The sequence below is a fragment of the Papilio machaon genome, chromosome 17 (genome assembly GCF_912999745.1).
Source record: "Papilio machaon chromosome 17, ilPapMach1.1, whole genome shotgun sequence".
Classification (NCBI taxonomy): domain Eukaryota; kingdom Metazoa; phylum Arthropoda; class Insecta; order Lepidoptera; family Papilionidae; genus Papilio; species Papilio machaon.
This window is the reverse complement of record NC_060002.1, coordinates 7,387,077-7,459,165: the sequence shown is the minus strand read 5'-3', so window position 1 is coordinate 7,459,165 and position 72,089 is coordinate 7,387,077. Positions and strand designations below refer to the sequence as shown.

The 72,089-nt window shown below is 33.4% G+C and overlaps 1 protein-coding gene across 2 annotated transcripts; it reads left to right on the top strand.

Moving 5' to 3' along the window:
* The first annotated feature begins 35,940 nt into the window (after nucleotides 1-35,940).
* Nucleotides 35,941-39,657, top strand: LOC123721912. 2 transcript variants are annotated; one of them, XM_045682035.1, is made up of 3 exons: nucleotides 35,941-36,835; nucleotides 37,260-37,358; nucleotides 37,738-39,657. In XM_045682035.1, the coding sequence occupies exon 3, from the start codon at nucleotides 38,003-38,005 to the stop codon at nucleotides 39,617-39,619; it is 1,617 nt and encodes a 538-aa protein (XP_045537991.1). In that variant the 5' UTR covers nucleotides 35,941-36,835; nucleotides 37,260-37,358; nucleotides 37,738-38,002; the 3' UTR covers nucleotides 39,620-39,657. The 2 variants fall into 2 exon arrangements, with proteins under 2 accessions (XP_045537991.1, XP_045537993.1); XM_045682037.1 differs by having other exon boundaries at nucleotides 37,738-38,593.
* The last annotated feature ends 32,432 nt before the right edge of the window (nucleotides 39,658-72,089 follow it).

Below are 72,089 nucleotides of genomic sequence, written 5' to 3'. Positions count from 1 at the left end.
AAATAGTTTTTTTTTCCATCTCGCACGTTGAGTAACCGGAGATTCAATTACAGCGGACTATTCTATCTCAACCTCCGGAATGACAACGTTCATCTATTATTGATATGTATCTAATAATAATATAATAATTCAATGACCTCATGCCGTCGTATTCCATGGATATTTTTTAAGTCATTGTATTTCATTGGAATGTGAGCTAGACTTTTGACTGCTTTCTTACTTATATGCCTACTTTCACTTATGGTTTACAAACAAAAGAGATACTTTTGAAATAAGCCATTTGTCTAGTCAGTACATATCTGCTTTAATCTCTTATAAACTCAGTAAGTAATAATTTGAAACAAAATGTGCTATATTTAATAGCTGTCGGAGACCTTGAAGGGTAAGTCAGTAGCAATTATTTCAACATCAAGGACCCCGTTCGTTATTTCTAAAAATCCCCTTTTTAGATTGGCGCAAAGGTCACGTTCATTTGTTATTTTTCAACAGAATTTTCAAGCCTGACTGATCGTTACCACACTTGACAGCTTTTTTTACACACCATAAAATACATCGACAACAAGAGTATTTTTAGGAACACTTAAGCTTTTGACTTCATATTTATAACGATACTAGCTGTAGCCCGCGACTCCGTTCGCACGAAATTAAAAAAAAAAACTTTAGTAGTTGCCTATGTGTTCTTCCAGACTATTCTACATCAAAATCCGTTGAGTCGTTCCAGAGATACCTTCAAACAAACATCCATCCATCCATCCATCCATCCATACAAACATTCGCATTTATAATAGTAGTAAGATTTACCAAGAATCACATCTGAAGTTTTCGTCTCATTTGCCTTCTTTCTTTATTTTCATTTTATTTTTTTTTGTTGTATTTGTCATTTCTCTTTGTGTATAGTAAGTGTACTTTGACTTCAAGAATTGCTATGACTATTACAGTTAATAATTCATACAGTTATAACTATGTTTTAGAACAGTTAGGTAAATCTATAATTTATGCCGTAAGTAGTATATGTAAAAACAAACATCAAAACCATAAAGAAACCCCTCAGAGGTTGTCTTAAAATTCAGCATTCAATAAGCAACTCGAGCTCGACAGCAAACCGTATCTTATTTGAAAATCAAAAAGCAGTTGGCGAGGGCCCGTTCTCATTCAAAAATGTACGTATGATACACAAATGTACACAGCGCTACTACGGTAATTCGAATACCGAACTCACTCGATTCTCGATAAATGGAATATTTTAATTTCTAAATCAGTAATAATTATATCATTTACATAAATAATCAGTTGTATAAGTGATATATGAAAAAAGGGGAAGCGAAAAATAGGCCAGATGTGTAATGCCAAATGTATCTTTAATCTCGCGCAGGCTTAAAACTCAAAAATATTGCAGCTGTTTAATTATGTCTTTACCATATAAAAAGTGAGTTCAGAATTAGAATGTGTAGTAGGGGTCTTTCAGTACACAATCCCCCGAAGGCCAGGTGCACAACGGCTCGGCAAACACGTGTCTGGGACATGTTTGGAGGATCCACTCACTTCACATTGTATACCCGCTCAAATAACGAGCGATTGCAGCCATTCCTCTCCCCTCGTCCCTATTTCGTGATACCGCGTCAAAGTCTTACACAGTTTCCCATTTTTTTTGACTCTCAGAGGCCCGTCTGATTTGTTTTCGTAAAGTCAAGTCGTCGCTTTCAAGAACTTTTTTAATGATTTCAGTTTTAGTGAAGCTTTTACTTCGAAGTCGAAATGTCTAATGTTTTGTTTTCAGTATTATTGGAATTAACTTGAAGAACAAAAAACAATTTCTGCTTGAAGACAAAACAGAAATTGTTTAGTTCAAGACTGTATAATATTTCATTATCACTTAATTAAAACGTTTTCATTTAATTAACTTGATGATTCCCGTCGTAAAGTGACCTTCCAACATACGTTCTCATAGAACGTTATTGAAGCAACTTATTTCATCTCATAAAACGAGGTCAGTGGGGTAAGGAAGATAATGCCCGGAGAGAATGGCTTCAAATTCGTTGCATTACCCCACCAATTTGGCAATGCGGAGCGCAATCGAGTTAGGCCGGCGGACTCACTTGTGCATTATAACGACCGCTTACCTTACCGTCTCAAGGAGCCGTCTTGATTAGAGACCGCTGTTCGCTAACACGACTACGTTCTATAGAATTTCTTAGCTCGACAAAATCAAAGGTTTAAGTCTCTATTATTTCTCAATCATTTATTCTTGCAAATGCATTTCCTTGCATAAAAGCTTTGTCTTTTCTTTGTTTTCCGATAAATTTCTACCTCATCTTTTTAAAATTATATCTACTTATTAAATATGATTTAGTAGATATGAAACCTATAAATCAAATTTTTGTAGACAGTCATCAATCATACAATATAGTTAAAATAAAAAAAACAAAATATTTACATAGCGTAGACCGACAAGGATATCTGACCAGGCGGGCTTAAGTCAAACTAAATTATGATAGCACACTAGCGCCCCCCTCGATATAAAGAAAGTTTCAAAAGGTATTTGTCATACTGTAGATCTCGTGTCATGTTTTTTCTTTTATGAGCATCTATGCTCATATATATTATGTATATTTTCTGATAGAACTTACCGCGATAGCAGCGCCTCCATCGAGACATATCTTTTCAGTTCACTAAGTGACGTTATGAATTTCCAGGTTTTACGCCATTTGATAATGTGAAACTGAAAATAGTACAAATAACTTACACACACACACTTCTCCGTCTGCTTCTATTCGCAGTATACTAACTACGAGAATGACATTAGTTCGTTACAAGTTCCGTTGCTCGCGAGCGCAACAATTCCAGCTCTTCGAGAATTCTTATTAAAGTAGATAAAAAATTTCCTTTTGACCGAAATAAAATATCAAGAATATGGCGAGCGGAGAGTCTAATATAGAAAGTTTTATTTAATTCCGTTTTTTTCTCAACAATTCCATTATCTCGCGTCCCCTCACAAGATGTTTACTCAGAGCTACGATTCTGAATTTTATTAATTTTACCTTTTCGGCTGAAGATCAAAACAATGCTGATTGAGACCATTTTATTCAATATTGTATTAGGGTCGGGAGTACTTTATTTTCAAGGAGGAATACTCTTTGTATGTTTTAGATATTATTCCCCTTTAAGAGACCAGTTTTCTTTATCGAATTTGATTTAAGAATCAATATGTTAATATTGTTGACTATTACCATAATTTTGATTAAATAAAGCTGCTGCGATCAAAGAAAATAAGATGGATAGGAGAAAAAATTATGATAAATCCTGGATAAAAATAAGTAATCCCTGCAGTTTCTGTTGTCTGTATCTTTAAACATAATTAGTGATCGCTATGATAAGTTCTTACTACAGTAAAATCAATACAAAAAACACATAAATTTTCATATATATCTTTATTCAAAATAAACAGTTGAGCTGAGCTATAAGATAGTGATTTTATATTAAAACAGATAGAATATAATCAAGTGTATTTTATAAAATTTAATTCTGTATTCCTTCTGATTAAATTTATTTGAACATGATCTTATCGAGTAATGATGGGGAACGACGTGAACAATCTTCTGGCAGGTGATAACTTTGTGTCTTTACGTATCACCGTTATGTTTCTCAACGCAACAAGTGTTCGAAAGATCGATGATAATAAAATCGACTTCTATATCGCTTCGATTCGAGATAAAATCGAATCGTTCTCGACATCTTATCTCCTCTGAGCGTTCGATCCAACTCTTCTCTTGTCGCGTCGCGCTCGCTGTACGAAATCTTATTCGCTTCTAAATCGTGTCTGAATTTTTTACATTCTATTCTTCAATTGAGTTTGTAGTTGATATTTATATTGGTCTATATAATTTCTTTTTCTATGTTTTCCTCGTTGAAATCGAATCATTCGACATGAAATTTAGTTCACTAAGAATCTATGGACAAAATATGACAATTAAACTTATTATGAATTTGTGTTTAATCACAATGACTGTCAAAATAATACTCACATTAGAGTTATAGAACAATAGACGGAACGCACGACAACGACGACGACCGACAAAAAGGTTGGCGTAAAATTAAGGCTTAATTACAAATAAATCTTACACCTATAATTAGCGTACGTTTATTACAATCATCCCTATTGTTCCTCTCATCAAAATCGAGCCGTTCATCTCAATAAGGCACATTATGTCTTGATAATAATTTTGTTCTACCCACGCGTTCTGAAGGTGAAGCTTAATTAAAAGCTTTCAACGATGAAATATTACTTGTAAAAAATAAATATTATATATCATTATATTTAATGACTTGCGAAACAACTTAGTATTATTTCTTAGAAAATAATAAAGTGAACATCAACATTATCTGCAAACAATCAAAATATAGAGATAAGAGTATCACATCTACGTCTCATAATCAAATTACTTTAATTTATTTTATTAACTTACACAAAAATAACGAGCCATGTCACGTAATCCATAATTTGAGACACCAATTTAAAAATAATTCTTTACTTCATTGATTTTACCGAGGACAAATTATACGACGAAATTCAGTGTGAAAATCTGTCAGTTCATTAATACCAGCCGACATCAATTACGTATTCGGTCAAGTGAAATTTTGCTCAAGGAAAATAGAAGGTGCTTTTATATCACCGGAAAATCTCATACGAAATCTATAATTAGAGAATTCTAGTCGAAAAAATTAAGATAAGATAGCCGAAATGCAATACTTCCCGATTCCGTAGTTGATTATCCGTAACCCAGTTGGACGTGAGCGAATGTCCATTTGTCATAGGATCAATTAGTAAGCCGATTACAGTGACCCTCAGACTTGTTTTTATTATTCATACACGATCAAAAGACTTTAGACTTTAGATCAATCATGTTAAGATACACATTCGATTGTTTGTTTTCGTCGGTCAAATATAAACTCAATTCGTGGTCTATATTGTTGATAAATATTTCTTATTGTAACTTGAAGTTAGCAATGGTTGATGTAAAAAGTACAGTAAATCGGACGATTAACAAGTTGTTTATATTTAACATTGACAATCATTTGTCACGTTACATTCGAGCTTATGGCGCATTACCTTTGAAAACGGTTTGTCTAATACCTGTTGGTGACATGAATGTTTAAGATATTGTTTTATTAATCTCCTAACTGATATGTAGCTATACCATCATCCATTTTATAACCTTAATATTCTTACAAAGCAGCATGTACTCGTACTAGTCGAGTGGTAATTAGCCTACTCGTATTAGTGTTATATTTTTTTTAAGGTAGAATATTACAAAACATTATCAAAAATGTCACACTACCCGGTACATAACTTGATCTTAGTAAGGTTTTTCAACATTAATAATAGGCCTATACAGAATTTACGAGTTTATATAATGTCGAAATGTTTCGAGATAATCAGCATTCAACGCCTAAAGCTTGTAATATTCGATAATGTTTCACAGATTTACGTCAAAAGCAGTCAAAATAAAAAATACTACAATAAAAATATTTTTTATTTACTTTATTTTATACTAATGCTACTCGATGAGACGAGAGCGACGTGGGCAAATGAACATGGATTTCAATTCATTTACAATAACTTTTCTAACGGATCCAATAATTCCGTAACGAACGATCTACGCCTACATAAAAGCTTAAATTTTATTTCTGTTATATGATTGGTACTTGTATTATAAGAGAACAAATGAAAATTATCAAAATTAAAGCTAAAACTACGAAAATATTGTAAGAATTCAAAGTATTATTTTCCACCCCATTTGAGTCTCAGCATAAAAATACAAGCAATTTTTAACATTAAAGAGTATTTTTATGTGTTTTCTTGAAATCAACTTTCAATGGAATATTAAGATATTTTCTTCGTCAAATAACATTTTCAAGAATTGCCCTTTTCTTTACCAAGTATTCAATTAAAATTATTAAAAAGAAATGACACTAATATATTTGATTTGGACCAGTATCTACTATGACAGTTTTGGTATATATGTTTGAGAGTATGAAACATGTACTCTATGCACAATAGCTTTGAGAGTAAAGATCGTAGGTGGTAACCTTCGCCCACATCATGATGACCACAAAATGTTATGCATTTTGACTTCGTTGCAGACAGAATTAATGACTTGGAGAATGTTGTCCGAGCGCGGCTGTTAATATATCATGTTTTATAACTTCCCCTGAGCTTCGGGTGATCATTGTTTTTTGAGATCAATGACCTGAGTGTCAAAGGTAATTAAATATTTTTGTAAATAAGTGTTTATTATATTTCATTACATAATCTCTCACGTATTTTGCAGTGGTCAATGTCTTATATGTTGTAGTATCACACGAAAATTGTTTTTTTTTTTAATAAAATCGACAATGGTTATTATAAAACTTATAAAGGTTATCATGAACAAAAAATATCGATAGTTATAATTTGATAAAAATAATTTTATCGATAAACGCTCACAATGTACATCACTACTCGTTAACAAAGTGCACAGTCGTTATTATTATCGTTGTTCATATAATGAATTGTCCAACATAAAATATCAAAAACCATAATGCTCGAAATGGCTCCATTCAATTTAATGTTGAACTATAAACATTTAAGTGTTGAACGTAAAAAGGAAAAACAAAGGTTAATAATCTAGTTTTTAACTATTTTAAAACATTTTTGTTTGATGAAACAAAACTGAAAGTACTTATTAGTTTTTATAAACGAAAGAAATTATACACATCTTAATAAACTGTGCTAAATTAAACAACAATATTAATCAATCAACTCGAGCAACAAAAACATTCTTTACGTATATCAATAATCTTTAACATTTTTGAGAAACAATAACAAAATTTGGATCACAAAATTCTCTTAGCATTCCCAAAAGATAGCGTTGGTTGACTGGACAAAGGGATCCCAACAACTTTGGGGACGCTCACCGAAGCATTTTCTCACGCAAAATTCCAAATTGTCTCAGTTTTATATGCACAAGGAATTTTCGTTAGTCCTCCGACCTCTGACAAATTATTTATTTTGTTAACATTCCACATTTGAGCTTATATTTTTTCCGTTCTTTGATTAATTATACAAATTTCAACTTAATTTTAAAAGAATAGTGCTTAATAACTACGAGGTCTTTTGTAATGTTACTTGTTACATGTACAACTTGTAATTAAAAAATGTACTTAAACAGATTTTGAATATTCGTTAAATATTTTTTTAATTCCCCGCGGACGGAGTCGCGGGTGACAGCTAGTATGAACATATATTAAGGTACGATTGTTAAAAATCAATAAATTACAATTATGTATCAATAATCACGTCCAAGTAGAGTTCTATGCGCATTTATCATTGATTGAAGGTGGGTTTGACAAATGGTAGGGGCGGATGACAACTAATGAGCGGTCTCGTGTGCTGCCGAAGGTTGCGCGGCCACTTGCGGTCAAAGGTATCCTTTAGTGCAAGCATCATGTTACGTTAATCAACGGAACAGTTCACATACACGATTGTTACAATTTTTAATACGTTAAATGAAACTTTTAGGCATTCTATGATAACTGATAATTTAAGGACTTCAAAAAGACTAATACAAACTTGAAAGAGTCGTCGGCAAAGTTTCAAAGTTACTATTCATAAACTTGTTGAAGGGAAGATAAAGAGATACTTGATAAAACTCTCTTGAGTCGAAGAAAAAATATTTGAATAGGCTCTCCGAGAAATCTAGAGAAGTTGTAACAGACGCGGCGATGGGGCATCGCTACGCAAAAATAAAACAAAATCTCATTCCCTGTTCGATGAGAAAAAATACAAAATTAGAATTCGATAAACTTGAACTTTGGAACGATCGACGAAGTTTTGTAAAAAGGAAAACAGAAACGGCCAATCGGGAAAAAGTTTTAAACACACTCGTCTCTAAGCACCGCGGAGACAAACGATTCAAAAGGTTGTAAAATAAGAGGAATCTCGTTGGGAAGTTTCCAAAATGGCCGCCAGGTGTCCTCGACGGTTAGCCGCCAACTTCGCGGAATTAGCGCGCCTCCGCGGGAGCTATTTGGTGGAGAATAACGTAATTCTGTGCGGCAGAAACAAACTTTAAAAATTTAGAGATGAAATAACCTACTGGTTACTAAAAATTGTTTATAATAGCAGATACGAATACTAAGAAACAAAGAACTGCTAACCTACTTACTACTCGATTTTTAGACAAGGAAACAAAAACGTAGTTTTATATATAATTGTTCTATTGTTCTAATCATAATACTTAATTTTTTTTTAAATAAAATTGTACTTCCCCGATACAGTTTGATTGTGAGGAAATTAATTGACACGGTCCCCGAGACCGTGTCGCGGTCATTATTTTAGAAATAAAATAAAACTACAACAAAGCGGCAAAGGTCCCGGTTCGTTGGACAGTAACGAAAAAGTCGGATTTGCTGCAGCCGTTTACAAATAGTGGTCGGCTAAAGGATAAAATGAATGGGAAAAAACAATACGCATACAACAGTGGCGCTGTAACAAAAAGCAAAAGGAAAGCCGCGCAGTGCGTTTGTTTGTTCCAGAAATAAATGAAAGCCTAAATTGAGTTGACGTACAAATTTTAATCCCGACACAAAAGGGGGCGTTTAAACCAAGAACTGTATAAAACAATTTCTGTCATTTAATTTTGTTACCCTTTAAAAACAACAAAATTCTTAATATCCACTCCTATTGGTATCTTAAAGGTCAAGTCACAACTCGATACAATTTACTAAATTGAAAAGTTTGTATTACTAAACTAGATATATTTTTATTAACTTTAATCTAAATTTCCCTTTGTAACATTTCATCAAAGCGAAGCCATTTAAGTGAAGTTAGTAAGCGAGGAACCGGGAGCGTGTTAATATTTGTTCGGCATCTCGTGTCGTGTTAAACGAGGTCCAGTACTTATTTACGCAATGGAAACCGATCGTTTCCTGAGAAACGCGTGGGTTTTCGTTTATTTGTACGGACGGAGTTTACTCTATGTAGCTGCCGATGGGGCGAGACAGACAGTCACCATCTGCAACCGATTGTTCCACTTTGATCCAATTAATGCAACGTGTATTTATTTGAATTTAAAGTAACGTAATTTAATAGCTCATTTTTAATTGCAAATAGACATAAAAGTAAATAAATAACTTTGAATTTAAACGTGCAATATTGCACTGTATGTAGAATTACTACAATATCGGATATCATTAATTTTCCTCTGAAGTAAAAGCTTCGATTGAAAACTAAAAGTTTCCGGTTATTCTACTGAGGAAGCGACGAAAAAGTTAAGTGACGGTCTCTTTGGATTTAGTTGAGGCTACTTTACTTCCCATTGAGGTCGTTTGAGACGAATGAATGGAGCCAATTCCTTAAATCATTTCCTCTCAATGCGCCCTCCCCAGTTACTTGTTAGCTTGAGTTTTGTGTACACTTAGAGAGATTTATAATACAAATTTATTCTAAAAATTACAAGTAACTGTATAACAAAATCCATTAGAAGTTTTTAACAAAAAAAAAAAAACAAACAAGTCTTGTTTTTTTTTTTTTGTTAGAAACAATTTAAAAAAATAGGTTAATTTGCGCAGTACCAAGTGGAATGAAACAAAATCTCGGCACAGTGCACATGTAGAGTTACAATAAACAGATCACTGTGTCTTTACGGGAGCGTCGACGCACGGACACAGCTGCTTCTATCAGATTCCAATTGTTTTTTTTTTTTTCTCTGTTCCGGCTACAGCAACTGGCAACCCCGCTGAGATTTTTTTCCTCCGTCTGTTACCATTTCGGCCGCAAAGAGGCCGCTGTAAATCGGACAAGGACTTGAATGTTTTTATTTTAATGGCCTCGTTTATTTCTGAATAAATTTGTTTGTTATTCCAGGCCGCACACTATTAAATAAAGTAGGTTGCTTACAAAGGAGGCTAGTAAAATATGAATATGTTAATGTAAATATTGAAACTGAGCTCGGAACTCGGTGTTTTTTTTTTCTTTTAGAAACATTTACCTTAAGTTTATCTTTGAATAAACACAAATGTCATTTAAACTTGAATGGTAATTAAATGTTAAACTGAGGAGAACGTTTGCTTTGATTTCATTACGTTCAATTAAATATTTTCTGCTTAATTAACATAGTTTCAATTGTAAATAAAACTGAGAATCATATTTAACTAGAAGAGAGAACAGAAAATAGAGCTAGAAATTTGTATGAAACATTTTTGTAACACAGAAAGCTGTCAATTGTCTTAAGGCTATCTTTATTATGCACACGTATTTCTATCTATCGATAAGTGTTTTGAGAAATGATTTTTTTACATTCAAATAAAATTTTCACATGACTTTACCTAATGAATTTACGTTCGGAAAGGGATTTTCTAAAAAAAAAAGTGAGTAATCCAGTTGTAATGATGCCGCCGCGCCGGTCGCTTTTATTGCCAAGGTTTTAACGGTGCCCTAAATCCCTTTCAAAAGGTTGTTAAAGCAATGAGCTTCTCCCTCATATTATATAGGGTTAATTTGTGACTACCATTGTACTTATTGGGTAACAGCACATGCTGTTTATTATATAAAAAAGTACAGTCTACAGTTTCATTTTTAGTCAGCTCAGTTTTTCACTAGCTATATAATTGCTTATAGAATTATCTAACTGCGCTATCATCTATACACCGGCTTAGAGTCCATAATGGCATCGTATCTGTTATTATGAAAGAAAAAATAATTAAAATTTGCTTAATTATATGTTGATGATTTAAATGAAACATTACCTACGTTCTTATGATTAAATACCCAGTTAACTATTAATCATAAATTTAACCTGCATCAAGAAATAAGAAGAATAAAATATGGTATAATTAAAAACGAGAATTGATTCAGACGCACTTCAAAGGAGTGAATTATAAAGGGTGGTGAAAAAATCTAATCTGCTCTGGGTGATCACAGCGGGCAGGTCGGATTACGTCGGCGCCTGATTTAAATGAATGGGTTAAAAAAAATGTAATTTATCTTACATCCTCACACCACCAACTCTTTGTTTGCTTTTCAACTCATTCTCTTTGTAAATATATTAAATGTACATGTTTTAATTTACCCTTTTTATTTATTTACCCAAACTTTTACTGTCAAGACTCACAGAGAACGATATATGTTTAATTTCTATATGGTTAAAATAAATGTTAACGTTCGACCCTTGTGATTTGAAGTTTTTTTTTTGTCCGCTCTGCAACTAATTTATTTGTATAAAGAATAGAAACCAGAAATTAGCAACGTTTAATCAAAGAAGTTTTTCTTGTCCGGTTAATTTATGTGTTGTTTAGATCTCAAACATTGATAGTGAACGTAACATTAAAGAGGGTAGCGTAATGGAAGCCTATTCAACCTCGTATCATCTGAACTGAGTTACAGTCGCCGCATTGACGCTGGAAAAATTACTTAACTGGAAAAAAGGAGAAAGAAAGAAGCGATTAAAATTATAAAGAAGACTGAAAGGCTTCAGGGAATTTTGTAAACGTTAATCATTATGAAGATAGTGTAGACAAGTAATAGACAACAAATGATTGAATAAGGAATAGCGTTTTTTATAAACTAAACGTTTAAAACAAAAGACCGTAACATAAAAGTTAAAGAAAAATAATTTACGATGTCTGTGGCATTTAAATGGCTAATTTTCTATTGTTTTTATCGTGTTTACTTTTCATATGGGTTTTTCTTATCACAGTTTTGATAATTTTCAAAACGATTAGCAAACTCTGTCCAATATTTTATGAAGATTTTATGAACCTTAAAGTTTTAGCTTTGAATTTTTACGACCACCGCCTGCCTGTCGCCAACCCTACTTGGGAGGAATATCTTAAAGTTAAATATAATATAAACCAAATAATTAGAGCTAAATAATTTAGAATAATAATTTAGTACATACGTACGTACATCAACTAACATTGTAACATCAAATATAATTTAATTAAATCCAGCCATACACTTAAGTGGTTGTATAATCTGGTATTAAATTGTATCCAACAAACATTTACATAAGTAACACGGATAGAATTACTCCGATGTTCACGTAACTAAACTGTACCTAGTATTAAATACAATGTATTGAGGACTATTCTCGTACAATTTCACTGCTCGACCCATCTCATCAACGACGCAACATTCTCAAGTGCGATTCTAACGGATTTATTAGGTCGTACATAAATTACATTGACGGCTTACGTCTCGGTGAATTGGCATTCATTGGTGAATAACCCGCAGTGGATATCGTTAGAACAATTAGATACGTAATTGTTTCAGTTTGTGGTGCAAACGTTCTTGTAAATGGCAGTTTGGGTATCGATTACTGAATACACATTGTTTTATAGTAAAAATAACTTTAAAATCCATGTTAAGTGATCAAATTCATGTAAGCTTTCTGCTTTAGAATTATGTGATAACATCATATTTTACAAAAAGTTTATGTTCTTCAATTTTATTTATGATTTTTCTAACCTGATGAGAAGTTACATCAGAAGTAGGAATTCGTTACATCACAAAGTTTTAAATTATTCCCAACAATAAATAAATGGGCAAAAGTAAAATTGTTAATATCTTTAATTTTGTCCACATTTCTCTAGAATCCAATTTGTGTTGTAAGGTGACCATAAAGGCTTCTGGAAAGCTGCCAGGACACTGGCTTCATTGCTGCGGTTTTACTGTTTTGCTTCTATTTCGGTTTCGCTTGATTACAGCGCTTTTTTTTTTCATTTCGAAAACCATATAATCAGTGTAGATTGTACAGCGACCGTTACTTCAATATTTTCAATATTTTTAGCGAAATAAATCTTACTAATATTATAAATGAATAAATTCAAATGGATGGATGGACGAATTAATGAATGGATCTCCAGAAAGACTAAAGGAATCTCGCTGAAATTCGGTATTGATGTAGAAAATAATCTGGAAGAACACTTAGCCTAATAATTTTAATTCCGCGCGTACGGAGACGCAGGCGACAGCTAGTGATTTATAAAACATTTTAAATCTAGTAAGCGTCGATGAAAATTGTAATAATTGAGAGAAAATTAACGTGTACTTTGAGTAATCGTAAACTGAAACAAATGAGTAAACAAGTTCTTGTCTTCGGCAGCTGCAGCAGTACGTTAATGATAGGAGCAAAGACTATAAATCAACAATAACTTAATGCAAGACTTAACGCGTAAAATTTCACAACTACTCAAATTCTTGAGAGTAATAATTTAGTTGCATAGGAGACATTGTTAGTGCAGAAAATCTGAAACTTAAATGAAAGGGGGACACAAAGGAGCGAAATGTCAAAGAGCTAAAAAGCTTTGAGAAGATATGGATGCCTCTGGTCGGGCGATGCTGTTTTTTGAGCCACAGACGCACGTTGTTTTCGGCTGATGTCATCAAAGAGACGGCTTGAAAATGTACTAAAAATATCATCATACTTTTCAGCAAACTTTCTTGTCACATGAAGTTGTTTATTTGCATTCAAGTATTTTTCTGCGATCTTTTTTTTTTATTTTTAAACAAACAAAATATTTATCTTTTAACATTATTTAAATGAACTTTGAATTGAGCTCTCCTTTGAATAAATTAATATGTTTAATCTCCGTCTTCATTGAGCCATCAAAGATTTGGTCATAAAACGTGATCTAATCATTGCCATAAAGCACTTTGACGCCATTCCATCGTCGTAAAGCCGTCAACGGATGTCATAACGGTTTTCATTTCCAAAGGATACGTCTCCCCCAGCGCACAGCCCCTAGCCGACTCGCTGCTGAATAAATCACTGACGTCGTAAATGGTAATCACATATGTGATCAGTCTTTGCACCTAGTCCGAAATTCTCACGAGCCCATGTCTCTTTCACTGCTCAACCTATGTTTTACGATGCACACGGTGCAAGTCACGAGAAAATGTGAGAAATCGTAAGAAGAATTTTAACGTTGACGTTTTTAATATCGACGAACTAAAAAAAAAAAATAAGATTAATGTTACGTTTTTGAATTTGATTTAATAATTTATTTTAATGGACAAGACAGATTTTATAACTATACAAGCTGTTGTCGTTGACTCCGTTACTCCGAACTAAAAACAATAAACTTAAGAAGTAGCCTATGTATTCTTCCAGACTATGTTTTAAATCCGTGTCAAATTTCATCAAGATGCATTAAGCTGTTCCGGAGATACCTTTAAACAAACATCCACCCATCCATCTAAACATTCGTATTAATAATATTAGTAAGAATTTGATTTTATATGTATTTATAAAATAAAAAGTAAACCACCAAACTTATAGCATTGTCTATATACAGGAGTTTTTCGTGTTGTACAGAAATAATTATTAGTAAACCGCTGTCCTCTTATCAAATAGACCTGACTCTTTGAAGTCGTAAAGATGATGAATGAGGAGATCTCTTATAAAGACATAACGTCTGTGAAGTTGATTGAAAGTAAGGATGATAAAAGTTCACTTTTAAACAATGACTTTCCAGTGTTTTAAACGGAAAAAAATTCGGTGTGGTTTTATAAGACCGCACCAAATGAGAACCCCTTAACCTCTATCCCGATTTTCCCCCCTACATATTTAGGTTACAGGCTATCCCTTTTTTTTTGTTATCGGGGAGGAAATCTTCGAAAGATACCCTGCCTTCTGGGGGAAAGACAGGGTTATGTGGGATTTGACCCACTAAAAACCCCCTCGGTGGCCAGCCTCGAGTGCAATCGGAGAAGGTTCCTTGATCTTCGAGGAACGCACTGGAATCCTCAGCACTTTACTACCCGGGACAAGAATCTGCCCGTTACTCTAGGGGTTACGGTAACATAGGACAACGCTATGTCACCGTCTTCCCGGGACCATCTTTGTCGACGATCAGGACCCCCACCCTAATCGCCAATGGTTACTACCTACCTACCTATAATCTAGTACAGGCTCTCCCTACTATTACTACCTACCCTACTATATTCACCATTGTGATTTCCAACAATATAATTGTTATTATTCAGTTCAGATAGCAACATTGATTGATTAGTGCCATACGTTGAACTTAATCTAAACACGTGCGCTACGACGCGACGCGTCTATTCATTGATTGGATGTACAATGGGACTGATGGACCTCGTACTGCTGATGCATGGTGACTTGATCCGATAGTTACAAAGCAATTTGCTTCCATGTTTCAGCAATCAGTTGTTCAAGAGCGGTATGAGCGGGACTAAGTTGCGGTAACTAAATTAACCAACTGTTAAATTTCATAGCGTAGTACCAAAGTGTCGACAAACCCATACTGGATTTACTTTTATTTTAATTGTATCCGGTTTAATATAAATATTTTAAACTTGTTTTCTTATTATGTACTACATAAATAGGTAATATGTTGTAGTAATTATATAAATTATAAGATATAATATACTGTAAATGTAAAGTTCTTAGAAAGTCATTTCTGATCATTAAACAACTGGAACTATGTCTAAAAATACTCGTCACTTCTACATTTCTATCGACAACTGAATGGCGTTAGTCACTTAAGAATACTTGAACGCACAACGTGATGTACATTTGCACACTTAATTGTCGCAATTCATTAAACTTATATTTTCATTCCTAGCACGTACTCACACCGTGAGGCTTTACTCCGCGAATTTAATAATACCTGCAACAAGCAACAAAATTTCATTAAAAATTTTACAACTCGCACTCATACTGCTGCAGTGGAAATAAATACTCATTTCAAGTTACACATAAAACTAGATTTCAGCTTCGCAGGGATGCTCATTTTAATGCGCCTCCCGGGACTCAGTTTGATATTTCGTAAAGTTTTATAACTTATGTTCTGACCCAGATCCAAAGCTCACAGTTTAAACGAGATAAGTTTTATGGGTATCCTTTCACTAATTCCAGTTGAATTAAAAAAGGTCGCAAACCTTTTTCATTGTTGAATTTGGAAACAAATATTTATAACGTTAAATTTACTATTTAAATAAAACCAGACAATATTTCAGTCTTTTTAAGTAAAATTCTGACTGAATTGACTTCTCTCTCACGCAATTTATTATTAAGAAAAAAAACTACCATCATAACTGTACATATCAACCAACCCACACTTGGGCAGCGAGGTTGACTAAGGCCTAGTCACCCCTTACTTAGGCTAGGCTCCGAGCCCCTCAGTTGGGGACGTATAGTGTAGTTGATTATGATGATATACAATAACAAAATAGTAAAGAAAAATAAATTGACGTAGTTTTATAAAAAAGAATTAAAGGACGTCTATCATTGTCCAGAATCATATGAAGCAATGCGTTTGAGAGTCCTTGTCGGACACGAGTAACATGGGACGATAAATTAGAGGCCAAAAGCTTCGAACTGATGTATTTATTCCGTCGAGTTTTTGTCGCTTTTACGCGAACCCTTGATAAATCTACCCAGCGTTTATATGCGGGCATCGGCAATGCGAACTTCCGAAGAGAATTTACAATTTTTATGTCTTTTCTGATTAGATTTTACTGCAAAAACGTGGGCTGTACAAATTTGAGTTATTGATGAAGTTTGTCATGGCTGCCTGGAAATGTTTAGATTGATGAGTGAATAATTATGCATCTCTTTGGTAGACAAGAAGTTTGCGTTCTGCTAAAGAGGTGTCACTGGCCGCTAAAATCTTTTTTTAGGCATTGAAATATACAGAAGGAAAAGATAGAAAAAAAGAAGGTCGCGCGGAAAAAGTTAAGAACGAGATGTATAAGTGAATAGAGTAAGATGGAAATTTACATAGAAATAGTTTAATTAGAAGATGGGTCGAAATACCAAGAATTACGAAAAATTAATACGGCTACGAATATGGCTTATTATAGTTATAACACATTCAAATACACATTTATTTCTATTGATGCCATCGCTTACGGAAATTGTATACACATTGCTCGTTTAAACGATACAATTCTTGCACTCGTAAGAAGCTTCTCTAAAACTTCTTATACTATTTACTGCTACTCTATATTGGAAGTTACAGGTTTTCTATAAGTTATTTTTGTCACATTTAGTTGATTTGTCAAGTTTCGATGTAGGGAACTCTAACAAGTTCGTAGTTACAATTTGTTACAACGTAGTTCACGACAAAGTTACCGCGCTATTAAGCATCGCAAATTGATATAGACGCTAAGACAAATGAACAATATATCTTATCATGAGTTGCCACTGCCGAGACATGTTGTTATCTTAGTAAAAATATCCGTTAAACAAAGCACTTAACTGTGTATTTAATTTTCAATTTCTTTTAAAATTGTGCTTGCACTCACATTCAAAGATGTACAATAAACATCACGGTACATCCCTAAAAGGGGTTCAATAAAATTTCACTAATGATCTTGGCAATTAATACACCAAAGAAATAATTAGCCCTTCCCAAACCCCTGTCTGAAGTTAACACGGACTATAACACAAAAGCCTGGTTCATTGTGAGGGCCAAGGTACGATACATCTTCAAGAATAAGTGCGCGCTTAGCGTTTCGGATTAAACTTGGTTAATGGGATGGGTCCGGACATTACTTCGGCTTTGTATAATTATAATTCTAATATAATGAAGACCCTAGATATCATAGTAATGAGTTGTTCCAGGTTTATGATGTTTAATTATAAATAAATGTTGATTATATGGCTTTATATGGACAGAGGTAACAGTAGCTTAGAATATAGAAGTGAAGACCTTAGTCTTAAATGCTTCATTTTGGAAAAAAAGGTTAATTTGAAAAAGGCTGGTTAGCGAATCGAATATAATAGGAGAAGTGAAAGCCCAGATACTCCACTGGATGGGTCAACTGATGAGGATGGAAGGAAGCTAATCGAGCGTATCTCAGGACTTCGATTGGTCGACGAACCGTCGGCAGGCCCAGTTACAGTGGACGCCGTGGATCTGACACATTTTTTTACTAGGGTATACATATGTTTACAGAGAATATGATTGCAGAGTTCCTAAACGCCTGTTGTAGAGTAAACCGGATGGACGTAGAGCACGTGGTAGGCCGAAGTTGAGATGGCGAGATGACGTCGAGCGCGATCTTAAAAATATCGGCATTAAGAGCTGGACGCAAAAAGCACGAAGTAGACCAGTGTGGAGGAATTTACTTTACCAGGCCCAGGCCCACCCGCGGCTGTAGCGCCTCAGATGATGATGATGATACATATATTTTATTTATTAATATTAATATTTTTACATCTATATAAACCTCGTAATGATAAAATTGGACAACGTTGACATTTCTTCTAATCCCTTATTGCAGGTATTGTAAAAGTATTGGCCACATTTTAAAGTTTGACATTCCGTAAGCTTCTTATATCAATGAAAGTTGACGGCGCGGACTTTTAAGAAAATATCGTAGTTAAGAAAGAGCCGCAATTCTCGTAGACAAATTACAACAAGTATTACAGTGAATAAGCGATGCAATTTATCTGTCTTTCTTTGAAGGCAACTCTCCAATACTTCTGTCGAATGCTCGAGAAAATAATGACAAAACTAACAGTCGATGGGGATTGGTCTTTTGATATTGTTCCTATTATGACTTGTAACAAAAATAACTATTTACACCAATTACGTATCGCAACGATGTATGAATTTAATTTTAATTAAAATTTGTTTCCAAATACACACGTTCTCAAATTAAATTCTAAAATCCCCGTCAATCATGCTGGATTTGGATGACATTTGCATCAACAGAAGTCGAGTATTCAGAATGAAAAATAGTCAAAAACAATTTGAATGAAACAACATTTTTTTTTTTAATCTAAAATCTCTATGTCATCTTGTATGTGACATTATTCGAGTTCTGGGTAATATTTTCACGAGATTTTTCGAGAAGCAAAGACTCGATTCATTTGTCAGAATATGAAACTTTAAAATATTTTTTTCCGTAAGAACATTTCATTAAAATAAATTTAAAATGACAAAGATAAAAACATAAATATAAATAAAGAAATAAGCATTTCTTCTTTTTTGTTAAATTATTTCCAAGTACTTCTGTGTAACCTGTTACGTTTGAACACACTGGTATAATTTTAAATTTGTATCTGTTAAAAGCATGTTTTAGCAATCGATATGGAGGCAATTTTAGTTATATCGTCTGCCCGTTAACACCTGCACACAGCTTCCGCATAGGCTAGCCCAATAAAGCTGAGTGCACACCAGCTCGCCGCAACGCAGCTGAGCACACTTTGTTGTTCACACTAATAATAATTACTTTATCAACACTCTATCAATATTAAATATTAACATTTTACGTTGATATATTGGAGTATAAGTAAAATAATTGAAGTATAACTATGTTGTAGTACTACGTACATTTAGTATCAAACTCAAATATTGTTCATCTGCAGTTCCATACATTTTAGTTGCAGTTGTACATGGGAGTTGACAATAATTCCGTTATTCCCGCAGTCCGTATACCCCCTTATCTCATTAATATGATTAATGGGAAATTTTGGATGGGTGGATTTTTGTTAATACGTATCTCCAAAAGAGAAATGATAAATTTTGGCACAGAAGAACACAGTCTAGAAGAACATATAGGCTACTTACTAAGTTTTTTTTAATTCTAAAAAAGATTTAAAATACAAAATATACAAAAGATTGAAAGGAATATAGAATTTACAATAGATAAAAATGTTAAATAGTTTAACCCGCAAACCTAAACTCATTATAACAATAAGTAATGAGGGTGCGGTAAAGGGACGCCAGAGCTGGGCTAGTTACAATACCGCCCGCGGACAAATTACATCGCCTCCCTTTACAACTGCCTTCATTTATCAGCTACATCTCTATACAGATACATATTAAGGTAAAAAGGTAATAAGCCTTTTGCTTTCTATAACATTTCTATGAACATATTCACAATTTATTCGTAAAATATTTTCACATTCACAACGTGACAACCTTCACATCGCTGTTTAAGCTTTGACTTGTTTGCAACCTTGACCTATTAAACTTGACTAAAAAAAAATGTGCCGTAGGTACCCGAGTAAAATACTAAAATGGCATGTCTACTATATTAATTATGATTTTTTTTCACGTATGAAAAATTAATCCAAAACAAAAACCTTTGAAAACTAATTTGGCTAAGGTTAGAATGAATCCTTTATCAGCTCAACACGAAATGCCAGAACGGAACTCGATTTGCCCTTAGTTTGAAACAAATAAAATAGTTTGGAGGTACGTGACGACCTTTGTCAAGAACTCTGGGCCCCGATAAAAGGTCAGGCGGAGTAAATAACAATTTCGGACACATTACACGAACTCGTGACGAGCGCTCAGTTTAGCAGACGTTTGCCAACTGCCGGTCATTACCGCCATGTTTAATTACAATTACATTGACCTACGATTAAAGAAAAACTTATTTTCGATATTTTTTTGATTTTGAACGTCTTAATAACATACTATCAAAGTTTCATCACGATCTGTCCAGTTTAAGATATGTAAACACGTAAGTAAACACCGCGTTATTTAAATGTTATAGTATCCCAGAATAATATATAAAGCTCTAGTTAAGCTCTGCTGACACAGTTTGTGTCACTGGTAATATCTACGTCGTAGCAATATCTACGAGACGAGAGACGACGAGCGAGCTTTGAAGATGATCGATGATCGAACACGCAGCGTCGCGTTGTGCGGAGCGTAACGGGGAAAGCTTTTAGACACGCTTTATCACGCGACACTGGGTTAATGATGTCGGAGCCGGAAATGCCTTAAAACGTGGGTACATTTGTACGCATTTAAATGTACTATTTAAAGTGTGGCGTTTATTTTTACTGTACTTACCGTGGGTTTAGAAGACTAAAATCTCTGTATAAAACAAAACTTACATATGTGTCAACAATATGTCTTAAACGGGCATTTTGGTCTTAGAAATACAAGATTAATATTGGTTATTTCCATTTTTTTTTTGTTTAGATTAATGCATAATTAACACATATCTAATTTAATTGCCTGTACTAAAATAACTTTAGGTGTAAGATTGAAGGAGATCCAAAGATTATAATTTTTGAATATTTAATAAATATAGCTGCCCATTTCCACTGGATTATAATTTATAATTAAAATAAATAAAGAAGAAAAGACATTTGCAAATTGTGTCCGTTTAATGTATTAGATTCAATATTTGCCTTCAAATGAACGCTCCCATATAAATAATGTTAAACGGGAACAAAAACAGCGGACATAAAATAAATTAGCTAACAAAAACATTGAGTAAAATACAGGGGCATTTTATATAGGATGTGCTATGTCCGCTGCCACTGCGGCCTCCGCGCCCATAAATAACTCTACAATACCGTTTTCATGCAACGTACACGGTAAAAAGTATACCACAGATAGGTTCACCATGATGTAATGGGATAGTCTCGATTTATATTATTTATAATTTTGATAACTATAAATTTTCATCTGTGTAATACATTACCATGAATTTAGTTCTGTTCGACTGACAAGTTCACATATTGTGACAATCAAGCGGTCGAACAATTATAGTCGTAACGATTTTGACAAAAAAAAAAAAACATTAAAAAACAATATTTAACAAAACTGCTAACATTATATAAGAAAAAAGAAAAGAAAAAAAAATTATACAGAAATAAGGTTTATTTAAAGTATATCTTTTATAAAACTTTAGTAAACAAAAAAAAAACATGCCTCGAAAAAATTAATTTTTAAGTTTACGAGTATTTTATTGTGGTAACCCTAAACGCGGATAACCGGAAAAAAAAATCATCAGGGAATTGGTCCATAATATCACTGGTACATACTCCAACGCCTACAATCTTGCGATATGGATCTTCTTTCATTGATATTTTGAAAGATACGCCTGATATTAAAAATACGTCAGTTGAAATGGTAACACTGTGTGTACATTCCATAGCATGCATATACTTAATAAATAAATTGCTTAACAACTTCTTTAGACACGTTTACTCTGGTCTAATTTATTTTTATTTCCATTTATTAAGTTATCAAGAAATTCTTCTTATCAGACTTTACGATCTGATAGTTTATATTCTTAAAAGCTGTCGCCCGCGACTCCGTCCGCGTTGTATTAAAAAAAACGTAACAAGTAGCTTATGTGTTCTTTCAGACTATGTTGTACATCGATGCCAAATTTCATCATGGTCTGTTGAGCCGTTTTGGAGATACCTTCAAACAAACATCCATCCATCCAAACATTCGCAATTATATTATTAGTAAGGTTATACTCATGCATTTGACTTAAGTTATCGCGTATTTTTCGAAATATAGATCGGAAAATGTGGCCTTCTTTGCATTTGCAAAAGTTATATTTCGCAATTTATTTTCTTAAGAAATTCTAAGAACATACATGACACAAAACTGATTAAATAATAAAATATCCTATATTTTTAAAGCCACTATCTAATAACGAATAATTTCCTACAAAGTGTCTATACAACTAGGTATTTCGCTGCCTTTCGATCTCGAATATGGCAGAAAATGTTATACCTATTTAGAAAAACGGTTGCTTGACAGAAAAATATCTCAAGACCCCTTTTTTTCACCATAATAAGCATATCAATCATAAATAAAATGACAGCCGACGACATGCGGCAGCCCACCACTTCGTTGTACTAATGATCGATGGAGCAATAATGTTCAAGTCAACGCATTAAACTGAATTCAATGTAAATGACCAGAAAATCATTGTTGTAATCAGTAGCCTACTTATAAGAATTTAAATAAATATCTAAATTTATTACCAATCCTACTAATAATATAAATGCGAATGTTTGGATGGATGGAATCATGGATGTTTGTTAGAAGGTATCTCCAGAACGACTGCATAAGCTACTAATTAAGTTTTTTTCTAATTCCGCGCTGACAAAGTCACGTTCGACGGCTAGTTAAATAATAAATTTAAAAAATAATCGAAGCAGTTACTACGTACGTGTATTTTAACGTTAGGCTGCAGTTTTTAGAATAACGTAGAGTTCGCACGTGTGTTTATTCATATTTGTTCGATCTGTGAAGTGGACAAACAAATTCCCTCTCACCAGCGTTGCCAGCGCTCCAGCGCAGCGATAGTAAAGCAAATAAACGTTGAAGCGAATACAATTTTAATATAAAATATTGATATAACCTCGTAATCTGCTGCGTTATTCAACTATTGCTACTTCACTATTCACCTACAGTTTTACATAACCCAGTTTGAAACTTAACGGATCTTGATGAAATTTGGCACAGATGTAGAATGTACTATGGAAGAAGACATAGGCTATTTATTCTTTTTTTATTTCCGCGCAGATGGAGTTTCGGGCGACAGCTAGTTCAAATAATAAATAACCGTTCCAATTTGTGATATTGTATATTTCCTCAGCTAATCCCAACATTGTATCAATAACAAATGCGCTTCTAAAGCCCTGGAGAAATTACACCAAGAGTTCTTTGCAAAGCTTCTTTGCAAAACTGGTTCTATTGTTGAATAGAAACATATAACTACACGCGAACTATTCATTCATTTGTATACGTTTATTTGTAACTTACAGTAGTAGTTGGTTAATACTGACTTCGTTCTAATGAATCTATACTATACTATAGCCAATGATCTGATGAAGATGACCTAAGTGTCATTATCAATCACACTAAGGTGTGATATCTCACATTATATCAATGCTAAGCCAGGTCACTTAATGACTCTGTGTTCCGCAGTCAAGCTATTATTATAAAATAGATTTAAAATTTCTTCAAAAGATAAAACAGCTGAACGTGACTCGTCGAAAGTAAAACGCCGAAAGATATTTGAAAACAATAAAACGGTCGAGAGAATTTAATCCGTAATGGGTTCAGTTTTGCGGACCGTGAAGGGTACACTTGCTTGATTAATATGATCCCACATACTATTGTAATTGTTCCCAATTCCTGGTCCTGTTTACACATATCAATTGACGCCCTGACCTTGTTTGTTATTTTTTTGCTCAGATAACAGACTTGCAGTATTGCAGAAAATTAACAGTTTAAAAAGGTACTCTCGTTAAAAGTTTATTGGTATTTAGAGAAGTGCAAACTGCCACTGTTTTAGGTCCATATAAATCGATGGGTCCTATATACAACGGCCAAAGTAACAAATTGATGATTTTGTTAAATAAAAAAAAATCACATTTACAGGTGTAAATGTTAATTTTTACTGAAGTAAAAGGGCCTATGTGACCTTATTTTCTATATGGTCGAAACTTTAAGAGCATCTTCTGAAAAGCTGTCAATTTTCACATTGACCCTTATTCGTAGGAACCGTCAAAATAAGTGTATATTACCAGGGATACGAATTCCCATGATCATGATATAACCTGTCGGGCGTAAATCACTTCAAAATTGCCTCCATTATGCTATAACAAACCGCACGAAGTCGTAAACCTTTCTAGGACACGGCAAATAACACCTGATAATCACAATATCTACATTTTAACCGGTGCGTGCAGTTAACTACGGTGTTTTCACTACTGTTGGAATCATCGTCTTCCCCCTCTTTTTCTTACGTAGGTTCGTCACATTGAGTAATACATCTATATCAGACGTCATATCTCATTTCTGTTCCTTCTTACTCATAATCTTTCACAAATATAGCTATCCATATTTACTATCATTACTTTCTTGTTTATATGCATTTCGGTAAGATTCTATGTGGAATTTTCCGCGCCTTTTCGCACAACCCTCCTCGTTTAATATATCACTTTTCACTTCCACGTCACAACATTACACCTTCTCAGGAGTGTTTCTACTTTGGACGAAAAAATATTATAAATGCTAGGGATGTCTTATGCTTTGGTTTATAAGTAGAATTCTTATAACATTATTTTTTTCACAAATTTAGAGATAACTGTAGAGAGAACATTAGCAGCACTTTCCTTCCGACGTTTTTAGTTTGTCAACAGTAACGTGTTGGTGAATAGAAAAAAGCACGTATCAACACAATTAGTTTAGATAAAAATAATTTTAGGATCTGATATATATTATATGATATATACATTCTCCGCGCGCGCTGGTCGCGAGTGGACGTACTAACAGTAATTCTTACAACTTTGCCCCGCGGCACAGTGTATTTAATAAAATATTCAAGATGATCCGGTCACCAAAAACTTCTTCAACTCCGGAATTGTCTACACATGAAAAACAAAAGGATCATGTGACGATACGTAAAAGAAAACATAGCGAAGATATGTCAGAAGTATTTAAGGAATTTAGCGAAAATATAAGGTGCTCTTTGGACACCTGGAAAGCGGAATTCGGGAAAGAAATTATTAAGGTCCATCAATCTCTGGATCAAATAATTAAGAATGACCTAACAATACTAAAGGATACTACATCGGAATTGAAATCGGAATTAACCAAAATTAGAATGGACTACACAGAAATGAAAACCTCAGTAAATAAATTAAATGTAAGGCAGAACAATTTTGAGAAGGAAATTAAGGAATTACAGCAGTCACTACAGTTCAATGACACTCAGTATGAGGAATTAGTTAAAAAAACAACCGTACTTACAGAAGATACTAAAAAGATAAGTAACCTGGAAGCCGAGTTACAAAGATTACATAATGAAAATCGGAAGCTCAAGAGTGATTTTAATGCAAATGAGCAAAGGGAGCGTCTATTGAACTTAGAGATCGTGGGTATCCCCGAGGACAGAAATGAAAACCTTATTGAATTACTATTCAAACTTGCCAGCTATGCAGGTGTCACTATCACTTGTAATGATATCTTACATGTAAATAGAATTTCTCCAAGAACCAAAGTCCAAGGAAGACCAAGATTAATAATCGTCAAGTTTGCTTCTAGACTGACGAAGGATAATTTTTTCTCGCAAGTGCGCAAATGCCGTATCACAACAAAAGACATAAATTTACAAGGTGAGCCTAAACCCATATTTATAAATGATCATCTTTCACCATATAATAAATTGTTACTTCGAAAATGCAAAGAACTGGCAAAATTAAAACATTACCAATATGTGTGGTCAAAAAACGGAAGAGTTTACACGAGAAAAAACGATACAACTCAAGCCCTACAAATAGTCGAGGAGGAAGATCTCAAAAAAATAGTGTAAAATCCTTATTATGTTTCTTACGATTTTTCTGTTTTTTCTGTTTTTTATATCATTTATGTTTTAGATATAAACATGTAAATAGTTTTGCAGGTTTGTCCGAAGATAAGCTTTATAGTCTTGTACTGATAGTCACACAGCACATATTAAAATACTCATGTTTATTATTCGAACACTCTGAAGTAAATTGGTCTGTGCGCTTAGTTGTTTGTCACAACTATTTACGACGCGAACTAAAGCCGAGCCATGCTACCCTCTTCTTTAATATAAAATACATTTATTGTAAAACAATACTTATTACTACATATCGTACGATAATTTTTTCTTTATCTCACTTGATAATATATTGTAACTTAAAGATTATAAAGGAAATATTTATATACTTATTTTTTCAATTACACATTTGTCTACAACTTATGATCTCACATAATCTGTTAAAAATATTTTTTCATTTAATTAACACATACGGACCTTTATTCCGGCCGTACACATTATTTACCATACGATGGAAGTTTTATATACATTTTTTTATGAAGTATAGTCCAATACACAAACATTCTTTAGCAATTTTGCATTTAATAATTTGGGTGCCACTTACATATCAAATTCACGAAAACGAAACCACTAATCACTGTTATCAATCGTTATTCAGTACAGAATTTGCGTTGCATTTGTTTACAATCCGACATTATACTTACTCCCCACAATACCCGGTAGCCTATAAGCGTGAGTCATTATATTATATCTCAATTATAATCTCAAACAAGAACACTTTATCGTTATTTAAACAATTTACAAATGTTAAAATTATCTGAAAGTAGACGTTATATTTTATTATGGATGATTCAGCTCTCAAAATTTATTATCAGAACACTAGAGGACTTAGAACGAAGTGTTTACAATTCAGTCAAAATATATTAAGTTATGATTACGACATTATAATTATTACCGAAACTTGGCTACATGACGGCATATTTGACAAGGAATTATGCGACGACAGATATGATATTTTTCGACAAGATCGAGACTTGGCTTCCACGGGTAAATCGACGGGGGGTGGTGTAATGATATTGACAAAACGGGAGCTGGACGCGGAAATTTTATGTCGTGGTCCCCCGCCAACTGAGTTGCTGTCTATTGTTGTGCCTTCGCGAAATATTTCTGCGGATGCCGACCTGCATGTAAGCGTCTTATATATTCCACCTGATAACTACTTAATACCTACACACATAAAAACGGTCACGGATAATATTCTTCGGGAGTTTAGTAATAAACCTGGGCGAACACATTTAGTGGTAGGCGACTTCAACCTTCCGTTCATAGATTGGAATGACACCAGTCCTACATTTCTAAGACAAGGCAGCGTTGAGGTTCAAAATGCCGCGAGACAGTTAATCGAGGATTTTTCTTTTATTGGGTTAACACAATATAATAATATTAAGAACTACGCTAGCAACACTCTCGACTTATTTTTTTCTAATTTACCTTTAGCTGTTACTAAATGCTCATCTCCATTAGTTAAAGAGGATCCAGCACATCCTGTAATAAATTTTGAAATACTGGATTTAAAGATCTCACATCTTGTAGAAAACTATATAACACGTTACAACTTCTATAAAGCCGATTATGAAAATCTTAACAAATATTACGCTAGTATCGATTGGATTCCTAGTATGAATTCAAGAACCATTGATGAGGCCGTTGAGGTTTTCTACGATAAAATCTTTGATGGTATAAGATCTCATATCCCCCTCCGTCGCAAGTCAAATAAATCCTATCCGATCTGGTATAGCAGGGCGCTTATTAAAATAATTAGAGAAAAATCTAAGGCACACGCACGTTGGAAAAGATTCGGCAATTTGAGGGATTACGACGAATTTTCGTACTTACGTAAGAGACAACACCGCGTACAGAAAAAATGTTTCGAAGTTTACACTACTCGTACTGAAGAACTTATTAAAACTAAGCCCAAATTCTTTTGGAGCTATATAAAGAACCTTAGAGGTGGTTCAAGTTACCCTAAAAAATTTAATAACGACGGCGCCACGTACGTCGAAGGTGAAAAAATCTGTGAGGCATTTAGTCAATACTTTCTTAGCGCTTTTGGTACTCCGAATAAAAACCCTATCCGTGATCACGCGAATTCCAATAGATGCATTGATAATATAGGTAGTTATGTTATAGAAATCTCTGAAGTTAAAAAATACTTTGGTTCACTAGACATTGATAAGGGTGCTGGTAGCGATCGCATACCATCTGTTTTCTGGAAACTATGTGTTAACTCACTTGCTGAACCTATAACCTATATTTTCAATCGGTCTTTAAGGGAAGGTATTTTTCCCCAAGCGTGGAGAAAAGCACACATCGTCCCAATACATAAGAAGGGGTGCAAAGCACAAATTAAGAACTATAGAGGTATCTCCTTGTTAAATATTATTGCAAAGGTTTTTGAAAAGCTAGTATATTCGGCTATATATCCAGTGATTTATCAAGCTTTACCTGATGAACAACACGGCTTCTTGAAAGGTCGTTCCACTGTAACAAATCTTACGTGCTTTGTAGATTACCTACGTAACACTATGGAGGGTGGAGGTCAAGTTGATGTGATATATACTGATTTCGAGAAGGCATTCGATCGTGTTGATCACATCATACTTCTCACAAAGCTTCAGCAAATTGGTATCCACGGAGATTTGCTCAGATGGATCAAATCTTATCTCACAAACCGGTCACAAGCTGTAGTAATAGGAGGATACCGTTCAAACTTCGTAAATATACCTACAGGAGTTCCCCAGGGCTCACACCTCGGTCCTCTATTTTACACGGCGTATTTATATGACATTAATCAATGTTTTATGCACGCAAAGCATATTATTTACGCCGATGATAAAAAAATATATCATAATATAAGAAACAATAATGATTGCCTAGACCTGCAAAAAGACTTAAACTGTCTTACGAGGTACTACAACGACAACAACATAACAGTTAATATAACGAAGTGCCAACATATCACTTACACCCGTAAGACTCGACCAGTCTTATACAACTACGAATTTAACAATGTGAAAATAACAAAATCTTGCACTGTTCGTGACTTGGGCATTTGGTTGGATGAAAAATTGGTACTTTCACATCATATCACGTACATTGTGGAAAAATCATATAAAAACTTAGGTTTTGTCTTACGAGCCTCTAAACATTTTAAAGACATATTCTCTTTAAAATTATTGTACTATGCTTACGTTCGTAGTACATTAGAATACGCAAGTCCTGTTTGGTCTCCTCATGCCGCTGTATATAAAAAGAATATCGAACGAATACAAAAAATCTTTATCAATCACATTAATTTCCGGCAACGAAAAAGTGCCACATCTTACACAGAAGCATGCCACAACAACGGATTATTGACGCTCGAAGAAAGGCGTACTTTACTTGACATGTGCCTACTATATGATGTTATACACGGTAATGTTGATTGTAAGGAACTAGTAAGTAAAATCAAATATTGTGTACCAAAACGTCGAACTCGTCATACACCCTTACTTCATGTACCTATGCACAGCACCAACTATGCAGCCAACAACACCATTACGCGACTTACGAACAATTATAATACTTATTTCAACGACGTAGACATCTTTAACCTCTCAAAAAATAATTTTAAAGCACAAATCCAAAAATTTATCCTTTACAATAACAGATAAAACTCTTAATATTTTTACAAATTTATTTGATTGTTCTCGTACGTGTGTGTGTATGTATGTTTTACTTAATTATTTTCATTTTTTCTCTCCTGTTTATCCAATTGACTATGTGTAAAACTGTGTATGTGTGACTATCATGTGATCGTAAGACATCTTTTTGTTATTTCTAAGAAAATTTACTGGAAAACCTATTATTGGCCTTGCTTTGTTTTATATGTACTGGATGTAATTTTTGTAACTAATACGCTGTTGGTTTTCTTCTTAAATAAATAAATAAATAAATTATTTGGATAAAATATAACATGTTATAAATGACATCTGGATCATAGATAATCATTTTCATTTGTTACTTGTTTATTTACGATACATGTCGAGATGTCTTTGCTTTGTGTGAATATTTAAATATGGCGCTCTATTTAAAGTTTATCTTTCTACAATCAAGTTTATTTCCTAGGACATTGTTCCAATTTCATTTTCAAATCCGAGTTAGAATAATTAATTTTTGCAATTGATCTTTATTATCTTATTTCAATTAATAAACCTACATGTGGCCAGTAACCTGTAAAAATAGTGTTATAAAAACATATTTATTTTCGTTCGTAAACCAAGTAAATAAATAAACATAGTGTAAGTTTTGTCACAATTGCCTGTAAAATTAACTTAACTAGAAATTAAAACTAAACATAAAGATGGGTCAAACAACATTCTTATCATCGACATATATAGTTCTATCGATATATTCAACTGATAATGAGTGCATCACTATGTGAAGTCCTCGAGTACATTACCTCACTTTGATATGACTTTATGAAGACGTGACGTAAATATAACGAAGCCATTCTATTCAGGAAGCGCGGGACGTGTCGCATTGTATATGTTTGCGGCCCGGTAATTGGTACTCAGTCATACAATACGTGTTATATTAGTGAACTGACTAAATATATTGCTTTAACGACACAGTTCATTTCAGAAGAATCTCTTTTGAGAAAGAGAACTTCAGATGTAAATGTGGATTCACGATGAACGGTAGGCAGGCTTAAGCAATGATGGATGAGTAGCGTGAAAGACATTATTAAGAAGGGTGAAGTGACACTGTGACAGAGCGTAGGTGGCTCAGGGGTGCATGTACCAATGTGATTTTCGTTTTACATTTGTACATCGTGATGCAACCTGCACATATTTGCGAAGATTAAAAAAACAAAGATATGTGTGATATATATGTGCACTAGACCAGCATGACTATGGCTAGGGATGACTATGGCCTTTTCACCTTCAACTTAGGGTAAGCTCCGAGCCCCTCAGTGGGGACGTGGGGACAGCTGATGATGTTTGACACTTGAAATTATGGCCATAGTACCTACGGAAAGTGTTACCAGGAGATTTTGTATTTCATATTTTCGTATACTCAAAATCCGGAAGTATTTCCCAAACTAACAAATTGAAGCGAAAATTGTTATCGACACAGGAAGTAAGTTCAGAATAAACAATAAAGGGTTTGGAAAATTAATCAAATCTCGTAATTAAGGCTTGCTTAAATTAAATGGTTTTCAATATTACTCGATTACCGAGAATAGTGATATAGAATTGTAAATTCCATTTTAGGCTGGTATTATACAAGTAGATTATCATGGTCTCTGTATCAACGGTACATTTGGTTTGCGTAATTACTTCCTACTTCTTTTGTTTCACAATTAAAATTAATATAATGCTGGTGTATATGGAAATTTAATGATGATTAAATTAAAAATACTAGGCTTTAATATTGCAATTAAATAATGACATATAATAGTTGTAACCTTACTTAATAATTACGCTGTGAAATGCAAAACGAATTTTTGAAAACCCATAGGTGGAGTCTAAGTTGAAAAAATAAAATTATTCGGCTTAATATAAACTTAAATTGCGGTAAAAAAATGTTAAGCCTGTATTTTCATGGCAATATTTTCACAATAAGACATACAGGGTACGTGATGAGATAAGAGCAATCAAACGGTCCGCTGGGCGGAAGAAATTCGACCTCCTGCAGGCCGGTAAATCAATTAGGGACGGTCGTTGGATATTATTTCTGTAAACGTATCAATAAAATTTATATGGAGATATTATATTGTTAAATTATTGAACGATTGTTGCAGAGAAATATATAAATATCAATAAGATATCGCTGAATGTGGTTAAAATCAAATTTCATTACGGCACAAGTTTAGTCAATCCGAGTTCTGGGACGACTCATTACAAACATTAGTGTTAACTATACAAAGTCTTAAAAGATATAAGATAAATTAACTTCTAAAAGTAATGAAAATATATTATGAGAATGGAAAAAAGCAACACTACATAATTTGGGAATTTAAGTAACGCTCAATAACATATATTAAAAGTCACCATTGTGGTAAGAATTAATAACTTAAATGTAACTTTCGTGCAGAGAATACAGTCCAAGTTAAAAAAAGAACAAATAAAAATACACTTTGTCTAACCACGAAATTGCTTTAACGCTGAAATAAATAAAACAGCTCACGAGAACGTGATGACCTTTGTAAAGAATTTCGTGTCGTCTAATAAAAAAGCAGGCGAGAACAACAGCTACGGACGCATTACAAAAACGTGCGCTAACTTAGTTTGACTAATTCCGTTTTACTAACATAGGTTTAAATTGTGACTAACAACTGCACTATGCAACTTTTAATTATTTTAACAGCACTCAAATTTTTCTGAGATGCTACAATATACACTTTTATCCCTTTTTAGACCTTTGCTTTAGATGTATAAATGCAAACAATGTCACAAGTTTAGTTTTACTTCTAATGTCTTATTTTATCTAATCTGTCTCAATGTAAATTAGAAGTATGTGTACTTAAGTTACCCTTATAACTTACAATCCTTGAAGTAAGTATATAATCTGTCACTCTCTCATATAGAATGGTTGCGCCCTAAATCATGTTTATTTTTAATTTTTATTTATTTCTCTTTATATTCTTCTACATAATCTCTTTACTCTTTAAAAATTCTAATCGCATTGAAAAAATCTGAATTACTCCTTATTTTCATTTTATTATATAAATAATGGTCGAATAAACGATCATGTCAGATTGTAATCGAGTAAGATAGGGAAATTTTGTATGCATAAATCTTTAGAAATTGCCGACGCTTTGTTATGTAAGTTCCAACGGACAAGACGCTATCAAAGGCTCAATAAATAAGGCTCTATTTATTTGATTTTACGTAACTAAGTAACAAAACAAACCAAATATTCAGTATACAACATAGAAATTACTGTCACTACTGTAAAATCGACCTTAGTATTTCCATCTTTCTTGATCGGTGCGATCCCAGATCCTGTTGAAGATGACGATAATATTTTTAAATACCTACTATATGGACGAAATAAAACTAATGGATATTAATTACATAACAAAAAAAAAAAAAAGAAAATCTTATGTTCATTTTTAATATTTACCTTTTCAAGTCACCGCGCTATTCAAGAGTGTGCAATAATTTATTTAAAGTTAGGAAGCCCGACTTGCTACAAAGATGGAATTCTAAATTAACACCAATCAAACATGTATTTAAATTAGAAAGAAGAGCTCATTTATAAATTAAAAAAGCCTTTGTGCGACCTAAATATGTAGTAGTCGTGTCGACGAAACGAATTTTTCAGTCCGTATTGCACAAGCACAACGAAAAACGTCAAAAAAAGTGAATTCCATGTCAGTGTTTGTTAAAGCCAGATTCATCCACAGCGCTTCTGTCTCTTTGTGGACTATCAGATACTGGGAATAAAAGTAAAGAATTGACGCCGCAGCTATGTAGCTTTAAAAAAATATCCCGCACAGTTACTAACGTGTTATTGTAGTGTTTTATTCTGTTGGTCTTTTGGTTAAATGGTTTAATATTTTTATGTATATACCCTAGTAATTATTAAAAAATATACACTATATTACGAAAATACAAGCTTTACAATGTGTTGTACAATTTTATTTTCTCGATGAACACCTCGTTTGCTCCTTTCTTGTAAAAATAAAAATAAAAAAGAGAGTTTTAAGAAAGTACATTGAAATGCCAAACGTTGCAATAGTTATCAGACAATGTTTAACATCCCGCAGCGTTTGTAAAACCGCTCTTCCTCTATTTTAATGAGAGCCAGCGTATCCGCTTACGGGACCGAGTTCAGGCGATTATTACTTTACGGAAACAAGAGTTTCTGTTTTAATGAAACAGTGCTGTGATACATTGTAAGATGTTAAGTAATATTAAGCCCTAGTTACTTGTAGTAAAGTTCATATTTCTACATCGAACAAAATGGTAACAAGTTTTAATTTAGTTTCCAAGCAGCGTCCACCTCACTGAACTTGTTAATTTCTAGCCATCGATTCTGATCACCGATTGGTTTGAAAAATTTTAAGCATTCAAAATAAGATTTTGAAATTTAAATTAAAAATGAATTTTCATTTATGGAAGAAAAATAACATTTATAAAATTAAAACAGTAACTTTTTTATAAACTGTACGGTTTTTTTTAAAAACTTTAACATCTTAACATCTTACGATAACCAAATACTCTATTCTCTATTTCGAGTATAACATTGTTCAATAAAACTCCATAAATAAGGCAAGAGCTGTTTTGTAAATAAAGAAAATTTCCTTAAGATTACATCGAAACTTAGTACAAGGCGGTTAAAGTTTTGTGAATGTTTCAATAACTCGTACAAAGACAACAGGGAGGGTGTTCGCTACCTAAATCCATTATATCAATAACTAACGAGGTTGCGGAGCCCTTGACAAATGGCCTGAGTTACGACCAAGTTCCCGGCACAATTCTGCTAGACAAATCACAACTGTGAAAGACTACCGCAGAAATTAATCAATGTTCCTATATCTATGTTACTTTTTATGTACTGTAATGGTTACATTCGGAACTAGGTGATTGAATTTTCTTTTAGCTTAAATTAATCTCTCTTCAGCGAATTTGTCCGCTTTGAGATTTTTTTTCATATATTCTTTCAAATACTTCTCGTTCTCCATAGCGTCTTAAAAGGAAGCTTGTTGCAGTATTTCACGGTCTTAATCAGATTACATGTTTATATGAATTTATGGTACATCGAAAACTAGAAATATAAATTGTTAACGTTTGTCTTTTGTAACAGAAAGATATAACAACAATAGAGCATCAAAACATCAAAATAAACAAGAACTATTCGTTAACTTCGAATTGAATAAAACAGTTGATGCCGTAACTGACCTTTGTAAATAATTCCGACGTCCAGTCAATACAACAGCTGAGGTAAAGTTCACGGCAGGCTACAGTACCCATGCATTCGTGAAATTGAGACACACACAAACAAACTTTCATTTTCTATGTCTACTTTAACAACGTATTTTTTGTTTTGGAAAAATGAAATTCAAGGGCAGATTAAAGTATATTCTACGAGTATATGAGTTCAAAAATTTGGAATATCTTTTGTTTAATTTTAGATTTTTACTGAGCTTTTTGCTAAGAGTTAAGAAGAAATCTTGTATAAGATGGTACACATGAATAGATTTAATAGAACTCATAAACGAGGTCAGAGACTAACTAATCGACTGGAAAAACTATGACAGGCATAGAATAATGTTCTAGATTATTTAAATAAATCTGCATTTACAAGATTGATAAAATTAGATGACAGATTTGCAGACCATTAAGAGATTTACTAATATCTTTTATCTACGTCTTTATATGTTGAAGAAGTACAGATTTCAACAAACGTTGATAATGCAGTTATAGAACATCTGTACGTGGAATTTTACACATGTTAAAAAGTAATTAGTACTTAATTCATCAAAATACCTTTTTAAATATCGAAAAAAGTTTTAGTTCACACAATAAAAAAGTTACGTAACAAGTCAAATTCCAACAAAAAGTATTAGGCGAGTAATTCGAGCGTCGGAATCTAAATTCATGTAACACACTTCCTTAGGTTGGAAATTAATCAAGGCGTGCGTGCCGCTCGGGAAAATCACGCGACGTTCGATTTACTGACCTTATTACCCTTTACTTTGGAAATCGAAATGGGTCCGGCTAATGAAGCGAACTTTAGTACGCGTCACATTTATTACGTTGTGACCTGTGGTTGGCCGATTTCAGAGTGTTAGTTTATAATCGATATTTACTCTATGATCAATAATGTAAACGAACTATCGATTCATTGATCTATGATCTATTCAATTATCTATTACTTTTGTAAAAGATGGCGAGTCGCTAATAAAATTTCGAACAAGTAACAGCGTTTCTCTTCTCAAGATCCGACATAACCACATCCAACCAACATAGTGGTCCTTCGAGCCGGATATTCAGCGTTTTATTCAAAATTAGAAAATTGGTAAAAAATATGGATAACGTAGAACAATTATTAACAGTGCTCCAAGACATACGCCAACACATTACCCGAAGTTACGAGAATTTCAAGAAGACTCCAAAAAGTCGTCTGACCGAAGGATATGTTGAAACCAAAATGTCGATCTTACAAGAATACTGGGTCGCCTTCACAAATAATCATAACAGCTTAATAAGGATAGTAACGAAAGAACAAAAAAAATCATTGGAGTATTTCAAGAACGAAGTATTCGTCGACTGCGAAGAGACCTACATTCAAGGTAAAACAGCTATGAAAGATTTTCTTCAGCCAGCACATCTCCAAAGCAGCAGCATACCAGCTATCGGCAGCCCACTAAGTATGAAGCAGCAGGTAAAATTACCAAATATAGAAGTACCCACATTCGCCGGTAATTATGAAGATTGGCCAACATTCCAAGACCTTTTTATCTCCCTCATTCACAAGAACGATGGAATTAGTAAAGTACAAAAACTACAATATTTAAAATTGAGTGTCAGCGGGGAAGCAGAATATTTACTTAAACATATACAAGTAACGGCGGACAACTACGATCAAGCCTGGGAGGTGTTGAGGCAGCGATATAACAATAAACGTCTTATTGTAACATCTATTTTAAGGAAATTATTTAACCAGAAAAGGTTGCAGAGTCCATCGGTGAGTCATATAAAAGCTTTACTTGATACCACTAACCAATGCCTCCATAGCCTTAATAATTTAAACATTAATACAGACCAATGGGACCCTCTAATTGTGTATATAATTACCAATAAATTAGATCTAGAGTCACAAAAGGGATGGGAAGAACATGTAAGCAAGGAAGTTTCCGGAGATCTACCTACATTTTCAATTTTAAAAAAGTTTCTAGAAATTAAATTTAGAACGCTCGAATTATTACAATCATCTACAAAGGAGAAAAATACAGTTCACGCATTTCACACTACAACAAATTTCAAAGCATGTGTTTTATGTAAAGAACATCATGCACTTTGTCACTGCAAAAGTTTTGGAAAAATGGATCTACAAAAGAGAAGAGAATATATCAATCAGAATAACATCTGTTACAACTGTTTAATTCCAGGACATCCTGTCAAATATTGTCGATCATCTAGCACTTGCAGGATTTGTCACAAACGGCATCACACGCTTCTTCATCATTCACCCACAGCGAGTACCCAAGGTAACATTGCAAATCATTCTCAACCTACGGTTTTAAATGCAAATGTTGAAGAAACACCAATTCAAATTAATACAGTAGCGACTTCACAATCACATACAACATACAATAAAACAGTTTTATTAGGGACGGCAATAGTAGCTGTTAAAAGCGAGGATGGATACACAACTGTTTTAAGAGCATTAATCGATCCAGGTTCACAAGGTTGTTTAATAAGCGAGCGAGCCGCTCAATTGTTAAAGGCAAAGAGATATTCAACAAAAGGAAACATCATCGGGGTGGGATCAGTAAAGTCAAGGATAAATGAATCAATCCAAATTGAAATAAGCTCCAGATTTATGAAAGATTTTAGCATCAAAATAAAGGCATTTGTGATTTCCAGACAACTTACTTCAAGAATACCAAACACAACATTGCAATACAGCGACTGGCCCCACATACAAGGACTTGAGTTAGCCGATCCAAGTTTCAACATTTCAAGATCTGTAGACCTACTGTTGGGAGTAGATGTATATTCACAAATAATACTGAGTGAGGTTATAAGAGGCCCACCAGGAACACCATGTGCTCAAAACACCACATTAGGTTATATAATTTTTGGAACAATAGATGATAGTTTACAATCAACCCAAGAAAATATTATAGTTATGCATCAAATTACAAACCTAGATGATATGTTAAAATCACTATGGGAAATAGATACAACTTCTAAAAGGAAATTAACGCAAGATGAACAAATTTGTGAAGAATTATTTCAGAATACAACATCAAGAAGTAGCAATGGCAGATACATTGTACAATTACCTTTCAAAACAGACAATCCTAAATCCATGGAAGGAAATAGTCGAGAGATAGCATTGAGAAGATTCAAACAATTAGAAATTACAACAGAAGAATTAAATCAAGCTTTATTAATCTGTATAAAAAAGGATCAGAGCGAACATTTCAGTGATGACATAAGAAATATCATGATGTTTGAATATGTCAAACCAACCAGTCACCTTAAAACTTTGAACCCTTTTCTTGACAAAGAAAGAGTTATCAGAGTTGGAGGAAGATTGCGTCATGCAAACTTAAGTGAAGACAGTAAACATCCAATTATACTCGACTCCAAGTCTAAACTTACCGCACTTATTGTAGCTGATGCACACAGAAAAACTTTACATGGTGGATTGCAACTCATGCTTTCATATTTGAGAACGAAATATTGGATTATAAGAGCAAAAAGCATTGTTAAATCACATATTTTTAAATGCTTAATTTGTGCAAAACTTCGAGCCAAAACAAGAAGTCAACTCATGGGTGATCTACCGAGTCAGCGAGTAACTCCATCACGACCTTTTCTCAACAGCGGCGTAGATTTCGCGGGACCATTCAACATCCTCATGTCCAAGGGCAAGGGCATTCGCACAAGCAAGGCTTACATTGCTATATTTATTTGTTTATCTACAAAGGCTATACACCTAGAATTGGTGAGCGACTTAACTTCAGAAGCTTTTATTGCAGCATTCAAACGTTTTGTGTCGCGCAGAGGGCATTGTGCTCAGATGTGGAGCGATCAGGGTAGAACTTTTATTGCTGCAAATAGAGAACTAAAGGAGTCCCTAGATGAAGCTAATTTAGAATCATTACATAAACAAACTGCAAACACCTTGGCTATGGATGGTACTCAGTGGCATTTCATTCCTCCCTACAGTCCAACATTCGGTGGACTCTGGGAAGCTGGAGTCAAATCAATGAAAGGTCATTTGAAGAGGGTTTTGACAACAAATTTAACATTCGAAGAAATGAGCACACTTTTGTGTCAAGTAGAAGCTTGTCTCAATTCTCGGCCGTTGACACCAATAGATGACAGTGATGTAGATAATGTGGACCCGCTGACACCAGGACATTTTTTAATTGGAGAAGCCCTTAAAATTGTTCCTACACCTAATTTAACTAACATTAATTTTAATTTACATACTAGATGGCTTTATACACAGAAACTTTTAAATGATTTTTGGCATCGATGGCAACAAGAATATCTAACAAGATTACAACAAAGACCTAAATGGTTGAAAATTAAAAAGGAATTTTCAATTAATGATATTGTATTAATAAAACAAGATAATATGCCTCCGGGGAAGTGGATGCTGGGGCGCATACTCAACAAACATCCTGGACCAGACGGGATAACCAGAGTGTATAGTGTAAAGTGTGGTGATAGTGTTACTAAAAGAAATGTGCTTAAATTGTGTCATTTACCTATTAACATTGATTCATAATTTACTGTAAAACTTGTTAAGTAGATATGTTATATCATTTTTCTTTATAAATTGTTGTAGCTAATAAGTTTACTTGATTCATACTTTCAATACTACATATTAATGTATTCTTTATATTGTGTACATATTTAATTTGCAATCACTTAAAACTAATTGATTATGTTTGTGTTATTGATTTCAACAGTTATGTTTTAAGTTTTTATTTTGGTTTTGAGATTTATTTATTTTGTTTTTCTTTTCATTTTGATTTATGCTAAGTTTGTTACATTTACTTTGATTTGTACTGATTACAGCGATTTAACTATAAGGATGATTACTTAAAATTAGGATGTTTTGTAAATACTAGGATAATTTCATACATTTGTTTTCATACTTGCATATTTGTTTCACTATTTGTATTACTTAAGATTTTCATTCATGTGTGTTTACAACTTAAAATTTTGACAGTTTGCTATTAATTCATTCTTTGGTTTATATACAGTTTAATTTCAATTTCATTAATTTTCTTAAAAAGGCCTGTGCCCTTTTTGGTGGGGGGCATGTTAGTTTATAATCGATATTTACTCTATGATCAATAATGTAAACGAACTATCGATTCATTGATCTATGATCTATTCAATTATCTATTACTTTTGTAAAAGATGGCGAGTCGCTAATAAAATTTCGAACAAGTAACAGCGTTTCTCTTCTCAAGATCCGACATAACCACATCCAACCAACACAGAGTAATAGTTTATCACATCCTATATTAACCCATATATATTTTGATGCAAGATTAACTAAACATAAAGTAAAATTTTATTACAAGGGTTTTATTAGTTTGAAATATAAGTATGTTTATTTGCAAAATTAGTTAACAAATTAATTCAAAATATTCATTTTAACTTCGGTTTTTCAATGTCATAAAAAGATTTACTAAACCGCAACGTATAATAATCTTCATAATAAACGTGGTTAGTTCCGGGCGGTATAATTTAACGGTAGTACTCTCGAATCGAACTGATTAGTTACAATGAGTTAACGGTTTTTTAACAGCACTTATAGTTTCCGTCATGAACGAATATTCGTATAACTTCAATAGCTTTACATTTCACTTATCGTCTTCATACATATACTCTGATATTTTTTAATTTACTAAAAGACTTTTTAAGTTAAATTTAAAAATAGTATTTATTAAACTTTGCTTTTTACCATTAAAAATAGTGGGTGGTATAAAAAATGTAGTCATAGTTAAAATATTCATCATCATCACCATTTTCATATTATAAAAAAACTTGAGAGGTGTCAAGGGACACCCGGATGGAACGAAGTTCCTTTCTATTAACTAGTGAAGGAACCAATGTTTATTCTATGAATAAAAAACTTAAGTCTTCACAAGAAGTACATTTTATTTCTATGAATTTTCGTTATATATTGTCACGTCGTTGCCATGGTTACTATAGCAAAAAGTGTCGTGACAACTTTTCGTAAGAATTTTTTCCGTCTAGCCCCCTTTCACATCGCGCGATAAGGAACTTCGTTCCAATAGTTTTTTTTAAACACAATCAAATTGATCATCATATATCGCGTACCTTAACATGACATATATGTAAATTAAACATACTATGTCAAATTATATCTGGCTCATGAAATCAACGTCATGAATATAATTATATGTAAGCATGTGACATGATATGGCCTATTGACCTGGTTTACTGGTACCGTCTTATACATCAAATAACATTGTAATATGAAAATATAGACAAACAAGGATATCTGAACTCAGAACTAGTATCTAGAAATCTCAAATATAAATTACGCTAGAAGCTAAAACTAAAAACCATAAGCTGAAACTAAAAAATATAGTGTAAAAACTAATATATACCATTAAAAGGAGTACCTTTAGGCAAGTTTCAGAAGATACTGGCAGCGTTCCCACTTTGAATAACTAAATTCATGATAAAGTATCAAGAACATTATTCTAAGTAAGTAGTAACATTAACATAGTTCTTTTCCTGTTTAAACTGGTACAATTTAACTTTGCGGTATATTTCAATAATAACGTAAATATATAATTATTGTACTGTTGATTTCAAATATGTATTTACTATGTCTTATATTTTCCTTAAAATATATATCAACAATTCTTTGCTCTGAGTTAATACGATGTAATTAAAGGCCACAGAGTCGCAGGGCGCTTTATGTGAGATTAGAAGATTATTCGGTGCTCGGAGGGAATAAGAAAAATACAAGTACGCACACACAATAACGTATCTAAGCAATGGCTCTGATAAAAAGGACTTCGGTTTAAATTAAATGTAAGAGATATAACTTTACTTTGAAATAATATAACTTTTTATGAATAATAGAAAAGAAATAAAGGATTAAAAAGGTAGCGGTTTGATAAATGATAAACTAATACAAATATACAATAAAACACTCACAAACCAGACTAAGAAAGCCATAAATATTACCTAGAATTAATATGATACTTATAATAAGTCTAGGTTCTTAAAAAAATGAAAGCAGAGTAGGAAAATAATACCACTTCAAATAGTAGAAAAGCGGTGGAACTTTCTGGAGCGAGATGCTCCATTCTGGTATTGTTGTCAATATCTACGTTATATATAAAATAAAATTTATTTTAGTGAGTAAATAAACAGCAGCTTAAAATAATTCAACAGCAAACTATTTTCTTGGGTCAGGGCAACCGCAGCCAGCAGCATATCAGATGGGATTTGCGGACGTTGTTGTGCATCCAGTGTAATAGCGTTCTTTGGTGATTTTAATGAGTTTTGGGAATATCCGCTTGCCGCTGAGTTCGGGGATTACTACTAAACACGAATTGGTGTTTGTTTAATTAAATACGACTCATGATCCTGTGTATCAAGTTGCAACGTTAAAATACTATCTCGCAGCATTCACTACAATTGAGTTTAAATACCTTAGATGTAATGTTTACTAGAGTTAAAGAATCTTTGCTCATCATAAAATCCATTTAACACATAATTTAATTTAAGTTGAAATTATAATGTATTGGCTATCAAAGAATGGTTTGATTTAAATGCCATTAATTATTTTATTAAAGCATATCAATAATCAATCGACGTTTGGTTGTAGACTAGTTTGTGGATGTGGATGACAAACTAATTATTAAAAATATATGAAACATTGAATTTCTGGTACGTATCGTTTTGAGGTCTTAATATCGAAGGGTAAGTTCGCTCGTCGATAAGATATAGCCTCATCCAAAAATAAGTTTAAAGCCAGATATATCGCAAAGAAGTAATCTAGTCTCTAACGTTTCACGTGAGCTGCATCTCGGCTTTTCAAGGTCCGCAATAAATTATGCAAATTCAATTGAATTTGTACGCTAATGTTGGGAATGCTTTATAAGGGTTTATGGGTCCGGTTGAGTAATTACATTTGCCGAGGATTCCACAATGAATTTCAAGTAGTCCATGCTTTATGTAGAAGTCAACCTTTAGAAGGTAACATACTTCGAAAACATTTAGGAAATACTCACAAAATTAAACGATAGCGAAATAATAACCTGTAAAATAATTAACACGAGAACATTTTTCCACTTTAAAAACTAGGTGATTAGAACTAACATTTTAAATAGACAGTGGACGAATTCTTAGATACTAAATTTGAGATCTAAAAAGAAACTGTAATCTACAAATTACACACATTTTAAATTATAGAGAAACAATAACCAGACTAATTTAAACTTGATTAATTGATACCGCTCGGTAGAAATGGTTCACGAATGAAAATAAATCGAGCGTAAAACTGAGCCAATGAATTATTATTAAGCCCTGGACAGACGTTCATTTCCTAAAGACGTGTAGACAGCCGTGGCGAACGAACAATTACATTCGGACGAGGGATTAGATTAATCAGGCAAAAACGTCTTTTAACGGTCCGTGAGACAAAACCCCTAAAGGATTAAAATCGCTCAACCGTTATATTGTTTTCGCAGGATCTTTCAACATCTCGGTTAAGCCCGCATGCGATGCGGGTACCTCGACGTATTAATGGCTCGGAAAATAATTTATCTCGTCATCTTATTTTTGGTACTAGAAAATAACAAAATTAATTTGTATAGTCTTGTCCTTACTTTCTCTCTCTAACTCTCCCCTACTACAGTAGTCTACTGAATGTTGTACTGGAAACTAAAGAAAAAACATTTCAAGTCAAGACAAGGCAAGTCAATTATAAGTATTATTGGTTCAGTATGCATTTTTTTTATATGAGAAGGGGGCAAACGAGCGGCGCGAACACCGAAGTGATCATCGACAAGCATGGACATCCGCAACACTACGAGAATTGCAGATGCGTTGCCGGCCTTTAAGAAAGAGATATGCTCGCTTCTTGAAGGACCCTAAGTCGTACTGGTTTGGAAATACCGCCGAGGACAGACCATTCCACAACGCGGCCGTGCGCGGCAAGAAATTTCGCGAGAACCACACTGTTGAGGAATGCCAGCATTTATTACATTATTAGAAAATCTCTTCGTACTATGAACAATATCAACAATATTCTTCAATAGATTTATATATCTCTGTACTTGGTGATTATTGTTTCCCAAACCTATGCTTCGTTTTTGTTTTAACTTGTTTAACTGTGGGAACTAACGACCTTGAATTCCTCCTCAGTTCCATTTCAACCGTCCCAGACGTGGACTATTGGATTTATGCCTATATCCTAGACGTTCACAAAGCTATCAAAACCAAACAAAAGCATTTTTATCGAGGAAGTTTCTATAACATTGATTTCACTACAGCATTTCATAATAAACTATATCATATACTACTATAATAGATATCATGTTTATGTCTATTTTAGGAAAAATCATTTTAACCAAAATATTTTGTATCACCGTATTTTGTATTTTATAAAGTATAATAACAGTCTCTGAAACTCTATATTATTAAACATTTTATAACGTTATCATCATAAATTTCAATAAGATTCGACGTAACTATCGTAGATTGAGTTTCTTAAGGTCGATAAAAAGCATGTAATAGCTAATCAGGGTTCGGATTGCCGCTCGTTGTCTCGGCGTGTACGAAATAACGTCGCTTGCAAATTGCTTTGGGGGTATAAAGAATTTGTTGATGAAAGTTACCCCAACTTTGTTAGTTTGCGGGCTTACGGTATTTTGCAAGGACACTTAAAAGATCAGAGGATCCTCTAAGAAAATTTTGGTTTTTGAAAATGTTTTAGAAACGAATAATAAAGTATTAGAGTATGATTATAAATATAACAAACTAGCTTTTACCCGCGACTCCGTCCGCGCGGAATAAAAAATAGAAAACGGGGTAAAAATTATCCTATGTCCGTTTCCTGGTTCTAAGCTACCTGCCCACCAATTTTCAGTCAAATCGATTCAGCCGTTCTTGAGTTATAAATGGTGTAACTAACACAACTTTCTTTTATATATATAGATGTTATTTAAGGATTAATTTTAAAGTAAACATAATAAAACCAGTGAAACGATGTTTATTTAGTTCTCACCATTTTCAATAATATTCAGCAAAATAATGCTAATTTTTTTCTTGTATATACATAAAACAAAAGGAAAGAAAAAATTAATCAATAAACAAGTTTGGAATTCCATCAAAAAATTAATTTCTAATACTTTTTCTTAAATACAATCTAGTCACCGTGCAAATGATGATTTAAAAAAAATGTTTCCAACATGATCAAAATTGATATTCCGTTAAAAGAAAATCATTTTACGTGGAGCAGGGTTTTAAAGAAAATTGAAAAGCCATCAAACATGATGTTCGACGGAGTACACTGTGCTTCCAAAAGTCCTCTGTATCCGCCACCGCTGGTGACGGCAAACTTTTGTAATTTATTCATGACAAGAAGCCTACGCTTGTTAGCACTGCCTATTTCCGATAACAATACGGATGAGCAGTTTAAAGAAATATAATTAAATTCATCCTATCATGTTAATATTGCAGCAACCGATAAAAATAATGAAGCTAAATTCTTCAAAAAACTAATAGGTATGCTTCGGTTTAAGAATTGTGGAAATAAAAATGAAAGACTGAGAGTGACAGAATTATTCACAAGAGTGTACTAAATAAGGCTTAGAAATATTACAAATTCGATATACTTAATAACGTCAGTAAATTATACATAGAACAATTTCTTAATTAATTTAGGTGTCGAATGAGAGCGTTTGTAGGCTAGGTCGCTACGGCCCGATTCAGCGAGGCGTCAGATTGCTTTATATCGGAGGCTGTTATCTTCGCCCAGATACAATATTAATGCGAAATTGTGCTGTTGTTCTGATAATATCAGTTTATTAAACATATTTGAATTTTGAATATCAAATAAATCGATACTGATGAAGTATAGTTGTTGAATTTCCTTCTTTTTTTAATTTCCTTGGTATGGAAACTTTTTATTATCACTTTCAATAGATTACTGAGGGGTCGCAATCCTTTTATAGTAAAATTGACGTCTATCAGTATTGAAAAGAGAAAGAGAGAAAACGTTTTTTTTTTTCTACAAAAACAAAAAAAAAATACCCAAACAGTAACCTTTACAATCAGGTCTTGTTTTCCTTTGATGATAATATTTTACAAACATCTTTTATATTACATTCATATGGAGTTTTAAACACAATGTTGTATAGTAAAAAATTATTTATTAAATAATTAAATACGCCGTTTGTGGCTACATAATGTTATCTGATAATTTCACAATATACCAACAAATTCCACATAATACCCAAGCTAACAAAAGTTCCGTAAAGTGCGCATCAAAGAAATTCATGTCCTTAAAGAAAGATTATCACAACAATATCCAAGCTTTCGCCCGTCGCGCACAAATTGCCTCGATAAAAGAACTCATTCGTGCATTCAAGAACTTTGTTTGTGGTACTTTTGTTGGAGTTATTATTTACTTGCCTTGTTGGATTTGAATCTGTACTTTGAACTTCAGTGTCTGGTAATGTGAGATTTGTCAGTCTTCTAATTTGAATGAAACAGCGTAAAATATAACAATTTATAGATTGACGTTTACCTAAATTATAAATTGTTGTGACAAAAATTAATGGTAAAAGTTTTATTGTTTCAATAACAAAAACCACCCTTTGAATAAAATATAAATGCAATATATATAATTTAAGTGATTATTGAGATAGTAAAAAATTGCACCAATAGTAAAATTTTTGCAAAAAAATAATATCGTTAGCTCTTACAATCTAGTGACTCGGTACTACAACTTGACTGCGATGACTTGAAAAAAATCTTTGAATGTTCATTATAACAGAAGTACTAGAGATAGTCGCTCGAAAAAACTTTCGCTAATATTTTATCTTCAAACAATGTAAAAGTGAAATAAAAACACAGAGCTGAATAATTGCATCATATCTTTGTAACAGTCTGAAACTCGTAGCGAAGACAAAGGTATTCCTTTGATATAAAAACCACTTCTGCCATAAAGATGAGAATAAAAATGTTATAAAAGTAAGGAAGACTCAAGACAGTTTGATATTAAAGTGTTTTTGACTCGTAGCTTATAAGAAAACGGCCACACTTTGGAATCGGCGAGAAGAGATATCACTAAAACTTATAGCATAGAATAAATTTTCGCTTCTTTATATCTTTTAGACTATAATAATGCCATCATAAATTAATTCATATTTTTATTATCAGATAAGGTTCCGAGGTAGGTTTTAAAAGTATGAATAGAGACAACACAAACAAGAGAGAACCTTATAATTGAAATTTACTGGCCCAATATAAGGTTTCTTAACTGAAAAGGTATTTTATATTAAATAAATATAACAAAGTCTGTTGTTATTTACGGGAAATATGAAATACAACAACTCTGATAACTTCAAAAACAATCTTAAGGTTTCACTACAATTTATTGAACGCTATAAAGAGATGAGTTTCGTCATATATTTATAAAGACATTCCCAAGGCTTTGCCAGAGGACGTCGCATGCAAGTCCTGCACCGAGGAATTCGCAATCTAACCTACATAACTCCTTTAACATCGCCTTCCACATAAGATACGCTTCTTATTAAATTCTTCCGATATGTTGGAAATCGTTGCAATAGAAGCTACTCCTAAAATATGAAAGATTTCATCCACGAAGTTCACAGGATCGAATTAAATTATAATTATTCTAATCTGAAATTATTTGATGGTCACTCAATCACAGTTTTTTCCGCGGTATTACAATTTTAGAATTACTTAGTACAGATATCGCGTGGTTACAAGCGTTATATATTCCGCGTAATAATATTTTAAAAGACCTCAAAGCTGCACCTTATAAAGTAAATGTGCCTCAGGCGGCCAGAACAATTTTAGCGCTGGGCGGTGCTGGTGGCGCACTCAATGCTATATAATGGCGAATTTTGCCCGCTCCGGGTTCATACGAAGAACGCGCTGGTATGTAAGTTAGAAGCGATGGGCGAGACGGAACGTTTTTCTTTTAATATTGAGTAAACTAGCGCATCATTAGTAAATGAGAGTATCACGTAGTAGAGTATTAGATTATTTTAAGATTTTATTAACAGTAGCTTATTTTCAAGTGACGTACTTGAAAATAAGCTACTGTTTCCAGATGATATAGAAATAATATAGGTAATTAATTAATTTTATAATTTAATCAGGGTTTTTTTTTGCGACGAAATATAAGGCTTAGTGTTTTATATAGACAAATTTATCCCTTTAATTATTTTATTAAAAATTATAGTACAATTATAATATCGCTTCCGCTTGTGTCTTTGAGTGGCACACAAAGCGGAGCCTGGAACTTGTGTAATTTATTCATAGTCGAGTAATGACACTCGATTACTTTGGCGCTAACCCTTTACAACGGAGCTCGGCTTAAAAACGTTTTTTCTCTCATATTAAATGCAAGGAAAATGACTTCATTAGGTTGGACTTGCTTCAAACAATGTCATTGCTGAAAAAGTTAACGTGTTGTAAAAATACTTTTAATCTTATACAGCTAAAGAACATTTAAAATTTCTGTACTTGAATTTGTCTCGTAGCCGTGATTTAGAGAGAAGTCGCTTTGAAAAATACAAGTTTCAACTAATTCTTTTTTAGTTTTTTGAAACAAAAAGTGATTTAAATTAACATGTATGTAATGCATTCAATGTAATCTGTACATATTATGTTGTAGTGTATAAGCCATAAGTGTAAAATTGTTTTATACCTTTCAGAGTTTTGTCAATCGAATTTCTCAAAGGCAATTCAACTCAACAATGGAAGTGTTTTCAACGTTAATATTATTCGTAAAACGCAGCTGCAATCCAGTTTCTAGAGGTCGTAAAATCTAACGCCATCCTTCCTAAATCTTTGTTGTTGTTTGTTTGCTAACTATAAAACTTAAAAACTACTAAAAGGATTTTTAAAGTGGTTCACAAAGTTCAGTAACTTAGATTTTAAGTTTAAAAGTTTTATCTCACACATTCGATGCAAATAAATGTGCCTGAAAAACAATGTTTGGTTGTTACATTAATCGCTTAATTGGAGATTAGTAATGTACCTAGTCTAAAATTTGAGTTCTCACTGTCCAATCATCGGTATTTGAACATATTGCCGCCTCTGTTTTTCTCAAATAGAATGAGAGGGATAGTGATATGTTTTTGAACATGCGTTTCGGCAGTTGAAAATGACTGTAATGAACACATTTTTAGTACCACAGCTTCGTTAGTTAGATATGTATATGCGTTGTTGGATTTTAATCCATGTTTATCCTAGTTCCATGTGATTGAAGTGAATAACATTTCATTGTAATAATATAATTCTGTGAAAATGTGATCGAAAAGCAAGTCACAAGCCGTCACATTTTGTCGTTGCTTTAAGAATTAATAAGTCCGCGGGACAAGGCAGCACGGGTACACGGGTAGACGAGGGCAAGGTAGGGGGGGGGGTACTATTGAAAATAAAAATGCAACGCTTTCGCCTGTCGACGACAGACTTTATTATAAAAGACACTGATTTAAAAATAGGAGAAAATTTTCTATGAGACGCAATTTTATAACAAAATGTAAGGAAAAGTTTTTAAAGAAACTGTATTAAAAATATCACAACAGTGTGGTCACAGTCGGGTCATGTATTGGATTTTTTAATAATGTTAAATTACGTCTAAATTAATAAATAAAAATTAAACAGCTCATTCAAGAAAAAATGCCGTACCATAATATCTTTAACAAAATTTATACAAAAAACTCGTCTCTGACTTAAAAGAGGCCAGGTGTCACTAAAGCGAACGTTATGTGTTGTATTTCTAATATAATGGTGGTTAAAAATATCTTAAAAGGTCAAAACAGAAGTTTTTACCTTAACCGTGACCACAAATATTAATAATTTGCTCAGAGTGTAGATTTTTTTTTGACGTTGAACTTCAAATTTTATTTAATTGATATAGCAGATTTTTATAGAATTATTTTTTTACATCATAAGGTGGCAAACGAGCAAGCGGTCACATGAGTCCGCCCAAACAGCGAAGGGAACGCGGCTCATAGACATCCTCAATTGCAAATTCGATGCCTACCTTTAATCGATGGAGGAGGGGACGCACAAAAAGAGGATCCTCTTCCTATGCGTCCCCACCTCCATCTAATCCACTTCCCCTTCCCATCTTTTCCTTATAAAAAAAATAGTGGGAACGGAACTAAAATAAGGCCCCTAGCACCACACTCATCAGACGAAACGCGGAATTACTTCCACCTCCCGCCTGTTTTCTGTGTGGTCGTGGTATTTCACCGGTCAATCCGGCCCATTCGTGCATACAACAAATATTGTGGTTGCGGTATCTACCACTGTAAAAGAACAAATTATGATTAAGTAAACACAGATCTGCAGAATAAGATGCGGTTTCCTAAGTATTTTTAATTTTTATAGTACCTAAGTATTTCTAATATAAAGCTTTTAACTAAAGGTACAAACTGTTGACTGCTTCATGTGACGAGATATAGTTTCAAATTAACGTAATTGGTATTGGAAAATAGATTGTCACGGTCAGTTAATAAGGGTCACTAGAGAATCTCTCTGATTTGTAGAACGACCTTGTGTTGTCAAGTGTACGTATTGATTTATCAAGTGTCGTCTATTGAGTATTCTTTTAATTGCAATTTCATTCAATATTATGATAAATGAATAGCTATATTTGCCCTATAAAAATATTTTTTAAATTTAGTATAATTTAATATTTTGGTCTGTCATTTAAAAACCTTTTTCTTAGAAACGCGTGGAGGTATCAAGCTGGAATTTATATCAAATACTCAAGTCTACTGTCACTTGGAGCTGTGAAAAAATCAAACTTATAAGCGAACGCAATCAAAAGATACAGCTGTTTATGCCGCAAATTTTTGAAGCTCGCAAGGGAATCATAACCTATAGAGTACTTCCCGTGAACTCAGAATCTTGAAATTTGTTAGGAAGCAACGTCTCACAGAACAGATAAAGGAGAGTTGCTAAAACCGTAAATTTTACTTATATACCTACAGGTTTGTTCGGAACACTCGGTGCGCAAGTCCGACTCGCACTTGGCCGGTTTTTTTTAGTTTATTCTACAAGCCAGAAACTAGAATTCACAAAACTAAAATCTATTGAATAAATTATACACATCACACGTGTGATTTACAACATTTTTATTACTTGTTAAAAAACAGTTGCCACTTGAATATAACATCGAAAACATAATGTAAGGTGAACAAAACATAATCGTTAAAACAAACTAGAAGTCCCGTATTGAGTTTTTAATTACATTCATTATTCGAAATTCAATGTAAAAGAGAAAATAACTAAATAACGTAAAAGTAAATAACTAATAAATTAATTACATTTAACTTTACATACATATCAATTTAAATGCGTGAATTTTCCATGAAAAACATATATTTGGCTACGGTTTGGTTGGAAGTAAATAGTAGGTTAGATTTGTTAATAACACGTTTGTATGTGGGTTAACTGGTGTATAATTATCATTTATACTATCTCGTCTGTGTTATTTAGTGGCCAAAGTAATTGTTTTTAGGTAAACCTTTTTATACTTACCAGAACAATACAAACCATGTTGGAGAAAACCATCGAAACTATTTTCTTGTAATGTCATCAGTAATTTCATTAAAAAGATAAATTCGTTTCTATGGCTTTGATTATATTTTATTGTCTAATTGAGATGTAATTTTTGAGTTTTACTTAATATTTTTTATAATATAAAGAAGCAAACGAACAGCGGTAACACCATGGTATTCAACGACGCCTATGGACACCTGCAATACCAAAGGAAACGCAGATGCCAGCCTCTGAGAAAATGACACACTTGCTTCTCGAAGGACACTAGGTCGTAATGGTTTGGAAATACTACCGAGAACTGACCATTACACAACGTGGCTGTGCGAGGCAAAAACTTTCGTGAACACCGCACGGTTGTGAATTGCCAGCCATCGAGATGGTGTGGATGGAACTTGGCGGTCATTCGTGTCGTTTATAAATTTAAAGACGTTAGTACGTTAGATGTATTGACTTGGATATAAAGTTCTCAATATAAATGAATATTGTGACGCCCTCATGATATGCTTGTTATATTTTTGAACAGGCTTTAATCTGATTTAAAGGATAATAGATACAGAATATATAGCTATATTTGTTAATTAAAGATCGGAAAACCCGACTAACTATATCCCTATAATGTACAATAGGAAGGCGTCACTCAATTCGTAAAAATCGGTACCGGCGTTTAGGCTACAGGGGGTTCCAATATAACTTGTACATCTGCGTGGATAAAGCATATTTACGCGCAAAAACCTTTCTGAGTCAGACGGGCAAATATAAAACAGATCAACTGCGATTAAGGGAAGTAAAAACAAATACCTTGATAAACGATTCGATAAAAAAGTTAATAGATAACATATTTAAAGAGAGAAAGATGAATCATAATGATGAGGCTTATTGGACGAAAAGCAAAAATAATGCAGTATAAGTACATTTTGCTCTATTCTCTTTGAGTGTACATTGCTAAGAAACTCGGAACTAGCTCTTCAATGTTTTCTCTTTGTAATGGAAATAAGCTTTCGAATGCATTCCCGTGTTATAAGAGATTATATTTAAATTGCATACTTAGACAAATTGGAATGAATCAGTCTACTCTCTTATTCTGAAATTGCTTCTTCAAATTTTATGAATACGAAGCTAAGCTAATTTGATTTCAATTGATACTAATTATATCAAATTAGAATCAAACAGCATCTAATTATTATTGCTCTGTAATGGTTTCATATAACTAAGGAAGGTAAGGCCGAGGATACCCATTTGAGTAGAGCTTATTAACACCCATAAAGCACTAACGGTTACTACAATGTTGCTGTTAATTAATCATTACATTGCCCTAAGCCATTTCCTTAAGCGTCGTGTAACGTTGCCTGTTTAGCATTTAACTAGTTAGTAAGCAACCACATAGTTCAAATCTATGCAGTAGGTTTACCAAGTTTTTCTAAATCGCGAGACTGTCCCGTTATTTAAACGATGTCATCATTATTGAAAAGACGGTCATTATCAAGCTCAAATTTGGAAAAAAACTGGAAGCAAACTTCAACCATATAACTAGTAGTTACTAAAAGCAATATACAAGTAATTATTTTACCATAACATTGCTAAAATGCCTAAAACTTTCTTAAAGATGTAGACGATCTACGACGCTAAAATCACTTCCAAAAAAATTATAAAACTCATGGATTTCCTAATTGGACTTGAATTATGACGCAATGCGGTTATGAAGTCGGCGGTTTTTAGTTCTTCAGCTGTTTGTACCTTGAAAGCTTGCACAGCGTATTACCCACGATTTATGAACGCAGTAAAACTTACTCGGAGACCCGAGTAAGGCAGCTTTTAAACGCGTTTACAAGCACTATTTACTGAGGAAACACTTTTGCAAACGAGCGCTCGTCTGCGCACTGTCAATTTTATATCATAATTTTGTATCTCTTGAATGTATTCAGATTTTTTTTTCCTAGAAAAGAAAAGTATTAAGTGCTTAATTAATTGATTAGTAAATGTCACTATTATTTCTAACTAAACTAACGATACTCTGATCTGGTATTCCGTAACTTCTAATGTTTTTTTAGTGAACCACAGCGCATTTTATCATAAAGGAACATGCTGTATCTATAACCAAATTAAATAAAATCCGGTTTCTAAAAACTAATTTCATCTGTAGGTCATCGAAATCGAGTCATCGTTCCAAATTGGTAAGACAAACCAATAAATCAAGACACGAAATCAATTCGTATATTACACAAAACTTTTAATTAATACGTTTAGTGTGGTTTCGAACCCATAACTTTCGCCTTTGATTATCACCGTTTTATTGCTTATCTGGTTAAAAGGCCGTTACATTTTATGATCAAGTACCTAAGTAAAATATTATTCACATATCATAAATATTTATAATTAGAAATTGTTTCAATTGCTGAAATTAAAGGAAAATGTATTTTTTTATAACTTTAAAATCTCCAGTTGTGGTGCAATCCTTTATCAATATTGAATATTTTGGGTAGTTTAATGCACTAATATTTTAGTTTTTCCTTCATATTATAATATTCCAACTAATATTACCATCTTATCTTAAACTTTCCTGCTTATAGTTATATGTATATTATCTCTTATAAATAACTAGCTGTGCCCGCGATTTTGTCCGCGTGAAATACTGTCTTCGAGTAATGCTTTTAATGACTTAGACTAAGTATTTTACTTAAAACTGTAAGACATTACATTCATATAAGCCATACATATTTTCATACAAACTTTCATGCCCTAGTCCCAATTGATAATACAGTATAGAGTAAAATTAAACTTTAACCCTTTGACCGATACAGGAATATGGGTCGACTGATCGGTAGTAGTTTAGTGGGCGTTGAATCCACAACCTTATGTCGGTCAATCGTAAACCCGAGCACAATAGCGGCAAAGACGTCGTGTGTGATCCGGAATCTTTTATATCGATAAGCGGTACCCTTATCTTTGTAGTTATAGTTGAAATATTATAATGTTTAGATAACACGCGCCTTTAAGATGGCGTCTTGATTACACGCACGTTTAAATGGTCCGGCCTGGAATGTTATTAGAAGAGAATTGAATTTTATGACTTATTAACTCTAGTGGTGGCGTTTTAAAACTAAACTAAATATTCACTTAGTGATATGTAATTAAAGGTGTTGTAAAAATATTTTTACCTAAGTTTTTTTTGTTTTTTCAAAGTGTAAGTGAGTTGAATTAAAAGCAGTTGTTAGCGGTTATAAATAAAACAAGTTCAAATATATTAAAATTATCAAATTATATCATAAATTAACATCTAAAGATTAGAGTTTTCGAATAAATAATTTTTAAAGTCAATTGTGGTAAACTTTGATACGATGGATCGGATTTATATTTAGTTCTTGATATTTTGCGAAATTCTCTAAATAAAATATGTGATCTTTGGTCTTTGTCATACAGTGGAAACACACCTTAAGTCTAAACCACGTAGGCAGTTTTATGAACACTGCATATCACTTAGGTACGCTTTCGATGTAATACAGTTTTATCGACATACTTACAACTTTTATAGAGTAATAAAAACATTGTACCATTGTTCTAGAAATTTTTCATTTATTGACGTTAAGATACTTAGCTTTCAGTTATAAAATAAAATTAATCACACAAAGCGAAACAATAAACCTTTCTTTTATTTATTTTGAAATATCCTACACATAGAATAATACAATTTTTTTTAGTTGTTTAAAAATTTGTCTTTATCAGATAAAATTGATAAATTTATATAAAAAAAAACTAAGATGTAAATTTTTTCTATAGAATCGTAACCCTGTGTAAACTCTGAAAATATTATTATGGGTCTAGTACTCTTCATATATTTTCCTTTGAACTTGTGACTTAACTTTATCAAGTACGAAAACCACACACATAAAGGAAAACAGTATAACAAAAAGGTTTATTGTCTACGTTCTATTTTATTGGTAAGTTTTATATTCTTCAACATTATATGAGGCATAAGTGTCCGCTTGCGTGCGGCCATCGCTTAGCGGGACTGCGCTGTGCGTGTGTTATATTGAATCATAATTTGAAATCTGATTTCTACAGACATTATGTGAGCTTGTTTAACTATTTGGCATATGTACCTACGTATATATTAGAGGGCAAATAAAAAGAAAAGTCAAAGGTTAGGAAGGTGTAAAAGAAAAACTGAAAAATCATGATCAAAGCAAGTGGAAGGCATTTTATTAAGATCTTAATTAAATTAACCGATTAATCAATAATCAGGAGGAAAAAGAGTTTTCAAAGTGGCAACAAAATGACCAACCAATCATTCTATATGACATACCAAATTTTAATTAATTCATTTTCAGTACTTAATAAAGGAATTTCAATAGAATTACAAGAATGAGAAATTAAAAGAAAATATCCATTTTATTAGTAAACAAGAAGCAGGGGTTGTGTGACATAGCCACGATTTACGTCGTCCCAAATATTTGAAATACCCGTCCCTCCCGGTCTTCCCTCAAAAATGTCGAATTATTTGGTCCCCTCGAAAGCAATTAAGGTACTCATGCGTAGGATTAAAACCATGACGGTGTCAACGAACACCCCGGAGTAAATAAAACACGAACAAATTGAATCTTTCAAAGGTTACGGTACGACTTTGGTAGAATTGGAAACGAAATGAAATAATATTAGTGGGTTTCATTTCGAAGAATATATTAGGTCCTAACATATGAAATTGGCGTTTTTCGTACTGGCCACTTTAATCACGAATTTCTCCTCTTTGGTAAGGAATTCCAAATTCAAATTTGTACAGCTATAGACTCATGTATTTGTGGTTCGATGACCGTCATTCATTTGTTTTTTTTCTTCTGTTTTTTTCTGTTTGCGTCACTCATTTTACAAAATGGAAAACTTAAAATATCGCATTATTTACATGTACGAGTTCCGCCGTGGCACTAGTGCTGCGGAAACGACTCGAAGGGTGAATGATGTGTATGGCGGTCGTGTTGCAAAAGAAAACACAGTTCGTTTTTGGTTCCAACGTTTTCGATCTGGAAATTTCGATCTGCAGAACAAGCCCCGTGGACGGCCTGAGACTCAAGTTGATAATGAAGAGTTGAAGGCTATTGTGGAAGCGGATCCATCGCAAACCACGTCCGAGTTAGCTGCAGGCTGCGATGTTAGTGATAAAACTGTTTTAATTCACTTGAAACAAATTGGGAACATTAAAAAGCTTGAAAGGTGGGTACCTCACGAATTGACTGAAGCAAACCGGCAAACGCGCGTCGACTGTTGCGTTACATTACTAAACCGGCACAATAATGAAGGTATTTTAAACCGAATCATTACCTGTGATGAAGAATGGGTTCTTTAAGATAATCGGAATCGCTCAGCGCAATGGTTAGATCCTGGCCAGCCAGCCAAATCCTGCCCCAAGCGAAAATTAACCCCAAAAAAGTTACTTGTAAGCGTTTGGTGGACTAGTGCCGGTATTGTTCATTACAGTTTTCTCAAATCTGGCCAGACTATTACGGCTGATGTCTATTGTCAGCAATTGCAAACCATGATGGAAAATCTAGCGGCTAAACAACCTAGGCTGGTCAATCGCTCCACGCCACTGCTGCTTCACGACAACGCTGGACCACACACTGCGCAACGGACGGCTACTAAATTAGAAGAGCTTCAATTGGAAAGTCTAAGACATCCTCCGTACTCCCCGGACCTTGCTCCAACAGATTACCATTTTTTTCGAAATTTGGATAACTTCTTGCAAGGGAAAAAATTCAACTCCGATGGGGCAGTCCAAATCGCCTTCAAAGATTTTATTGATTCCCGTCCGACTGCTTTTTTTAGTAAAGGGATCAATGAACTACCTATGAGATGGCAAAAGTGCATAGAAAATAATGGTTCATACTTTGATTCATTAAATATATTATATTAAAAAATATTCGACTTTTTGTTCCTCCCATACAAAACGCCAATTTCATATGTAAGGACCTAATATGAGTAGAGTGAATATAATTTGGTCTCTTTATGAATTTTTTTTATATTACATTAAAATTAATGAATACTTTTAATACTGGCAGTTGCCGGAGATTACGTCCGGGCGGAATTAAGAAAAAAACTTTATTAGTAGTCTGTGTGTTCATCCAGACTGTTCTATATATGTGCTAAATTTCATTGAGAGCTGTTCTGAAAACTACATCTATCCAAACATCTATCGCATATATAATATTAGTAAGATATACGAAATAAAATATTTAATAAAATATAAACTTATAAAATAAAACTTTATTCAACTAAATAACATATCAAGATTCTCAGTTCTCGGGGAGAATCGTAAAAAGAGTTATAAATGTGTATGACAGAAGTTTCTCGGAGTAATATTACTGATAATATTGCGGGATGAATAAAAAATCCTATTTAGCGGTCTCCCGGAGCGGAATTGGCAAGGTATGGGGGAAGTTAGGGGGATAAAACTTCCGGAAGTACACGTGTGAACACCGAAGTAATACATTACACGCTACCTACATACAAGGGTACACTTACGTTTATGAATAACCTACAATAAGTAAAGGCTTTAATATTTAACATTTTAGAAGTCTAGATTCAGAATTGATCATTGGATGCTATTAAAAATTTGCAAATCTTAACAATATGCTAACGTAAATTTCGTTTGACGATAAAAATAACAAAAAAGAAAGACAAAGTGTAACGTTATAAATAGGCAAACTTCTTTTACCAGATACATATGTAAAAGTGAGAGACAATGATCAGTAACCAAACAATATTCAGTCGTTCGTTAATCAAGACTATCGCGATCGCTGAACAAGTTGCCAGTTTGAATTAGATCTGGTTTGTGAAGAAGTTAGTCGCAAGTTGTGTAAAGCGGGAGGTCCCAGGAATAACTGAGGACTGCGGGATCATAGTTTGCGACTTGCATCGCAATGGAACTCATTTTAATCGGATTGCTTTTATAACGAGTCCCGCTCATTTACATCTCTGATTAGATTCTCGTCTCGTTATTGGAGTTCGTTATTGGTCGCGCCTGAGGGATAACTTCGTTCTCGAATTAAAATTTTACGAATAACTAATACAGTTATAAAGTTATTAATACTTTTGTTGGAGTGATATGTTTTTTTCATTAGTTTAGTTTGAGTTAGTTTGAGACTATGAGTTAGAATAAGAAAGTTATCTTGTTTTAGAGAAAGTAATGAACTAGGAGGACTGACATATACAAGATAAAGTCATTACCCCAGGTGTGGGTGTCGTACATTTAATAAAGTGGTTAACATTAGCATAATGAATGTTAAGGAATGACAGTGAAGAAAGTCAGCTACTTATTTCTAAGAAAAGAATTCCTGTGGAAACTGTTTTTATAAAGTTTCTACGATGTTTTGATAAAGGATGACAAGTTTAATATTACGCAGTTTCTATACCAAGTAGGAAATTTTTATCTTTTACTTTCATCGTAAAATATCTGGATTTCAATGTTGTCTAAATTTCAAATTGTGTCGATTAGACATAATATTAAATTCTAAAGAGTTATTTCTTTTCTCTAATTATCCTATATTTCTGTTGCATTCACCTTCCTTTAGTAACTGCACATTTTTTTTGGGTTTTTTTTGTCTTACTTTTGGATATCCATTTACTTACGAACATATACTTGCCATATGTCGCTGGCATGTAACATTAAATCGGGAAATACGTCTAAAAATATCATGTTTATTACAAATAAAAACGAAGTTCGGTAAATTACGAACGTAATCTGCTAACAATCGTGCGATCGTTGCGCTCGTATGTTAAGCTTTTGATGTATTATTATCTGACGAAATAAAACCGAATACAAATGATTTTTAGAGTTCTTCGAGTCCTCGACAGAAGCTCTTTCAGAAAATGAATATTTTTACTGTGAAATCTTACAAGTATTGATGATTTCTGATATCTTGGCGGCTCTTAACTTCGAATGAATCACTGCGCAGAAAATAATTTTAAATGTAGCGAGGCCTAGCAGGAAGGGGGAAGGGGCACTGCGAAACGCGAGGATGACCTTGGGCTGCCAAGATATTTGAAAAGAACAATAACAATATTTACTTATAACATTTTAATAATTTCTCTATAGGAAAGTAAACTAATGACGTCAGAACTTACTTTAATAATTTTACCACCCTTTTATTAACCAAACATAATCAGGCTTCGAAAACAGTATTTTGTTCAAAGTATACATTCGAAATTATAATTATCTAATCAATTTATTTTATTCAGAATTTATACGGAACCATGAAAAAGAAAACTACGGATAAATTTACAATTCCTTCAAACTACACGAAGCGTGACTTAGCTACATAAACCCTTTGCTTGTATGCTCAAATGCGATCGTGTGTTCATCGCATTATCGCAACGAACCTTCAACATTTGTCAAAATATTCTTATATGACAATGAAAGTTTATCTTCGAAATATATCTTTAAAGCTGCAGATATACACAGTTTGCAAGTTAATTTATGATGATATGTAAATAATATGTAAATTGAATATATATGTATGCATTATCTTTGTCAGTCTGTTCCATAGATCTCAATGGTATAAGAGTCGTTTCAACAAACTATTTATATAGAAATGCAGCTCTTAGTAAAATCGGAAGTACCTTTTACTGAAAAAAACCAATACAGAATTTACTTTGAATTACCAAATTATTCTTTAGAAATATATTTTTTTAACATTACCTATTTCCATTCCATTGATGTTTTATTTCTCATGTATGCAAGTAACTTGGTAGAAGTCAAACGGTAATATATCTTTCAGTGTTCTAAAGGCACATAAATATAAATCACCTCTTAAATCATGTAACAATGAAAATGGAATCTGTACCGGGAAATAAACTAGTGTTTATTTCCCGGTACAGATTCCAAATAAACGCGTATTACAAAAATACATTGACAGAGGAAGGTAAGTTTAGAATAACATTTCTAAAACTAGATAGTCAAAAGTAATAATAATGTTTCAAAGTTTGTTAAAATAATTGGTGTAACTTCAAGACTGACATAATTTTTATTCGTTGACATAATCTACAGAAAAGGAACACATATAATTTTATATTTCAATCGAAAAAGAGTGTTCAGAACTATGTCATATGAAAGGCTTTATTTCTACCTATACCATTGTGTAACATCAGAACAGTATTTAATCCTCAAAAGAATTCAACTCGTTATAATTAAAAAAAAAAAAATTATGAAATTCCCATTCAAAAGTAATCAGGCTTTGCTTTTCAGTGCATTTATTTAAAAATATTTTGATTAATTAATAACAAGTAGGACTCTGAATTGATAAAAGATACGCTGTTACTACGCTAGTTACAAATACAATAGAAACTGAAAAGAATGCAGACATATTAAATGCAGGAGCTAGTCCCGCTACCTAATCTACAAAGGCTCATTAATATCACATTACAAACATTATGGCCACTACAGACGCTTGGTGTTTGCTGCAAACAGCCACAGACATCAAACACGTGCCAAACACCGAACACAAACACACAACAAAAACAGGAATCACCACGTTTTTCGAACGTCCTTTGATTTGTGTGGAAAAATCGCAAAGACTTCGAACACTGGCATAAACAACGAACACCAACCCACACGCTCATGTTGTTTGCTGTTCTCCGTTGTTTGCCAAGCGTGCGTAGCGGGCTTTAAACTATCCGCGGCCCACGCTACTTCTGATTGATTACATTACTAGCTTTTTTTGTTGTTAATTTGTTTCAGTTCCAGTACCTCTTTTATCATCAAACTATCGCTTAGAATGGATCAAGTCTGATGTTAAGTGGTGGTCAATAGTTTATTGTGTTCGCATGTATTTAGATGCAAAATGCTTCAGATGGAATACTTTTTCTGTCTGTCCAGTTCTAATTGCATTTTTTTATAATAGGTAACAACGCTTAGTTTTTTGACCATCATCATCAACCTGCCCTTATCCCAATGAAGGGTCGGCACAGTATGTACTTCTCCATACATCTCTATCAGCCGTCAGTTTTCTTTTGTCTGTCATATAACAAACAAGTATAGAAAAATAAATTAAAAATGACAAACTGCCGGTTTTGACATTTCCGGCGCCCTAGGCGAGATTTTTGCGGCGCCCCCTTTTTTGGTGTCGGGCGAAATCTTTCAAAGATCTTAGGGGATCTTAGGGGGCACCGCAGGCACCTCTTTATATATGCAATAATATCATTCTTATCTAACCGTAAATATACACGGCTACTTTTTTTTTAACATTAATTCTCGTGTACGGGTCTATTAAATAACTTTTAACCTTTTACTGGATGGAGTGTAACAGACAGGTCAACTTTCTCATGCCTCCTGTTTGAAAATAGCCTTTTATAAAGGAATAATTTTTATTCGCGATCCCAACGCAGACCCGGAAATTAAAACTGGAGTACGCTTTCTTCTGATAAAATGCGGGCAAATGGCTACGGAAATATGTCGCCGGGCAAAGGCAACAGATGTAGTTAATACAACTGCTCAGATGTGTGTCGTATACTATTTGCTTCTTAGCTTTATTGTTATATCTATAAAGTAATGATGCTAAAGTCCCACTCAATAAAACCGTTATTAAACCCAAACAAAAACTTTCTTTTGTCAAAGAATTCTTATTAATAGAAATATGTATAAACATTTTTTTTCTTCAATGACAATGCCTCATTTAATAAGCGAAAAAATCTTGTCCAAAATATCAAAACATTCTCGGAATTATAGTAACATCTAAAACGCGATTCCCACGCAAACGTTCTACTTTGATGAAAATTTTAACGAACGATATATCGCTTCATTAGCAGCGCATCTCATATGAACAAAAGATTTAATTTCAAGAGAAATAGAACCTTATCTAAACGTAACAAGGCATATGCCTAGAGTCAGGCACAGTAACTTTAAAATCTAGACATTTTGTCCGTAACATGTGCGCTATTGTCGCAAGATAAATTAAAAAAGTTACAGCGTGGAGCAGTGCAGCCGTTGCGTTGTTAAGACTTTTTACAGCTTTTTTAATAGTTACGTTTATGTTTTTTTTTTTAAATTACACCACCGTTAAGATACTTATTTTTAGACTTGCATTCAAATTAAATCATAATAGACAATCGAGTTGTTAAAAATTATACACAGCTCACCTGGCTTATCCAAGTCGCTAAGGAACTCCTCGGTGTCAGTGTATGCGGTAGTGCGGCCCAGCGCGGCGAGCACGGCCAGCCAGGCCCATAGACGCGTGGGCCCCGCGCGCAACCCCAAACAGCGCGGCCCCATCTGACGCGGCCCCATCTCGCGCGGCCCCATAGCTCCCCGCGCCCCGCACAACTCAACTGTTCATCTCACCTCACTTACGGTCCCGCGCACTGCACTCACACTTTGTTCCTAGCACTTGGACCCTTTTCGACATTTACCTGAAACAATACATGTTTCTTTTTTAATTTGCTGTTTTATTTTTCCTGAATACATTTTTGTTGTGACCATTAATTTAGACCAGGCATTCAAAGTTTAAAAGGGAAATGCTAACCTTTGCTAATCAAAAGAGACTATTAACAATAATACTCGTAAAACACGACATAAGGCGTGAAAAAAAGCTGAAAATACAATACTATTTTAGATATTACACGAAAACTCCATTTCGCATCTCCATTGAAAAATATCACCACTGAGATTACATTATTTTGAAATTCGCGAACGGAAGGAAATCTGACATCTCGTTTTCTTTCTAAAAACGTCTCTCGAAGCCATCTTGTTTCGCAGTAGAGTGGAATATATATTTTTTTGAATTTTTAGTACAAAACTTTCGACTTCAAAAGTCTTTTATCTTACTAATATTTTTTTTTGTTCATATTACATCTATATATATAAAAGAAAGTCGTGTTAGTTACACCATTTATAACTCAAGAACGGCTGAATCGATTTGACTGAAAATTAGTGGGCAGGTAGCTTAGAACCAGGAAAAGGACATAGGATTATTTTTACCCCGTTTTCTATTTTTTATTCCGCGCGGACGGAGTCGCGGGTAAAAGCTAGTCTATATATATAAAAGAAAATCGTGTTAGTTACACTATTTATAACTCAAGAACGGCTGAATCGATTTGACTGAAAATTAGTGGGCAGGTAGCTTAGAACCAGGAAACGGACATAGGATAATTTTTACCCCGTTTTCTATTTTTTATTCCGCGCGGACGGAGTCGCGGGTAAAAGCTAGTTTGTAATAAAAACATAATTGAAGTAAGATACCAATGGGCCTTACTTTCATTTATTATATATATATAGTTTCTGAGCTTATTCAATGTAAACAAATAAACAATGATGTCTTTCTTCTTTATTATTAGTATAGATACTCGTATAGACGACATTTTCATTGGTAACTTTGTATTTAAACTAGCGCACATGTTATTTAGGTATTGATTTTCACGAACAGAACAACCGGGGAAGTTAATTACGTAACTAGCTGGCAAACTTAACTGGAGCTGCGGGAAGTGTTGATTACTCGTAAAATACCGAATAAATTTCGTACAACTTACTCTATGTACATTTCACTTAATATTCATTTTTGTATTCGTTATGCTCACTTCGTGCAATCCCTTGGGAAAGACCACGAATTGCATGGTGAAAAGCAAGCTATTCTCTTGATGTATGCCTATATGCGCTTTATTTTTACGTTTTTAAAAGAAGAAAATAGACAAGTAACTAGAGATGCCAAATAATAGAGAAATGAGATCAGTAGAACTCAAATTAAACGAATCGCATAATTTCTTACACAATTTTGGTCTTCTTTCCCTTCCTACCCTTTTCTTATTAGGGAAATGGAAGGGATGGGGATTTGACGGAGGAACTGACTCATAGGATGGGAAAATATTCTGTGCGTCTCTTCTTTCTTCGATTAATGGTAGGCAACGTTTCTACAATTTCGGAGGTTCCATCGCTATTTATGTGTATTTAGGTAGCCGTTTATGGTTTGCCACCTGTTAATAATTATAAAAAGTACATATTAACTATTAACATTTACTAAATCACAGCACAAAACATTACTCACGAAAGAGAGAGAACCTTGAGGGAAAGCCATCCCTCAAGCGAGACATTGTTACAGATTATGAAGTACGTTATCACACATCAAATGTGTTAAAGGATCCATGTAAAAACATTTTTGTAACGTCTTATGTTTTAGCAAAAGCTTTACTACAATTCTTGACTGGATCAGTGAACTAGTGAGCCTTGGCCTTCTACAAGAAATATATTTCTAGTGATTCTTATTGGGGTCCATGTTGATCAATGCACGGCGGAACATAGCCTCCGACCCACTTTGTATTCGGTGCGCACGGGGTCCCTTGTCACAGCCGTCTGTCTGTCACACTCGCCGCCTTTAGGGTCGCATATATTTTTTTAAGGTTTTCCTATCGCGCAGCGCAAAAAGCCTCCCTCAGGGATGTAAACTGCTATCCCTCACGCATATATTGGTATCTTAATAGATTTAGGACGGGGCTTGTCTTGGAATTAGTTATAGTTCGGATAACGAAATGTTACCGTGGAACTTTGAAAATCAATCCTTAGCATATTATTAGAAAAAAGTTTAGACTAAACAGGATGTCAACTTTAGAAAATAAAGTGAACATTTCTCGCATATGTATGGTCGTTTTCCAGTTACACAAAGATTGTAGCGACTTTTAAACTTGGATGAAATTCCCACGTTCTTGTAACATTGTTTTCTGAGTTTACGATGATGCCATATAAAATTCAATATAAGGAATTATATTTCGAAAGCGGTATAAATGTAAATGGGCGGGAGGGGAGGCCTTGTTTTAAATGGACCATTTAAACAAAATAATCTTTGTTGGCGACAATGTTGAATGTATATCAGGTGCAAAAACTTCATTCGTATTCAGACGTCGGCAGCAAATTTCCCACGCTATTACTTGTACGCGGATAAAGGTTCTGTACACATAAAGCAATGCGGGAGTTAAGATATAAACTTTGATATACGCTTATGTGTTAACGCCTTTTTCGTTTAAAGTTTTTGTCTGTAGTCGGTATGTCAAAATGATTGCATTGCTTAGCTCTGCATTACATGTTCCTCGTTAGTTTTTTTTGTAGCAATGAATACAATATCACAAATTTTATAGCTCATTTGGATATATAAAAAAACGGAAAACAATTAAAAGCAGCTTTCAATCTGGTCTAAGAATCTAAGTTTTAATACTGTGTCAAAAAAATTTCAACTTCTCTGAGAGCAACTAATAATTGCATAGTTTAACATCGCTTCGCTCTCTTTATACCTATACAACAATCCTAATATAAAATCTTATTTTATCCATTTTCAATAGGAAATATTTTACTAAGTTATCAAAACATGTTTATCTGTTTAATTTTATTTTTACTAAATGGTTAAAAATTTGTGTATTATAATAAAAAAGTTCATGAATTGTAACTTATTTCGAGATAATAAAGAAAAAATGACTTCGTCATTTTGTTTAAACATTATTTTAGTTAACAATCAAAAATTTCAACCTAAACATTATTCTACAACAAATTTTAATTAGTGAATTTGTTCGAGCAATATCTTCGCAGATTTCGTTTGATATATACCTTCAATTGACTTTTATAGCGCATGTACGTTTAATTTTCGGTGTAATGACGTCGTAACGCGCCTGTGAATCTTTATTAAAATGTTATTTAGAAGTTCATTAGCACCAATTTATGGAACATTTGGGTACGCACCGCTTTTTACATAAAATTTTTGTAAATTAAACATTGATTTACTTTTATTTAATAATCTTACAATTTAATCCTTTCACTGTATTAGTTTAAATAACAAAATTCGTTTGCTATAAACTAGCGAGGAAGCATCACAGAGTACCGTGACAGGTCTGAATTGGACGATGACAGATGTCAAAGTGCGACTGCGCTGATGAGTCCATCACAAAATCTTGTAATATTTTTATTTTCAACATCAGTACGTGATCCTTTTTTAACGCATTTAATTTGTATTTGTTGAGACTTACATTATGCCAGTACAGTAGGAGAATAGCTCTCAAAATCAACGTTGACATAATGTAAACACTAACTGGCGCCAGTGATCCATAACAGTTCGTGCCAGGCCAACACTGTATTGTCCTTCTGTACTGATTTAATGGAAACTAGGCATAAATTATGACGTCTTTCACTTGTTTCAGTGAAAGAAAAGTGAACGTTACCAATAAGCCGCTTTTGTTTCCATGATAGTGAAACGAGATCATGTTACCAGCAAATTTTATAGTAACTAGAAAAAAGCGTTGTCAGTTTACCAAAGAGATTCTGGTGGTAATTTTATAAAGAGCAGCTCCTTACAAGCATGTTTTAAAAATTCTATAAAATTCTAAATTATTGTTAGAAAAGAATTAAGATAGCCTCTACACTTAAATTATAAACTAACAGATTCCCATGTCCTCGTGGGAGCTGGATTAAAAAAAATCTAGTAATAAACATAGTCTATGTCATCCAGGGATAGTGTGGCTTCAATCAAATCAGTCAGTAGTTTCGGAGCCTCTTCAATTCAAACAAAGAATAAAAACTTTATTTTTTATAATATTAGTATAGATGAAATATAACAAAAGTTTATTCATGTCTACAACTCTAGGAAGCAAGTACGTAAAAAGGAAGTAACCACAAAAATCCATTTTAAAACTACACAAAAGAATTGAACTAAATGTTTGTAGAAGAGATTTTCGTAAAACTATCAATAAATTCCGGTTCGAGCGCAATTTCCTGTAAATAATGAAGGTATGGTAATCCTACGGGAGTTTTGCCTTACTTACAGCTAAATTCTCATTTGTATCCTTTGCAGCTTCACGTAAACCTTCGCGGCTAAAGATTTTTTGTTACAAATAGTTTGAGCCCCGGCTTAACAATTGAAATAGTGAGTCCGAGTTTTTTTAGTTTATACTTTTGAATAATGCTGTTTTTTAACTGTAACAATAAAAACTATTTAGAAATGATTCAGTATTTTCTAAATCTAACTTTAGTTTATGCATCACGGTTTTCATATTCTCACTCCTTTTTTCACAGTTTGTTAGGATGACAACGTAGCGGTTTTGTGTTTTTTGAAGTTCATAGGGTTGAGCTTTATTTCAGTTCTTAAATGGCTAGCCATTAAATATATAATGTCGTAACCTAAGATACAGGCTGCATAAAAAATAAAATAATGAGAAGAAAATTATCAAAGGTTAATAGAGTGGATGGTGGCAGTCCGTAATAAAATTGCAATCAACACGACAATGCGTTCTAATAGAGGTTCCAAGTGAAAGGACTTTGAAATTGAATTCCTTAATTGCCCATCCGCAACAGAGACGACTTTAATGAACTCGACTTTCGGTCATCGACGACGGCTTTCTGAAAACTTCATAATATTTCTTCCACTTGGCCACAAAGCTCGTGGGAAAAGTTTTTTAATCTTAATCGCGGCCGGGGCTGTCAGGAACCGGAATTGCGTTCAGTCGAAGTGCCAGCCCTAAATATTTTTTATCGCCCTCCAAATAAATCACCGATCGAAATGTTTGTAATAAAACTGTACTATCGTTACATTAAATATTACAAAACGGAACGCGGTTTCTGTTGCACGATCAGAATGGCGCTGATATTTACGACTTTTATATTTCCTTTTAATATCTAGGAGCCTGTAAGCAAAAGAATTTCACCGCTTAATATTGAAACACGTAAAAGGCATTATTGTAGGTTACAGAATAAATGGTCCCTAACTTGCCTCCCGGTGAAATATGGCGCCAAATATTATCACAGACCCGAAGAAGCTGTAGAAAAAAGGTCGGCAATGGAGTGTGCAGTGAAACTGAAAGGATTTGGTGGGTAAATCCGTTTATTACCGCGGATCCGGAGTCAGAGCGAGCGCCGCCTACTTTTCATTGAAATTCGAGTGGCACATAAAATGGGGCGTAAATTCCCCTCACTAATGCTAGGACACTCGAGTGTTGCGCGCCGCAACACGACTTAGGACGTTTTTATGGAGGCCCCATAGCTACGTCTTTAGGATGAATTGAAAGCTGGAATTGCAAATTTGTTGGCCTCCCCGCCGACGCCCTACTAATGTTTATATTCAACGCTACCCGCAATCGTATAATAAGACGATTAGTCTTCCAACTATAAACGAATAAAAATAAAATAGAAGACCATATACACGCAGACTTAAATAAATTATAGGCAGTTTGAAGATTAAAAATCATTGCAAATTAAAAAGTAAAAGTTGTATAGATTTTTAATGTGTTAATTAAATATTTTCGATGGAATCTTCTCTGATACAAATGTTTTCTCTGATACAAATTTTTCTTCCTCTCAAAGTGTAATAAATATCACAGTCAAAAATAAATATCGACGTAATAAAGTTGTACGATATTTTGAGCTTTAAACTTAAGGTCTCCTCGGACCAGCTATTTATTTATCGCACAATAGGTGAGAGTGTTACTGTGTAAATCGGGCGGGAGACAGCGGCCCAATAACATCATTTATCATGATTTATCTCGATATTAGACAAGAAGAAACAAAGCGTATTTCTTCCCAGGAATAGGTAAGTGGGCCATAATTGAAACGGCATGATTTATACCTTTCCCCGCTCACTCTTGCCCTGTAATATTTTCGTCCGAAATTCGTTTACTAGAAAGGGTTCTGTAAGAAACGAGGGGGAAAGGGCGCGGGGGATTCAGTAAATTATAGTCTTTTAAATTCCTTTTTCTTTGTTACCGTTGTAACTTTTTTCGCGACAAAAGAGATTACGCCATTTATCTTTCGCGGAGCCAGTAAATTGGTTATGGAGATAAAATCTTTTATTAAATTATGGAAATGAATTTGCGGCTCATTTGAATATGGACAGACCAAAGGGTGTATAACAAAGTTGGGACACTCACGACGCATCTACCGCTTTTGTATTAACAAGAACTCAGATGGTTCGAGTATCATCATCAATTTACTTGGCGATATTTTTGTAAATCGATTTTCAGAATTTGTTGGTTAAAAATGTTCACAAACATCTCTCGGGACATCGTAAAAGGTTTATCGTTGTTTTAATTTTTTGTGGAAAGTTTTATGCTGTTATTTTCTAATTTATAAGAATGGGAATTTATTTATTGTATTGGTTGGTGGTTGGTGGTTTTAACGGCAACTTACAGAGTAAAATAAACTCAACTTGTTGGTAGGTTGTACAACAGTAAAAAGGTACGGAGGCAAAGATCCGAGCGACTCTTTATTCTAGTGGTGATTCTTTTGTTTTCAACGCCCTTTGTTCTTTTAGCTCGCTTCGAATACTTCCCATTGAAGGAATCTTACAGTTGGAGAAACAGTTGGTTTTACGCCGTTTTCTAATCAAATAAAATGAAGGAAACTCAATACGTCTGGTTTCATATTTAAAACACAAACAACAAGTTAAATGTCTTAAGGCCAAAATCAATATACGATCTTTAACTATTTTTACTTATCGATGGTATTTTTAATTAAATAACATCATTTGATTTAAAATTAATTGATTTTAAAACCGCAAAAGCAGTTGACATGATCTGTTATGTAGAGGGCGAGTTAATTATTTTTGTACTTTGTTTTCATATAAAGTAAACAAAACAATTTACGGATCAATCGCAAAGATCGAATATTGATTTAGGCCGTTGGTGATTACGAAGTCATAGAGCTCAATTCTATTTCTAAATTAAGAATCATTATTTAGAGAACAAAGACTCATTTTCATTATCCAGAATTCATCGCTCCTTTGTATTGATTTATAAAATATATTTTAAATATTGGCTGTTAAAGATAAAAACAGGATAGTTAACTTGTCAAGATTTAAAAAAAATACACACTAGATTAACTGTACAAAATTATTTAAAAAGTAAATAAGATAAGATTATTTGATCAGATTCTTTATAATTAATCTTTAAATAACATGAATCTCCGATATGAATGGAACATTTATTGAATCGACCTTATTTACTCGTATCTATCGAGTAGCTGTCGCCCGCTATTTCGTCTTTTCGTCGGATTTGAAAAAAACTTACTAAGTAGCCTATGTGTTCTTCCAGACCATGTTCTACATGTATGCCAAATTTCATTAAGATCTGTTGAGTCGTTCTGGAGATACCTTCAAAGAAACATTCATCCATCCATCCCTGAACATTCAACCTGTATATTTAATTAGTTTATGAGTCATCGCTAAATATTTTAAAATTACGAGTCGTCTCATGTCAAATATCTCGAATAAATATTTATTTTTCGTACAGGGTAAAATCTGACTTACAGTTTTATTTACTTAGACAAATTCTTTATTTCATGAGCAAAACAAAAAAAAAGTTTAGACTCTTCAATTCTCTTTTTGATTGAAACGCTACAATTTAACTTTAAATTAGAAAACTTTAGAAGGGAGAAGAAAAAACTTTGCGCTTTCGTCGCAGTGATATTTTAATGATTAGGTTTTTTTTTAAATTATTAACAAGCGTTCTTTGTTTCCTTTTTTTTTTTTTGCAAGAATCAAATAAAATTAATGTAACAGTCGAAGTATCGCGGTAACACATTATGTAAAATTTAAGAGATATTTTCTTTAGATAGTTTGGGCAAATAATTGTCACATGTCAACAAATTGGAACTATGTATCAGATAATATCTGTTTACTGTTTACACTAAAGTTTTCAATGTCTTAACATTGAAAACTACTACATTTATCTGCCCACTGCTGGGCATAGATCTTTTCCAACGCTTCAATTATTTTCTAATTATGTATGTGAATTGTAAATAAATAAAGTACTCTTTAACTTATAATTAAATGTTGTTTCTCCTAAAATATTACAAACAAAATATGATGGATAAAAACTATTTGATATATTTTCTTTGATGCTCTAAGCGTATTTTGTTACATTTGATCTTTAATCTACATTTAATATGACAATCTTAACTTCAAATAAATATTATGAAGTAATGTACCAATAAATATTTCATAGAGAATCCTTGCGATCTTTTGATCCGTAGGTTTTTTTGGGATTACTTGTGAGGGCCTTTTGCTCCATAATTTTGTTAATACATAAATAATTTCTGAGGCCTTTTATGGACAACTATGTTATCAGTTGTATTTTTTGCTTAACATCATAAAAAAGTTACGCAAAACACGATCCTCTATTCGTAAAAATGATTGTCAGTTTGTGATTTTGTAAAAATAATTTATAAAAAAATATCACAAGAAAATTCACTTCATCCATATCTGCTATATTTTCTCTTGTTTTTCTTTTCAGCCGTGTGACGCCCACTGCTGGGCATAAGCCTCCACCAAAGATCGCCACGATGATCGGTCCTGTGCAATCCGTATCCAGGATAATTCCGCAACTTTGACCAGTTCATCGGTCCATTTTGCGGAAGGCCTGACCATTCCAGTGCTTTGTGGTATTCCAGTACTACTATATCAATATCATTATATTTCCAA

Coding starts and splice junctions, on each gene's coding strand:
- LOC123721912 (XM_045682035.1), top strand. CDS start 38,003: ATGCATCAAATTACAAACCTAGATGATATGTTAAAATCACTATGGGAA.